At 44.7% G+C, this 65,549-nt stretch overlaps 4 protein-coding genes across 7 annotated transcripts; 2 read left to right on the forward strand and 2 right to left on the reverse strand.

Moving 5' to 3' along the window:
* Positions 1–4,524: 4,524 nt before the first annotated feature.
* On the reverse strand, positions 4,525–8,470 carry LOC124648371 (probable ADP,ATP carrier protein At5g56450). Its single transcript, XM_047188151.1, has 2 exons — positions 8,102–8,470; positions 4,525–5,337 (listed from the first exon to the last, which is right to left on the reverse strand). The coding sequence occupies exons 1-2, from the start codon at positions 8,468–8,470 to the stop codon at positions 4,711–4,713; spliced, it is 996 nt and encodes a 331-aa protein (XP_047044107.1). The 3' UTR covers positions 4,525–4,710.
* A 6,621-nt stretch (positions 8,471–15,091) lies between these two features.
* On the forward strand, positions 15,092–19,004 carry LOC124648372. Its single transcript, XM_047188152.1, has 2 exons — positions 15,092–15,343; positions 18,619–19,004. The coding sequence occupies exons 1-2, from the start codon at positions 15,092–15,094 to the stop codon at positions 18,811–18,813; spliced, it is 447 nt and encodes a 148-aa protein (XP_047044108.1). The 3' UTR covers positions 18,814–19,004.
* A 34,277-nt stretch (positions 19,005–53,281) lies between these two features.
* On the forward strand, positions 53,282–53,705 carry LOC124649733 (histone H3.2). The gene has a single exon (XM_047189317.1). The coding sequence runs from the start codon at positions 53,282–53,284 to the stop codon at positions 53,690–53,692; it is 411 nt and encodes a 136-aa protein (XP_047045273.1). The 3' UTR covers positions 53,693–53,705.
* A 1,999-nt stretch (positions 53,706–55,704) lies between these two features.
* On the reverse strand, positions 55,705–59,586 carry LOC124649734. Of its 4 annotated transcripts, none has more exons than XM_047189320.1 (5): positions 59,198–59,586; positions 58,390–58,430; positions 58,099–58,179; positions 57,138–57,654; positions 55,705–56,099 (listed from the first exon to the last, which is right to left on the reverse strand). In XM_047189320.1, the coding sequence occupies exons 1-4, from the start codon at positions 59,535–59,537 to the stop codon at positions 57,178–57,180; spliced, it is 939 nt and encodes a 312-aa protein (XP_047045276.1). In that variant the 5' UTR covers positions 59,538–59,586; the 3' UTR covers positions 55,705–56,099; positions 57,138–57,177. The 4 variants fall into 4 exon arrangements, with proteins under 4 accessions (XP_047045276.1, XP_047045279.1, XP_047045278.1 ...); XM_047189323.1 differs by lacking the exon at positions 55,705–56,099 and adding an exon at positions 57,820–57,866 and having other exon boundaries at positions 57,623–57,654; XM_047189322.1 differs by lacking the exons at positions 55,705–56,099; positions 57,138–57,654 and adding an exon at positions 57,695–57,866.
* Positions 59,587–65,549: the final 5,963 nt, after the last annotated feature.

Raw genomic sequence — 65,549 nt, forward strand, 5'->3', positions numbered from 1 at the left:
AAGGTTGCATGAATGGTACCCGAAAGCCCGTCGAAGAAGTGAAAGCTACCTCACGGTGTATCTTAGAGATGAGCATTACTTCCGGGGGAAGACGAGATAAACATTGAGTTAGATGAACTGTTTCAGTTATTCAATCAAGACGCCCTCGACAAAGCTGTCATCGGTTGCTACCGCTCGTAAGTGATTTATTTGTGTAATTAAGTTTGTAGCTCATTCATTTGCACTAACAATTATCCTCATTATATTCTTTGTGTACGCTATACATTTAATTATGCAGAATGAAGAAGCTGGAATACAAAAGAGGCAAGCTCCTACCGCTGGGGTTCATAGACCCAAACACAGTTCATGAAGTTACGGTTCAAGACTTCGCCAAGGACACAGAGGACAACATCGTAATGTTTTTAGAGAAGGAAGCAGACAAAGAGGATATATTCTTTCCCTACAACTTCAAGTGAGTGTTATATATAACATACATTATGCTTGTGCACCTTCCACTTTATTCTCGTAATCATTGAGCTATGCTTGTGCAGTTTCCACTATATTCTCCTAATCATTGATCTTCCCCTTGGAGTCGTAAAAGTCATGGACTCGAAACGTAAAGAATATGCGGAATGGGCGGACATGGCTGCCATCCTCCAGAGGTAGTTTCAATCAATTTCGTATTGGCATCTTCATCTGTTCTAATTCGAAGATATCATCAACTAATCAATTACTCATTTACTCATTATTTTTTGCCGGGCAGGGCTTGGAAACGGTTCATCAATACTGTTCCGGGTAAATGGAAACCGGAGCTTACATTTGAAGATTACCCCGTAAGTAGTACTATATATATAGCTATGTCCGTGAAACTTTATATATGATATTTACTTTCAATACGATGCTTGATTATTAGTTTGATCGAACTATTTTTTCGTAAAGTGTATGAGGCAGGAACAAGGGAATAACTTATGTGGATACTACGTCTGCACCTTCATGCGTGACATGGCCTGTCCCAAGGGTGGGGATGCCCGTATACACCACACTCGTGTACGATAAAAAAATTTCACAATTAATCTTAATTAGTATCATCTATTGTATTGAGTTCCATTCATATATTGATCTCCCTTTTTAAATATAGATGACACGCCTGCGGAACACTCTCATAACGGAGGATCAAATAAAAGCAATTCAAGAGGAAATCGCGGGATTCTTTATTACCGAGGCCCTTACCCCAGGTGGAGAGCACTATCGGCGGATCGTGACGGGGGATGAAATCCGTCGAGGAGATGTTGTATTGTAAATATGCATGCATTACGTGTACCGTTGACGATGTCGTGTACTGTTGACGATGTCTATATATATTCATGACGATTTTTTGTGGTTTCTTGAATGATATATATGCATTGCTGAAACTCTTCCGCGGCAGAGAAACGCTCTGTTTCTCTGCCGCGGCAGAGAACGCTGGTACAGCCTAAACCCGTGCCGCGGCGAGAAATAGCAATTCTCTGCCGCGGCAGAGAAACCTAGGCCCGGTTCGTACCACGAACCGGGACCAAAGGCCTTCCACCGCGAGCTCCCTGGCCGCACCACGTGTCGAGGCCTTTAGGCCCGGTTCAACTTTGAACCGGGACTAAAGCGTACCCCCTTTAGTCCCGCCCAGTTGGTCCCGGTTTGGGAACCGGGTCTGAAGGTCCAAATGGACCGGGCCTACTGCCCCTTTTTCTACTAGTGTTCATTGTTTACGGACGTGATGGTTTTATCAATCCGCATCATCTGAGGCTCTTTCGGCACTTTGAAGCCGTCTCTCTTCACCTCCTAGTGACGCAGCCTGATAAAGTGAGTGCACTATCCCCTCATGCAAAATCATGTTTTCAACTTAACATATTAGCAAGCACCCTCGGATATGCAAACTTTATTTTCATCGGCCAATAGAATACAATGCACTTGCCAAATGATGATAAAATGAGTTCCAGTGTTGGCGCTGGAAGGCTGGTCATTTCCATATTCATTGGTGGAACTAGAGATATCTATTATGCTTATTTTTGTAGATCTAGATTATAAAGGTGCAAAATTATCAAACATAGGTTTTTAGAGGATAGAGGTATTCTAATTGATGCAGCACTACATTTCCATTTAAAGGAACTAAAATCACGTAAAAAGTTTCGCGCCCTTTTATAAATTGAAGATACACCAAGCGGTGCTTAATGATTTACATATAAACAAGATGGCTTCTGCTTTCGAAGTATAGACCTAAGAGGGCATTCAGTATTAAACAAGGCTTGCACGTAACTAGTCATTTGTTTTCAAATCAATATGCTGCTGGTTTCACACCATATTGTGATATATGATCTTTTATTTTGGACTAACTAAAAGCTCTATTTGGCAGAACGTTAACTCTTATGAGTACTTGATGGATGGCATAACTTTCCTTCCTCACGTGAAGAACTTGTTGCTATCCTTTGTTCCTAGAGCACATGCTTTTGGAGCTACCATGTTCCATTTGCTAAGGTTGTGTGCTGGTATACGAAGTCTGAAACTCAAGTTAATACATCGGGAGGTAAAATTCGTGCCCTTTTTATTCAGTATGGTTGGTACCACGTCCACAGGTTAATTGATGAGGAATCTGCGCTCTGAATTTCAGGGTGAATGCCCATTGGATTGTACTTGTGATCAGCGGAATGGCTGGAAATCAGAGAATATCTTCTTGAATCTTCTTGAAAAAGCAGAAATCAGAGGCATCAAAGGAGTGGAACATGAAGTTGTGTTTCTTAAGCAACTATTCAGATGGGCGACAGCTCTACAAAAGATGACTATAACTTTTGATCCCTTGGTCGCTGTGAGTGACAACTTGTATGAGGAGATAGTTAGCTTCTCTCGCTCTGAAACCTGCGTGAAGATCTACATATATCGCAATGGGAGAAGGGTGCTATTTGCACCGGTGGTCTAAGATGGCAAATTTAGTCATGACTGTAATTTTCCCTGCTAGTTATTATGTGGTTTAAGATTGTGCGCGAGTGAGTAACCTGCAACTCTTGGAAACTGCAGCTGCAAAATCAAACCCCTACTTCTCCATTCCTTCTGGAACTTGGATAACATTGGGTTGTTGTGGGTTGTTACTTATTTGATGTTGTTTTCCATGGATATGGTGATGTTTGGGTTATGTTTGGCTAAGTATGATGAACAAATGTTTATGTATTGTTTGCAGTTCCACTGATGTTTATGTTGGTCTCTCGTATAGTTTGTTTTCTTCTCTTGATCCATTTGCTGTATCAGCAGTTGATACCAGCAGTTGGCCAGTTGCTGTATCAGCAGTTGCTGACATGCATGTTATGTAATTCATGAGAACTAGTTGAATGTATGTGCTTTTGGCCACGCTCTTACCTTGTCTTCCCGTACTTTGTTTTTTGCCATCTAAACATTCCCGGAAAATCCTGTACGGAATATCTCGAGTCCACTTGGTTAGCCACGGGACTTTGATGTTTTCTCTTGGGCTACGAAGTTGTTTAGGTTCTCTACCGCTTTGAATGGGACCCTTTGCATATTTAGGAAATGAAGCAATAACTCTAGGAACGACGGTGGTTCTCAAAGAGGGTGAAGACAAAATGTCCTTCACATCATCTTCGGTGGAGTAACCCACCTCGGTGTCAATGTGCTACCTTCGTTGTTGAGCTGGTCTATGTTGACCAAAGTCCGATCATGGACCTTGTATATTTGTACTTATATAGGTTGATAGCCTTTATGTGGAGCACACCCACGCGTTGATGTGGCAGTTAAACATCCGCATGAGGTAAGGGTTGTAAGACACATCCCATCTATTGTCTAGCGTCTGATTGCGGACCTACGCACGACGACCGTCGTCTTGTCTACGATAAACGGGATATGAGTCATTTTCCTATAGGATGGTCTCACTGAATAGCTGTGGGTGCTATTTGTGTGGATGCAAGAGGGGTTCTTCAAGTGCTTATCATGTGTTGACCTAGAAGCAGCTTATCATGTATCTTCTACCCCAAAATGTCCTCCATGCAATATAGGGTTGGATATGGCATGACACATTTGTAGTGTGCAACATTATTAGTCCCTTAGTGGAATACAGTACTGGTCTAGCGATAGTAGGAAACAGCCTTCTCTATGACTGTCTTGAGCACTGCACATATCCTACCTACCGAATAGTGGTTTTGAGAGGAAGCGATCTTTCATTTCCTACATGTGCACTTCTGGGTCTTGCAGCCTAGACTCAAAGCATTCTGGGTGCAACATGAGTTTCAATAACCCAGTTGTTGCACACCCATCTATCTACTGGGTGACAACCACACGCCAGAACTGGTTCATTTCCAACCTCTGAATTCGATCATGACTAATGCCACACAGGTCTTTCGCCTGCCCTGCCATGAGGCAAGTTTGCACACATACTCAGTCGATGACAATAGTGTTAACCTTACACTCTTTCCAGTTTCAGAAACACCAGAATGACACAGGCAGAGGCAGACAGACAATCAACCCAACTGGAACTTCAAACGACATGCAACAAATATCGAACATAAATCAAAATAAGCAACAGCCACAATCTTGAGACCATGAAGCGCTCGATTCCGGTTAGTGGTAAACAGCAGGAAACCAGTACTCTCTTACAAAACGCTCGAGCCGCCACTGCTGCACCATGTACCTTTTTAGGTTCTATTCTCCGCATTGAGTCCAAAAATCTGTGGAGAACCACCCTCTCTATTATACCTATCACAACCTACCACCGTTCATGAACTTCTTGACCTCATCATACAGGACAAGTATTGCAGCCGCGCCGGTGCTCCGGAACATGTTAGACAGCGCTCCCCGGTAGAACGACTTGACCCCCTCAACCTTGTACACCTTCCTCCAGCAGTCGAGGGTGCTGCTGTACATCTGCACCTCCATCCCTGACTGCATCATCATCCTCCGTCGCACTGTGTCTAAGGGGTACGAGATGAGCCCTGCCGTGGAAGTGACCGCCTGCGCCGTCACCCAGCGCTGCCACAGGGGTGAGTCAAGTGGTACCAGCATATCCTTTGCAGTGTCGAAGCCTCCAAAGTATAAGCCTCGGTGGACGATCATCCCATGGAGCGATGCTGGTAGTCCTCTGTAGATACCCCGGATGCCATTTTTCTTGTAGATAGTCTGGATAAAGTGACGGATGCCTTTGAACTGGCGGGTGTCTGTTCGGCCAATATCGGCTGCAAGGCGGGTATGAGCAATGTCGAGTGGGTAAATGATGACCAGAGTAGTACATCCGGCAGCGGCACCAGCAACGAAGTTGGTTAGAGCAATTGACGTGAACTTGTTGTCCGCTGAGGTTCCCGCATCTTTTAGGATGCTCCTGTACAGGTCCTGCAAGAATATTGAAGAGGGACTATAGATATCAGATAACAATTAGATAGTCTTTCTGAGCTAATAGCCAATCGCAATTAATTATCACATTGGATGTATTTTCAAAATTATTTATCTCTTTCAGCATAAGATCTAAGATGAGTAGTTCTAACCAGTTACCAAGATAAACACATAGTCATATCATGTCAACTTCAGTTCAACTGCTTTCCACTCAAACCAGAACACAGACAAGCAAAATAAATAAGCTGAACATCTGCACAGCAGTTAACTACCCACCGACAAAGATGCATGAAGCTTAACCCCCTAGATAGAAAATTCATAGCAGTAAAGAGGCACGCTAAGGGCAACAACGTAATTTAACCAGTAATTTACCATCTTCACATGGTCATCGCCAATAGACCTAAAATGCACATACCATGTATGTTCTCAAAATTATAGTTAATATGTCCCTTTTTTTCCATGTTTCGTATGGCAGAGAACACATGCGTTGACAGTATTGTGGTTATTTTCAAGCCATCTCATCACAATCAAAAGAGAGAACCCTAGCACCAAAACTTGAAGCAGTCCGGACTTAATATCATGTCTACATTCAATATTCTCACCATATAGAAACAAATGAATGAACATGACACATTGAGGAAGAGTGAGCAAAATTACTATATTAGAAGGGTGCCTCATGGTAAACCGCTTACTGAAGCATGAACATCCTTGAGACAAAAATATATATTTTAATGTGAATTGTTGATTAATAAAGGAAACTGCAGATAGATGCTTCTTTACCCATTTATCATTATCCTTTTTAAAGGTAATAAAAATGGACAAGAGTCAAGAAATAATATTACTTGCTGGATACTGATGCAACGATCAACCTAAAGATGATTAGCAAGAGAATATGATAAGCATTGAGGGACATCTCTGATATCGGTTGTCCAACTACGATCTATCATCAAGTGTCCTAATCATCCATTACTTTTAAATGATAAGTTGTAATTTGGCCTTAATAGGTAATTAGTTATTGCTGCACCATAAAATCATTCTCTGTTCACATCAAGATTAGACCTATAACCTTTGTGCGTATGTCAACCGGCAAAGCATGCCATTAGAGAAATTTGTTGTTTGCTACCTTTCAAAACCTATTACATCACATGGCAAGTCAATATCTGCTTGAGTAACTGTTTTTGTAAATCCGTTATGCATTGATGACATCAGCTACCTTTGAGAAATCCATCTGTCGTTTTGTGAAAGAAAACAGTTTCATAATTTTAATCATGAACTAGGCTTTCGTAATCTAGGAAATCACATGGCAAGTCAATATCTGCAATCTGCTTGAGTAACTTTTTTGTAAATCTGTTATCAATTGACGACATCATCAGCTTTTGAGAAATCTCTTTGTCGTTCTGTCGAAGAAAGCCATTCCGCAATTTTAATCCTGAACTAGGCTTTCGTAATAATCTATGACATCACATGGCAAGTCAATACCTGCTTGAGTAACTGTTTCTGTAAATCCGTTATGCATGATGACATCAGCTACCTTTGATAAATCACTCTTTGTCGTTTTGTCTGAGAAAGCCGTTGCATAATTTTCTCCATGCATTAGGCTTTCTTAATCCACTACTAACATCGATGATGTCATATGGTAGTCTTATATGGCATGCAAAAAATAAAGCGAACTACTAAGTGATAAAACCATCAGCAAAGCTCCATAGTGATTTATTTACGAACAAACTATAGTTGATGTAACCAGTTGCTCATTATATGTCGGCTTACAAGACATCACTTCATATCTGTGTAGCCTTAATGTGTCATTCCTAGCTACTAGATCCTCAACAGAGAAACTTGGCCAATTAAATCCTAACAAGCCACGCTGGCAACGGAATTCTACAACTAGCCCATAAGTGCAAGAATATATGCACCAATAATACCGTTTTCTGCTACTTTTGCGTAATCATTCTTTTGTCGTTTTGTCAGAAAGTCGTTGATCATAATTTAAATCCTGAACGACGCTTGCATAATCCACTACTACTATCGATGATGTCATATGGTAGCATTACATGGCAAGCCAAAAGTAAGTGAACTAGTAAGTGATGAACCCATCAGCAAAGCCCCATAATGCTTTCTCTCCCAACAAACTTTGTTTGATGTAACCAGATGTTCATTATGTGTCGGCTAACAAGACATCACCTCATTATTGGTATAGTTGTAGTGCGTCATTGCTTCCTCCTAGATCCTCAACAGAAAACCAGACCAAATAAGCCTTAACCAGCCGTGCTGACAATGGAATTGTAAAACTAGCCTAGTCTAATAAAGTGCAGGAATATTGATATCCTATTGGTCTCTACGGCTCTTGGAGACGAGAGGCACCAGCAACCCGAGCACTTTACTGATTATTCTTTGATTCCTTGCCATTTCCGGAGGCAAACATTAATCCCTGGAAAGCGAAATCCCAACAAATGTCGGTAAGGACATGTGATGACCGAATCTAATCTTTAATCCCCAAGAATTCGCCTCAGGAGCATCAAGACGTCTAGCACCGGATGCTCCCCACCAAGCACCTACGGACAGCGCCAGACCTCCAATCTCTCTCGCATCACGCACACTACCATAAATCCTAAGCACATGAATCAATGGAGCATTAACTAACGGGACCATGATCCCCAAATCCGGGACACCGGCAGCAGGGGAAATGGGAGCTGGAATGCGCGCCCAGGTAAACGATCAATAAAACTGGAGTAGAAAGGGGCGGGCTGGGGAGGGGAAGGAGAACCTTGAGCGAGAAGTTGAGGGCGACGGAGGGGTAGTAGCGGATGACGGCGGTGCCGTTGCCCCGCCATAGCGAGAGCGCGCCCTCCTCCCGGACGGTGCGGGCGACGCAGTCGAAGAAGCCCCGGAAGCGGCGCGACCTGCCGAGCAGCGCGGCGTTGCCGTCCTGCGTCTGCAGCAGCAGCTTGACGCGCTCGATGGGGGCCACCACGGTGTGCACGGCGCCCCCCATCAGCGCCCCCGCCGCCAGATCCCGCTTGAACTCCCACGCCCTCCCCGCCCGCAGGGCCGCCGCCGAATACGCCGCGGCAGCATCGTCATCCGCCGCTCCCGGTCGCGCCGGCGGCGGCGCCGCCGCGGCCTCCTCGCTCATTCGTCGTGTGTGTTCGGGTCGACGGGGCCGGATGCTTCGCTTGTTGTATGAGTTTGTCTCGCCTCGGCTCGCTCGGTCGGTCGTGTTCGCGTGGCTCGCTCGGGTTGGGTCGCTGGAACCGGGCCCTGTTTTGTTGGGCTCGGCGGCGGCGATGATGGGCCTCGCCGTTGCGTGTCGGGAGTGCAAAGCGAAACGGCCGTGCTCTGCTCTATCCTCCGAGGAGAAAAGGAGGTTTCACGGGGCCCACTGTCACTCTCACTAGAGCACGACACTCACAGACAGATAAGGGTGGGCACTGTCATCAGCTCAGCTGCCGTAAGGACTAGTACTTCTTCGTCAGTGTCACTTGTGTTCTTCAAAGACCATGTAAATCTCCATTTCCTGGATTTTGAGATTTTTCTACTGAAAATGATGGTTAGGAAGTTCAGATTTCGGAAATATGTATGTATTGTGACACGTAGAGAGCAGCATGCCTTGGACAAGATGGCGGATCATGACTTGTATCGAACAGATGTGCCATGTAAGAGGAGTTGTCGTGGTCATGGCTGCTAGTCGAGAGTGGAAATTGCATCTTGCCAACTTGCATAGATTGTGACGGTTGCAGTCGTGCTTGTTGGATCACACCTCTTTTTTTTTTTTTGAGAAATTCGCGTGCTTACTCAGAAAATGTTTGTTTATTATCGGCTTGACCACATTGCAAGCATAGTGCAACCAACCATTATACCTGTGTGCCTTATTAACCGGCTCGGCATACATGCTAATTCGTGACGCGAAGCTAGCAACGTCTAGTTGCCCAACGCAAAATGTAGAGGTGGTGGCGACCATGGCAAATTTCACGAGGAGAAAGCATCCATCAAATAATTGGAGCTTCCTTCCCCTTGACGACACCCTCCCTACATTTGTTCTTGTTCACCTTCTCCACATCCTACTACCAATCGGCACAACGTGCTAAGATGCTGAAGGACTCGTGAACTTCTAAACATGGGTTGTGCGGAGCTTTTCACCAAGTTGTTCTTTTACGTCCAGCGCGTGCAAGTAAGCTCCGGCCACATACTAAGTGATGTGCTTAGACCCTTGCTTTTGCTTATTCTTGATGCGCACACTTCGCCGAGATGTATTGTTGGTATACATTGAAAGATTGCTGAACAAGCTAATCGAACCAAAATTTCAAACTGATGAAAAGAGACTAGGCAATGTATTTATATTCAACACTTCCCTCAAGTTTAGGCTATTTTAGTCCTTAGCGTGGGTTCGGTGCAGGCCGTAGAATCTTTTTTCTTTTGTTTTTAAAACTGCATGAGCATGGTCTTGAACTTGAGACCTCTTGGCTCTGATAACATGAAAGATTGCTGCATTGGTCAATTGACCCAAAAGTCCAAACTGATGGGAGGAGACTAGGCAGTGTATTTATATTCAACCTACATTATGTCAACTCGCACATGATTATCTCGTAAGTGTATACCACCTTAGAGTAGTTGTTATAGAGGCATTTTCGAACACACTTGCACTAGGTGGCAAGACCCCAAGATGCTCAAGGCGATGCATATAGAGGAATATTTTGCTTTCTTCCTAGAGCATACATGACTGGAAGGATTTGCAAGCCGTCCATACAAGACGTATGCCGAAATAACCCGCGACTTCCTCGCTACATTCAGGTTTGCACATACAAAGGAAAGGACAGGTAAGAGAGGTAAGATCATCCCTGCCGAATTTGATGTTAAATTTGTCATGAAGCAGAATAGATATGTTATGTCCCTTGATGAATTTTGCAAGACCATTAATGTTCCAAAAGTTGAGAGTTGGAAGGAAATCCATAGTGATTCAAATGAGAACTCCGGGCATTTTGGAGAAGCATTAGTGTGGATGTTCCAAATGATATCCATGGGAATAAACTCTCTCGTATTCAACATCTAGGGTTGAGGTACTTTGCTTTGTTCCTATTTAGGGGTTTCCTAACTAGGAAGAATGTAACTGCTTGCATAGGTCCTGTTGTCTATTTGTTGAGAGGTGCTAGGAATGAAACTTATCCTGCATTTAACTTAGGAATAATTCTTGCTAGAACCTTGTCTTATATTGTTTACCACAATGGATCTAAACCACTCTATTCAGGTGCTATTGCCACTATGGTCTATGAGCACATTAGAGAAGAACAAAGATTTGATAACATTGGAACTGAAATTGTAGAATCCAACTTGTTGGATGCTAGAATGTTAATTAAAATGGATATTCTTATTAAAGTGTGGATTAAGGATTTTTATAAGTACATGATTAGGCAAGGTATTTTTGCTTGCACGGTGCTTCCTCATCTTGACTGTTTTGACAGGTTATCAAACAAATGGATCATCAAGCAAGAAGAACATGAGTGGGAGTTTGCTCCCGCAACTCCACAGGACGACACATGGTTTAAGGAGACCCCTGAGCCTCCTCATCAGGAGGAGTTGGAGGAGATACCTATGCTGCCACAAGCGGAGTGGTACGAGCCAACACCATATCACCATGAATCGTATGAGCCTGTGCCGCCTCGGCATGATTGGCACGAGCCAAACACCGGCTTAGCAGGAGTGGCATGCACCACCTGCACCAAACGCCTGGGGGTTCGCACCTGCCGCATCCGACTACCAGCATGGGGAAGTATCTTTGTCCCAATTTGGAAATGAATGTGCTTCTTCATAGTGGGGGCAGCCAGGGCCCTACTACAATGATGGATCGCACGGTTTGGGTACATGCTCCGACTATCCCGGCTACTAGTTTCACCCCAAGCTTGGGAGAGTATGTGTTCTTCACCTCTTCTCCATTGTATGATATCATGCTAGTTTTATATCAGTTTTGTTGCATTGTAGTTTTTTGTTTAATTCACCATTTGAAAACCCCAAAAAGATTTCCGCTTTCTAGTTTCTGCATTTTGTTTTCTTTCGAACAAAAACCTCGAAAACCCAAAAAGATTTTCGCTTTATAGTTTTTGCGTACGTTCTGCTTTCTTTTCGAACAAAAACCTCAAAAACAAAACATATTTATTTTGTTACTTTTGCATGCTTGTTGCACCTTTGTTTTATTTACAACTTCAAAACTTCAAAAACACAAAAATATTTTGGTTTTGCTTCCAAAAGAGAAAAAAGAGTTGTAGATTTCTGCATGCTAGTCTTCACAATTTGATTTTTTACATCCCAGCTCGTAACTCTGATTGGGCTGATTTTTCTACAGCAGGTGTAACTTTTCATTCACTACACAAACAAAAATTGGCAAACATTCGTAGGATGTTTAAGTGGGGAAAATTTTGAATGCACAACTACTGGAATTTATTGGCAGATTTTATTTTTCACCACTAAAAGTGGCTAGTTGAATTTGCTATTGGTCCAAAATGAATGCTTTACTTCTATATGGATCCCAGCCACATGATACATCTTATTGAGATCATATTTTTAAGGTTTCTACTATAGGAATGAGATGATTTGAGTGAACCAAGTTTAAATTTCTTAAATTCTATATGTGAGCTTGTTGCGCATTTCCAGTTGGGAGAAGAAGAACATCAGTGATGAAACTGTATGCGAGGATCGATAAAAGAGGTATAACACCTTTGCTATATTCATGTATGGAATTTAACGATAGTAAATACTTGTGCATGGTTTCATCAATACTTGGAAAAGTGATATTAGATGTCTACTATTTTTGTGTTCTCCTCTCTATTCATGATGCAAGTGAGATATTATTGAGGAATACTGTTTTTACATGATTGAGAGATAGTGGTCTTGAGTAAAGTCTACGCATCCCATTATACTTGTTATTGCAGACTTGGCACATATTCAATGATGAATTATATTTCTATGTGTCTGTAAAATATGAAGGTTGATGTTTGTATGACAGTCCAACCCTTTAAATGGCGGAACTCATCGTTGAAACATATATAATTCGGTTGAGAGTATATTTGGTTGACCAGCCATTTTATTTTAGCCTTAAACCATTGAGCCGACTCCTAGAAAAGGAAAAGAGAAAGAGAAAGAAGCAAAAGAAGAAGAAGAAGAAAGAAAAGATTCAGAGAAAAAAGTGAGAGAGAGTTAGAGAGGATGATCACCGTTTGTTGTTCATGTTGTCTCGGTATGAATGGCCTATAGTAGAGATATATCCCCGTTGGTACTTTGTACAGGCGACATGGAGGTACCTCATTGCTATACTCGTGAGAGAAGAGCAATGTGCCACTAACAAAAGCCATGCCTAATCATGGTGAACTTTCCAGCAAAGAGCATCCTCAATAAGAAGAGTGAAAAAATGAGAGAATGGAAAAAAGAAAGAAAGAAAGAAAGAAAGAAAGAAAGAAAGAAAGAAAGAAAGAGAGAGTAGATAAGGAGAAGAAATAGAACCCAATGAGTTGGTTGCTTTGAAGACAGAAAGGGCTAAAACTAAGAAGTGCCCGCTGACTTACACTTTTATGCTAAAAAGGGATGCACCCTTCCACTCCACTTCACGATCAACCAAAAATACTAGCTTCTTAATCATGTATGAGTCCTCTATGAGAGTCTGAATGTTAAAGGACTAGAAGGGTATGAAATGCTCCCATTATTTGGTTTTGAAATGCAAGTATGATGAAATTACTAGTCAACAACTGAAGAAATCTAAAGGTCTCTACAACCGTCCTCATGATTCAATCAAATGTGATGTTATAACCATCGGCGGAGCTCATTTGGCCCAACCGGGTGCACAAGACCCTGGATCCAGAAAAAAAACTCCTCGTACATAGTCATATTTCCACCGTGTGTGCACCCCTAAGCCCAAAATGTGTGCACCCTACTGGTATGCTTTTGCCACAATTCTGAAGCGGTGAAGCCCAACTTCTCTGTACGCACGACCGTGGAACCAGAAGTCGCCACGCCACGAGCGACCAGCGGTGTCGTTGTCCCATATTCTAATTGTAACCCTCTCGCCCTCTCATCTCTAACTCGACCATCCTAGGATGCAGGCTCACCGTTCCCGGCGAGGCTGAACCGGCCGCCTGACGCACGCTTCGCCGCCTCCACAGCTCGCCGGTGACGCAGACGCACACTGTAAGTTGATCTCCATCCAACTGTCCAAGCCGTCTGTAATTTCGTCAGTGCCCTCAATTTCCAATTCCTGATTTGAAGTTCCAATTTTCGAAGTCCCAACTGACAAGCGGCAGCAAGATACATCAATGAATAAAAGGAATTTTTAGCAATTTAGATCTTCCTCAGTGTGTCACAAATTAAAATTTCTGATTTGGTTAGATCCATTGTATTGTACTGTCTGAACTTTTTATTATGTCAATAAACATTTTTATTAGCAATCTCTGATGCACTACTATTTATTAAATTGCAAGACAATACAAAAGTTCATCAATTATCACGGATAGGTTTGTACTAAAAAGGAAAGCTCCATCGGGACCTTCACCTCCACAATATATGAATTGGGAAGAGGAGATTCAGTTTGATCCCGGCAAAAGAAAGAGCATAGAGCAGTATTGGCCTAATCAAAAGGATGTGGTAAGAAGAAAATACCTGGCTAATGGGCCTTGCCAACCTCGCACTTATGATTTTCCATTCAGAATGATTGCGGACAGAAATAGAAGGTTCAATCCAGCATGGTTTGACGATTATGGGAGTTGGATTGAGTATAGTGAGTCTAAGGATAGAGCATATTGCCTTTGCTGTTTCTTGTTTAGGGGGACACAATAATAAAGGGGTTGGTTATGATGCGTTTGTTTTCCGCCGCCGATCGGGCCCACGATGCGGTAGAGCTCCTCAGTGGCGATAGCTGTGGCGTCCGACCGACGGAGGAGCTCCATTAGGGACCACTCCATGGTCATCGCCGAGCTCTCCGTGCCTCCTGCTATGATTCCTGGATGACTAACTTTTACACCGTCGCGGATGAGTCTGGCTTTCCTGGATGTCCCAACCATAGTGCTACTATTGGCCAACATGGGTGCTACCAACGCTGGCCGGGGAAGCTACACATGGTATTGCGAGTTGCTACTGTATGGTGTCCTGATTTGGGGACTTTGCTCCGCCAGCTACATAGATATATATACTTTTTGCTATGTTTGCTGCTGTGAAGTGCTACGAAGCCACAATGCTACAATAGTATATATTTTTGCTACAATTGTTAAACGGTTTTGCTACTTTTAGTACAAAATTATGCTACGATTCTCCGATGAGGTTGGGTTTGCTACAATAGCACAACCTTTTTGCTACGTGGCCTCCGGTGAGGTCTTCAGTGAGATCTAGGTCGATGCCTCCGACGAGATTGTTTTTGCTACAATATCACAAATTTTTGCTATGGTGTTTCCGGCGAGAAGCTTAGACTTTTTCTTTTATTTCATAGACGAACTGTTTTTGCTACATGCAGTTGCTACCAGGAGTGTTTATTTTGCCGCCGAAGATATTCTTTTGCTACGTACAAATCTGACCGTACATGATGTTGATCCGACGGCTTGGGACCGGGGCTGGGAATCAGAACCCGGGGGACGCCCAGAACTGTCCAAACCGAAAACGCAAAACCCACCCACCCCATTTCACCCACCACCGCCGCGCAACTCCACCCACGCCACGCCCCCTCTCTCTCCCCCTTCCCCTCCCCGTCCCCGGTCTCCGGCGAGAGAGCGCGCGCGCACGAGCGATGGCGCAGGCCCCGCCCACCTTGCGGCTGCGCGGCGGCGATGGGGAGGTGTTCGAGGTGGACGCGCGGAGGCTGGCGGCGCTCTTCCCGGCCTTCGTCCTCAGGGTCCCCGCCATCGACAACTTCGGCGTCTTCAAGCTCATCAGCGCGTACCGCAAGTTCGAGGCCAGCGGCAGGCACACGGACCCAGACGTGGAGAACGCCTTCGTGAAGACCATCGGCGACCTCGACAACCTCGCCCGCGTCGTCTCGGTAAGCCACAACCTACCCCGTGTAGTGCATGCCTCGGCCCAGAGTAGCCGCATCGTGGGATTCGTGGTGGTCGATTGATCTCCCGTATGGGTTGGGTTGCTGCGTCTCCGGAGGGGAAAGAACAATTGCAGTCAATTTTACCGGTGCTGAGATTGCTGCCACGCGCATGCATATCCTGTTTGACACCGTAGGATTTGCGTGTTCAGATGTTCTGTTCTGGTCTTTTACTTGGTCAGATGATGCGATGAACTGGTGTATGTATCTAGTAATAGTGGAGGCACGCACTCACTACAGGATGTCTGGATGCATGGGATGGGCATTACCGGGGTATGTGGTGAGGTTTAGAATGTGCAGGTGCTTGATTTGCTAACCATGACGATACGTTCTAACTATTGGGTGGGCATTCTTGGTTTCGCGCTTACTGTCTGAGCATAGTTGGTTTATGCTAAAGTGGAGTCCCATTACTGATCATCGGCCATTCAGGTTTACGGTCTAATGTAGGCCTCGTGAACTGAGGCTTGAGATGGCAGTATATTAGTAGTTAACATGTGGTTATGCTTGGCTGTATTGGTGGTTTACAATTCGAGAAAACTCTTGTTGGGGCTGAGAGTGGGGAATCAAGTTTTTTCCTCATGGAGATGCTTTGTCCACTTGCAGATTAAGTGATGGGCCGGTCAACCTAATCTGTAATGTAACATCAGATAGTGACATGATTTTTACCGGTGCTGAGATTGCTGCTGAATACCCAATTTGTTTTGTGCCTATGATCGATGATACTCTACTGACATAGAACAGTGCCGAATACACATGGGTTTGCAATTTTCAGTGTTTATCCATATATTATGGGGCTGCACAGGTGTGCTCATATGCATGTAGATAGTGTACTCACATAAACCACTGGAGCTATAAATTACAGGGATTCCTGTTTCTTATGGAAATTTCAGTGATGTACTTTAAGATAATAATTTCAGTGATGTCCTTTAAGATAGTTTTTGGGGGATTCAATGTTAATGCTTTTTTAGAATATACTCGGAAGTATATAGACATTGGCTTATTTGCGTGCCAGTGATGAATATGTGCTGTCAAGTTATTGCACTATTAAGTTGGACTTGTGTCATCAAAAGCTGATCAGCTGACCCATGTCGGTTAGCCACATATGGTTCAGCTAAATTTGAAGCGCTAAAAATGTGCATGCCCACTCCTTATTTCTGATCTGAAAGCATTAAAAACTAAGGTTATTGTGTTTGAATGCTTAACAGCTATTTTTTGCATTTGATTATATTTTAACCAGTGTAGTTACAGGTCCTATTATCACAGTGGATTATAATTTGGTATGACCAGCTTGGTAGAGGTTGAATGATAAATAATCTATGGTGCCGTTGATGCTTATATGTGGAAAGTGAGCTATGGATTTTCGGCCTGTGGCTGCTAAGCTGATTCTTTGGAAGTGCTTATAGCAGTAGCTTAATTAGTTAGCATGTGTTTATGCCTGCCTGTATTGACGGTTTACAAGTCGTATTTGGGCGCTTGTGAATGCCCAAGTTGTTTGTGCCTGTTATATGAAACATACCATATACATGAATTTGTATTTCAGTGATCAAAATGTGCAGGCTCAATCCTTATTTCCAATCTGAAAGCAGAATATAGATAACTTTGTATAACCAGCTTGGTAGAGGTCGATAAGCTGTGGTGGCTTTATGCTGCTCAACTGATACTCTACAAATAGGAAACTTCTTGGCCATATCTAGTTACTTAGTCTTCTGTGAGTTGTACTATAGCGTGATTGGCCTTTGGGTACAACTTTTTGGACACTGTATTTCCTATCCTTGTTGGCGGATTCAGCTTAAATTACAATTTGTGATCTAGCTGTAACATTTAGAGTTCTTTCGATTGTGCTATAGTCGTAATTACTTGCGTTCCTTACTGTATATGACATGTTTTGCACTCTGGATCTCTTGTACTGCCCTCTCTATTATGATTGTAGGCTGAAAGAAGGTGATATGATGTTTAGACCACAGAATACTAGAATGCAAATGTAATCGAAGAACATGGTTAGTTAATATTCAGATGTGCTAAACCACTGGCGTCTTAAGAAAAGAATATATGAGATGATCTAAATTAAACTCAAAGCTAAGCTGAATTGTTTAGCCAGTGATCTTATTCTTTTTTTCTTTTGTTGCGGAAATAGCCAATGCTCTTCTTCATGACTGCCACTTATGTAACAGCGTGCACCTGATCCCCCCCCCCCCCCCCCCCTTTCAATTATAGATATGGACATCATTTTCGAACATGTGCGTCCATGGTTCCATTCGTGGCTATCTTTCTTGAGATTGTGGCAATTATGGCTCTCTGATGTACATTTACCTGTTTTGGAAATATGTCTTTCAGTCCTGATTTATCTCCATCACATGCAACTCTTGTTTTTTGATTGATATCTCAACCAAAAATCGTTTAATCAACAATCTTCTATCATTCCTTACTTGTTCCATATAATTTATCTACTATGACTGTGATTTAACAACATTTTTGCTGTTCAATTTGTTGGAGGATTTAGCTTAAGTTACAATTTGTGATCTAGTTGCAAGTTTTAGAGTACTTTGGAACGTTCTATAGTGGTAATTACCTGCAATACTTGTTGCCTATGACATGTTTTTCACTCTTGGTCTTTTGCACTTTCCATCTCTGTTATGATTGTAGGTTGCAGGAAGGTGATAGGAAGATTAGACCTCAGACTCTCACTGATTTAGAAGATTGGAAATGTAATATAAGAACGTGATTACTTAATATCCAGATGTGCTACGACAAGTGAATATTTGAAACAAGAAATGAATTCGAATTTTCTTCAGAAAAAATATATGACATGATCTCAATTCAACTAAAAGCTAAGCTGAACAGTTGATCTTGCTAATGTCTTCTTCATGGCTGCCGCTTCTGTGATGCCATGTTTACTGTCGTTTTTGAATCTCCCCCCTTTGATTTCTGTTTTTTTTTTTTTTTTGAGGTATAGATATGGACATAATTTTGGATACATGTGCGTCCATGGTTCCATGCATGGCTATCTTTCTTGAGAATGTGACAATTGTTGCTGCCTGATGTACATTTAACTTTTTCGCAAATATGTCATTCAGATCTTATTTATCTCCATCACTTTTTTTTTCCGGTTCATATCTCAACTAAATATTTTTTAATCAACAATCTTCTATCGCTCCTTGTTCCAATAATTTATCTTCTATAACCATGCGCCTAACAACATTTTTGCTGTTCATTTATTGAAGGCTGCAATGCAGCTGGAATTAAGATCATGCCCTGCTGAACCTGTGCCTGCGAGCGACAATTGTGAGTATCGGGCGGGCAAGGGCTGCGGGAAATCTCCAGAATTTGCAGGGACAGGAGGAGAACTAGTGATCTTCTGGGTTCATGCAATGAATTTTTTTTTAATAGCATCCTACATCTGCACTTTTAGGCCTTAGTAGAGATCTGAAACTTGTTTGTCTTTGCTAGCCTCAGTTTCCAGATCAAGTTCATAGCTCTTAGAGGAAAAATATCTAGTATCTGCGACGCCAAACAGAGATTCCGTCGCTGCTTCTGTATATCTCATGTTGCTTGCCCCATGGAACTAAGTCCTAATCTGTATATCTCAGGTTGCTGTCATGCGTTTTGAAAACTGTTGAAGTTGACCGTAAATCCTTTTGTTTCGAGGAGCACCTAGCAAATTATAAGATTTCAGCTGGGCACGAGAAGTTACGTTTTACATGAAACGTGGTTGAATCTGCTGGTTCTTGTTTGAATCATCACTTTTTTTTTTACACGGTGTTCCTTTTGGTTGGGGGATCAAGTTGGCAGAGTATTGTCGTTTGGTTTGTTCCACTGTGGATTCTGCATTTGGCCAGAGTACATTTCGGTGCTGTGCAATATGTAAGTGTGATGATCATGCTAATTAAGATGGTCATGCTTATGTGCGTATCAAATATCACCGAATACGAGCTACACATTCGACCGATGCCTGCATTTTGGCCATTTATTCTCTTCCGAAATTTGAGGGTTTTTTTTTTTTTGAGGTTTTCGAAAGGGAGTCTTACTGTATCTTATGTCACTGAATACGACTTAAGAGATTTTGAATTTGATCGATTTGAATAAGGAAAAACAGACCAGTGACGCGAATCCGTTTTGAACAAGATGCTGTCACCCTCTGATCCGACGGCCAGCATGAACTGCTCATTCTGACAGCTGGCTACAAAAGCCCCCAAAGCGCCAGCTCACCATTCCATCTTGCCGTGAACCAAACGGCTCTCGTTTCGTTCCCATTCCCCAAACCGCACTCGCCGCCCGCTCCGACCAGGCGACGATGGCGCCGACGCCGGAGGAGATCCTCTCCGACGTCGCGCGGAACATCCTCAGGCCGCAACCCCCGGCCACGCTCTCACTCGACCGCCCGGTCATCCGCTTCCCCCGCCCCGCCGTCAGCCACGCCGACTGGCGGGGCCTCCCCGCGTTCGCCCTCCGCGCGCTCTTCAGCCACCTCCCCGTGCCCGACCTCCTCCGCCTCGGCTACCTCTTCACCCCGCGCTGGCGCGAGGTATGGCGCATGTGCCCACTCTACCTCCACGACAAGCAGTTCGCGAGCCTCCCCATCCCCCGCTCCGAGGTCGCCGACGCCATCACCAACGTGCTCGAGGACTTCCTCCACGGCTTCCAAGGCGAAGGCGTGGAAGAAGATGACATCGGCGGCGTCCGCGTTTATCGCAGTGGCGTCTATTCCTTCCGCGTCGAGTCCACGGAGTGGCGGCCTGAGCACGCCGCGCGCTGGTGCGTGGCGCTCCACAGGGGCGGGGCGTCCGAGGTCGTCCTCTTCAACCGCGGCCAGCCTCCCGTGCTCATACGCGTCCCGCCTCTCCTCCTGCAGTGCGCCACCGTCAGCGAACTCCACCTCGCCTTCTTCACCGTCGAGGCCGGGGAGCTCGACGCGCTCACCGGAACCGTCGACCTCGGGCTCTACGGCTGCGCGTGCCGCCCCGGCGTCGTCGAGGGCGTCGTCGCCGCGTGCAGCCACCTGCATATGCTCTGGGTCCAGGATTGCGCGGTGGACTCCGTCGTCGTCGTCAGATCGCCGCCTCAGCTCCATCGCCTCTCGATGCTCCGCACCGTCTCGCGTAGCCTCACGGTGGACGACGCCCCGAACCTCCGCGAGCTCCTTCCTGGCTGCACGGCCGCGCTCAGCATCAGCGGCGCGCCCCAACTGACAAGCATCTTGCGCCTCAACCTCCCCGCCACCCTCGAGATCGATGGCACCGACATCGCGGTATGAACTACGACCTGTACTACTGGCACTCATGGAAATTGATCGGTGCTCCATCCATGTTAACGTTGGGCTGCATATATGCAGGTTGGTAGGCAGGAGATGGAGCCGCAGATGCGGTCTGTCAGCAGACTATGGCTAGCCCTGGACTACACGGCGCTCCGCGGCATGGAGGTGCACATGGCGGCGCGCGTGGTGAAGCAGATGCTCAGGCGTTTCCCTTGCCTCAACTTTCTGACCATCGAGGTACCACCGTGAACTTCAGTCATTTCGATCCTACGCCTCTGGTCTGATCGGGCGTCGATCGCTGTGCTTGCAATGCAGCGCAAGGACGCCGTGCCACGGGAAGAAGGGATGGCCTCCCGGGACGACCACCACACGCACTACCCGACCCTCGGCCTCGACGGCGGCCTCGACCAGTGCTTGCACCACCTGACGCTCTTCGACTTCCGGGGCGGCAAGGCCGAGCTCGCGCTCCTCAAGGCGATCATGCACAGCACCCATGCATTGTGGACCGTCGACCTGGTGTACAATGCCCGTCGCCAGGGCCCCCAGCTCTGGCACGCCAACCAGGAGGCGCTCGCCGGGCTGGAACGGTTCGCGCTCATGAGCGACAACCACACCCTCCGCCTCCGGAACCCGCTGGTCGGCGTCAGACCCATGCGCACCAGAGAATTCATAGGATGCGGATGGTGCGGATCTGATCTCTTCTGATTCCGTCTCCGGAGCTAAGGTTTGGTTCATTGATTCATTGGCTTCTTTCCTCGGTACCCTCTGAATCACGCTTCTGTGATTTGGGAGTACAGTACAGTCATGTGCTTGGCACTACGGGAAACTCTCATTTGCAACTAGTTGCACCCGCACCCCATTTTTTGTTGTGACACTTTCACTACTATGAGTATACTGGAGAACAGTGATCCGGTTAATGAGGATGTCTGGTATCTGATTTGTGCTTGGTTGTTCGTCTTCTAGATGCCTTCACTGGTTTAAGGCATTGTCTTTTTGTTGCATATTTGAAGCTACTATGTTCTGCTTGCATGCTTGTTGCTTCTTAATCGGCCTCTCGCCGGTTTGTCATCCATCTGTCCTCCCTAGAATTTTAGAAAAGAAAAATTAAAACATGTCTGGTGGGACTCCTAGATGGTGTTTCAAGATTTGTGCGGTTCATAGTAACATGTTATGTTCCAAAGATCTCGAGGTGAACTGTTGGTCTGTTTACATGTAGGAGTAGTGGTCTTGATTGAAGTGAATGTCATAATTAAGCTATGTTTGTGATTGTGAATACAGTGGTATGCTCTGTATGTAGCATACTGAAGAAGCTTGTTCCGTTTAACTGGGAGGTGTAGTATCTTATTTGCGGTTGGTTTTTGATCAGCTAATTGTCTGCACTGGTTATGACATTGAGGTTTCATTTTTTCTTTGAAACTGGTTTTGGTTAAGCAGTTGTCGATAAGCAGCACCTGGAAGTTATTTTTATTCTCCGGAGGGAAGGTTTGATTGATTGATTGGGTTCTATCCTTCCGAGTTCCTTGGTTTTCTCTGAATCACACTCACTCCTGTTATTTGGGAACACAGAGAGTGATGAGCCTGGTACCATGAGTACTAGTTCTGAAAAACAGTGATCAGGTTAACCAGGAGGTTTAGTTTGTGACTTGTGCTTGTTCATATTTTATCTGCCTTCACTGGTTAAGACACTCTTTCTTTGTTGCATCATTGAATCTTGTTGCGGTTAAGATGCTGCGATAGTCAATAAGCGGCAGCTTGAAGTAATGATGTGACCATGCCAACAATGGTCAGTAGAGTTTGTTCTAAGTTTTCTTTGCATGTTAGTTGCTTCTTAATCTGCCTGTTATGGGGAACCTTCAAAGCAGAAAATGGACCCTGGCCGGTATGTCCATCTGTCCTCGATAATTCTATGAAACTTCTGAACATTTCAGGTGGGAGCCTTGCTCTCCCCGGTGAACACTCAAAAAAAAAAAGACCCTGAGATGAACTGTTGGCCTATTTACATTTAGGAGTACTGGTCTTTACTGAGGCTAATACAGTGATGTGCTTGGTATGTGGCATACTGAAGAACAGAAATCCATTTAATTTGGAGGTTTAGTGTCTCATTTTCCAGTTTGCTCTATGTTTTCTTTGCAAGCTACTCCCTAATTGCTTCTCAATCTGCCTAGTATGCAACATCCTGAAGGGAGAAATGGGAGTTTCTCGGTAGAATTTTACGAAACTTTTAAACATGTCTTTTGACTGAAGATTATTGGGGTCATACTAACATGTCCCGTTCAAAGATCTTGAGGTGACTTGTTGGTCTGTTTACATGTAGGAGTAGTGGTACTGATTGAGGTAAATACATGGATGTGCTTGGTACTATGTACGTAGCATACTGAAGAATGGTGACCCAAGGTTGGGAGGTTTATTGCCTTGTTTGTGCTTGCTTGCTTGCTGATCAGTTAACTGTCTTCAGTGGTAATGTCATAATTGTCTGTTCATTGCATCTTTTGAACTGGTTATGGCTAAGTAGTTGTTGATAAACAACACCTGAAAGCGAGGATGATAGTGTCAGACCATATGAAGAATGGATAGCGGAGTTTGTTCTGTGTTTCTAATCTACATCCTCAGAGCAGAAATGAAGCTCTGGCCGGTTCATCCATGGTACAAAATTCATCCATCTGTCCTTGCTACAATGTATTGGAAATGTCATTGAGTTGAATATAGGGTGGTCGATCGATCTGGAGACAATGTTGAAGATTACTGAAGTCATGGTAACTATTCCTTGTAAAAAAAAAACCGCGAACCGAACTGCTGGGCAGGGTACATCTAGGAGTAATGATCTGATTGGGTTGAATGTTATGATCGAGTATATATTGATACCCTGCAACTGTAACTTAAGTTAGCTAATAAGTTAGTCATGACCGGCTTGTCTCATGAGGAAGCTACACAGTGGCGGGTGACTTTTTTTTACAAATATAAACAATGTATGACTTCAAATGAAGGAAAACAAATGAAGATTACAGCTGATAACGCTGTTGTGCCAGCATTTGTAGAACTGAGTACCAGCACGGAGGCCTATTTAGGGCAGGCTGGTGGAGATGCTCTGAGGCACACGCTCAAAGCCGAGCTCCCTTTGCACCGATTTTGGTGCATGCTTGTTACGAGTTCCTCTAGCTTCCGAGCTAAGCTTGCCAGGAGTAGGCTGAAAGCAGCATGTGGTGCGTCCGTGCGTGCTGATGGAGTACCTCGCTATCTTTGGCCAGCGTGTAGGCTTCCTCCCAATTGCCAGCTCGGCCCATGGAAGAAAAGGCAGGGTGCATTAAAACCACGATCTAAGCTCATAAAAAAAAACTGGCAAGGCTAACTTAGTAAGACGAAACTAACTTGACTTGGGCAGAACACATATGTATGCTTGATCATAGCAGGATATGCATAATGTGTGCTTAACCACATCCAGTTTCAAATATGCAATGCAGAGACAAGAGTAAAATCACAAGGATATAACCAGTCAAGACAATTAACTTATCACAAGTAAGCACAAATAAGACACTAAACATCCAATCAAGACAAGTACTCCTACACATAGTTAAACAGAGCAACAGACCATCTCAGGATCTACATAAGATGTTACTGTGACCCCAGTAATATTACACATCATCTCTTTGGGGTACACCATGTATTCAGCCAAAAGACATGTTTAAATTTTGTAAAATCTACATATGACGGATGAAGGAACCGACCAGAGTTCCATTTCAGCTGAGCCAACTACACTTTTCTTCCTTGGTTTGTGGCTTCCAGTACCATCTTTTGTTGGAGTGGACTGGGCCTGTATGAAATATTGTTCAGACTTCAGTACGTTCATTCTGATATATTCTCTCCGTTCCAAAATAAGCGTCGCATATTTGTCTAGATTCACAGTATCTAGACACATTTTAGTGCGTAGATACATGTGAATCTAGACAAACTTGTGACACTTACTTTGGAGCGGAGGGCTAGATAGCAACACTTGAATACAAGGGCATCAGGTAACACTTTTCCTCTTAGACTAGTGGATCAAACTTTACCAATGTAGGGAGATCACCATAGAGGTTTACAATGAGTTGTTCGAGAGAGGCCTAGCCTCAGGGCCAGGGGGATACTACATAATGTTTTGTGATTTCTATTTTTCTTGCTGAAGTGGTGGAATGCATGTTAATACTGCTCATGAATGCTCGACAATGCTAAAACAATGTGGTATGGTCTGTTCTGTTTTCATGCTTGTGGGTTTCAGTTCAGATAGTGCAAATTTAAAATGATCTACTCATGTTTGTGTGCATATTATATGTTTCTCTCAAATTACTTCATATGACATTAAGGTTATGTGCTATGTTGTTTCATAACATCCAACAATTTGAATTTTAGTGTGTGTACTACATTTTGCTAATATATTAGTAGATATGTGCACGTTTAATATACTTTACTTACCTGCCACATTTTGGCTAGATTGGCCTGAAGCAGGCATCCCTTCTATAGCAGTGATGGGGTAAGTTCCTACACAAATAAAAACATCTTTATTAAGACGAATGCTATCACTTTACTGACATGATTTGAAAAGAACAAAGTGAAACGCCAGCCCCATCTAATAAAATAAAAGTACGACACCAGTCACAAAAAACAGTAAGAACTAGGGGTGGCTGCCGGCTGAGCACAATAAGTGGAGACACCAGCCCAGCAGAACTCAGATGAGCAAGCCGACATAGTGAGCCTATTTCTTAATATGATTTCTGTAATTACATTTTCCTCTATGTGAGGCCTAGTTTAAGATTTCACATTGGCTGCCGGCTGAGCACAATAAGTGGAGACACCAGCCCAGCAGAACTCAGATGAGCAAGCCGACATAGTGAGCCTATTTCTTAATATGATTTCTGTAATTACATTTTCCTCTATGTGAGGCCTAGTTTAAGATTTCACATTCCCCCCCCCCCCCCTCTCAATTTCTAAGGTACGACCTGCATGAATATAATCGACAAGTCTATTGCATAACAGATATAACCTTCAAGTTTGATTTAAAACATACTAAATCTACAGAAGCAGCAAATGTGATAACTTCAGATTCGCAATCAGAATTGACTAAGCTATGTTAAAAGAGGAGATGTTTACTTCTTTTAACGACCTCTCCACCATCTGATACATCTACAATCAAACTTATATTTCTTCGCAGACGTTCCTCTGCGTGAAATACTTGAATCTGTAAAGTCAACAGTATTATTTGTTAGTGCTATGATCGCCACTAATCAAGCAAATCATAGCTAAAAGTTCAAACTTAAAAGTAACTCACTGAAACATCTATTTTATCATTCAGTTGACCTCCTTGATCTAAATGGTCCCTGCATCTGTCCAGCAACATGTTTTCCAACTAAAAAAATAAATACAAAAGTCAAGAGCATGAAGTGCAATATAAATATATAATCTCATTCCATTTTATTTGAAACTTATTTATATATGCACCTACCTCAACTGTAGTAGATACGCGTTCTCCATTAAAACATTCAATAATATCACCAATGCAGATTCCAAGTTTCTCAGCATGTGATTCTTTTGACACCTAATGTCCAATTACCATGATTATTACTCCATAATATGCATATCAGGAACAGTTCTAGCAATACTAAATAACAGGAAACAACTATATACCTCTTTAACAATAAGGCCGTCCTCGATTTTATACAAGCGCCACATGTTCTCAATTTGTATTGGGTCTAGAAACTTGATAGAACTAAATTTCATTCCTAAATGGAGCCGAGGGATGCAGCACCTTTACCAAACATAATCATTAACACATCAACAACACATATAAAGATGGTATACGGAAAAATCCTTAATCAAGGTGGAAATGTACAAGCCATGCATGGAAACAATCATTAATCAAGTCAATTGTGTTTATCAACTCAAATAACAAGTAGAAAAAACAGAAGCACCATGGGGAAAGTCGTACCGAAACTTGCGCCACAAATCCACACATTTATCCAAGATACAAGAAGGTACAAAAGAATTTTCAAGGTTCTTGTTAACCAGTCCAGAGACCTTCCCATCCAAATCAATGACAGACCCTCCATCATCATCACACTACAATAGTGGACAAATATATAACAACAATTACAACTCACACCAACAAAATAGCAGCCATTTAATTGTAAACCATAAGAGTTGGAATTAAGTACCTCGTCATTTTTTTCATGGGAAATGTAATTATCCTTCTTTTGATGGGAAAGGCAATCATTTTTTTGATGGAGAAAGTACATGTAGTGATGCCTCTCATAAATTACTGGATTCCGATCTTCCACCCTACCATGGGTTATCCTTAAATTCATATGGTCATCTCTTCCAAGCCTGAAAACGTCTTGGCCACAATGCACGCTGACACTGAAAAGGGGCAACTCAACATGTTCATCCACGCTAACCTTAAAAAAGGCAAGATCATAATGCTCCTGGTGGTAGAGGTAATGGCCATCTGCAGTGGTGCCATCCAGCAAGTGAACAATAACCTGAAACAGCAGCTACAAATATTATGACACTAAACTACCATTTGAGTTTAGCAAACAAGACGTGATAAATACTTAGTAGCTAACACAAAGGTCCTGCTCGCAAGACTGACATAATGTGTGTGTCGTCTCCTTGTTTCACTTCTCTCTCTGGTAATAATTGTACAGGGCATATACATGTATTTATATATATGCAACTAAGACCTCACATCTGAGTAGGATTATGAGATAAAAGCTATTCTACTTGGACAAGAACTGCGCACATAACCTGACTTGGGCCAATACAATCCGGATTTGAATTTACTACTGTCTCCAACAGCAATGATGGGCTTCTCATTTGGTACCAGGGGACCGAATGGCCAGAAGAAAAATTGATTTTGACCTGAATCACTTGACCAAGAAATCAACAGGATCAAGGTCCTGCATCACTCCTTCGAAGGGGAAAAGTGAAATCAGAACCAAGGTCTAGATCTCTCTCAAACCGAAAATCAAACATGGCTTGTGCTTTCTCAGACCAAGATGCAACAAGCAGCAACAAGTAGTTACTTCAGCAGAATGGACATACATCTTTTCTTACAACTCCCGTTCACATGCATGTAAGATGCAACAAGCATCTAAAATCGAGTAAATAACTATACTGGACAAAATAGTTTCAGTTGTCATAAGCATAACAACAAGCAGTTGGAGGGCATCAACTCACAGCAAATACGCAAAAATATTGGGGCTTTGACTTGTATACATTGACTACAACTAATGAGGCGTACGTCGGTGTAATGCACTGGGCAACATGTGATTCAGCACTATAACGCTTATCATTAAGCACCTTCATAGGATACAAATAGGCATCCCATTCGGATTTGTTAAGTACCTCGGTGTCATGAAAGATGAAAGAAGAAATCAGTCACATGTTGGGGGCAAGGTGAAATTTCTTATGGTTCAAAGACTATAGTACAGCTTATTATTTTATCTATCTCCTCTTAGCCATCCTCCCAAGTACCATGTACAAAATTATCAAGCACATTCACAAATTATAATGCAAACATAATTTGGGTTAGAAGAAATAAGCTTCAGCATATCAAGCTGTTAATTCTGTGCTACTTAAACATGAATAAATTTCAACAATCCAAAACAAGAATTTACACTGAATAGGTAACCTGATTCAGTGCCACGGTTGATTAATTAATCAGTTTAAAGTAGTGCTATTAGTTCTTTCATACTATAAGACAGAACAAACAATACAAGTGAATAAATGAAGGATGTTAAGAAAGGAACTCACGTTAGATTTAGTATTGTATTCGTCTGTGCCTTCCCAGTGGTTTTGGGTGGGATGCTTTGATCGAATCAGATGCGCGGTCGTCAAAACGATGCCTGTCTTGCTCTCCTCCTCCCAGTCAACCCATAAACCGCAGCAGCTGGCCAGCGGCTTCCCGTCTGCAAATATCAATCAGAAAATCACAACTGCTGGCCAGCCGCTAGCTAGCCCCCCCCATCTGCAAATATTAATCAGCACAAGCAAGCAAGATGCTACAACATAGGCACGCACCGACAGAAGATGAGAGCCTGACGATAGATTTGGCAGCACGAAGCACCGCTTTTTTTGCAGGTTCACGGATCGGAAGAAGATGCCGTTGATGAACCAGGCATGAAGGCGCCACCTCGGGCTCACGCGGCACACTAAATAGGCGGTACCGACGGCCTGCAGAGAATGTACATCAAGCAAACTAACTAAGAATGCACAATGTTGGGTTGCGAATTAACCTGAGAAGAGTAGAGGGATTAATTGGGGTAGGGGTTTACGTAATTTTGCATTGTATTTGACTTCGGCCTCCTTGAAGGAGGCTAGTGTCGCTGGATAGGCAGTCGGATCTTTTAGCTCGTCAGGGATGTAGGGCATGCTGATCGGAGATTTCGGTTTGAACTCATCCTCCTCCTCAACTGCATGTGTTTGTGTCACGGACTCGTCCTGATCATCATCTGAAGAAAATTGTACACAAGGAACAAGTAAACGTACACCCAGTACGTATGCAACGATCTATCGGGAAAATAGATTGGGGGCGAAAATTACCTCCAGCTCCTCTCATCTGTGGACGGGCAAGCTGGGCGACCTCCATCTCCTCCCCCGGCGCAATTCTCTTCTTCTTTGCCTCCCTCTCCGTCTCGGTTCCACGTGACGCCTCCGAATCAGCTGGCGAGGAGTCTCTCTTCTTTGCCGCCTTCCCACGATGGCTGTCGTCCATCTTCTGAGCTCGGGAGTGAGGCCCCGCGTCTGCACCGTAGTGGGCGGACTAGGGTTTTGGGGCTGAGGGAGGGGACCGGCGCGGTGCCGGAGGAGGAGCTCCGAGTACCGGAGGAGGGCGACGACGAGTACTGGGTGCTCCTCCCTAGCGCCCGCGCGCCTCCTATCTCTCATGTCGCTCGAAGATTGGGTAGAACAGGCTTTCTTTCGGCGGCCCATGTAGTACAGCGTTCTACGCGTGGGCTACTTTGGACCGTCGCTCATTTATTCGACCAGTTGGCTCGTACGATATTGGAGAGAGCCAGGTATATAAACCGCTCCGTTTCTTTCTAAAGTTCCGATGTGGGACTAAAAAACGAACAGAACTGGCTGCACTCAACGCGGACGTGAGCGGTTGCAAGTGTGGATGTCGCTGTCTCTCTACAGACTACAGCTAGTCTCGGTCAGTATCTACAACTGTATATCAGCGCTAGTACTCTTGCAACAGCTAGTATTGATCGATGTAGTTTGCTGTATGACACTTTGCTGCTAAATCCATGCACGTGCGCATCAGTGATGTCATCCTCACATCAGCATGCGCGCCTTGACGCAAAATTCATGCACATGCATGCATCAACGTAGTTAGCATCACGTAAGTTGGCTGCACCAATACATGCACAGGTTTGGGGGAAAACGTGAAGGTATAAATTCGAAACTATAATCAGACAAAAACTAGATCACCGACAATATAAACTATTAATTTATGGAACGTATTTTTTGAATCAAGAGAACAAAAATTTCAGAATAAAGGAATAAAAGGAAAAAATCACTATGATTTTGTAGAGTTTGAGCGACAAAACTTTTTAAACGAAAGAATAAATACATATACACTAGGAAACAACTAACTATTTATCGGGGAACTACTAATTATTCACCAGGGAACACGAGCCTATATGTTGGGGAACAACAACCTAGATGGAGAGGAACAAGAGCCTAGACAAAGGAAAACAACAACCTAAACAGAAGGAAACAACGACCTAGGCGTTGGGAAACAAAAACCTAAATGAATGGGGAAAATAGCAAGATGGAAGGGAACAAGAACCTAGACAGAGGAGGATAACCGGCCTAGATGGAGTGGAACAACAACCTAGACATAGGAGAACAACATGCTAGACGGAGGGGAACAAGAGCCTGGACGGAGGGGAACAACAGAAGAACAACATGCTAGACGGAGGGGAACAAGAGCCTGGACGGAGGGGAACAACAGAAGAACAACATGCTAGACGGAGGGGAACAAGATCCTGGACGGAGGGGAACAACAGAAGAACAACATGCTAGACGGAGGGGAACAAGAGCCTGGACGGAGGGGAACAACAGAAGAACAACATGCTAGACGGAGGGGAACAAGAGCCTGGACGGAGGGGAACAACAGAAGAACAACATGCTAGACGGAGGGGAACAAGAGCCTGGACGGAGGGGAACAACAGAAGAACAACATGCTAGACGGAGGGGAACAAGAGCCTGGACGGAGGGGAACAACAGAAGAACAACATGCTAGACGGAGGGGAACAAGAGCCTGGATGGAGGGGAACAACAGAAGAACAACATGCTAGACGGAGGGGAACAAGAGCCTGGACGGAGGGGAACAACAGAAGAACAACATGCTAGACGGAGGGGAACAAGAGCCTGGACGGAGGGGAACAACAGAAGAACAACATGCTAGACGGAGGGGAACAAGAGCCTGGACGGAGGGGAACAACCAGGGACGGAGCCAGAAATTGGGCATAGGGGGGGCAAGAACTAGCACGAAAATTGTCGGGTGCTTCTAGAAGAAAATAAGATCACGAAATTTTGTCGTATGCAGCTCTATATTTGTACTTCCATTCGATGTAAATGCACAAATTAATCAGGAGATAAGCTACACCTAAGGACGAACTTGCTTGAAAATAAGAAGACAGGGTATTCTGGAAAAACATGACACCAGAGTGAACTAACCGCTTCTTCCCTACCCTGCCGTTAATGCTGGCCGCGCGAGGCCGACCGGCCGTGCAGCTGTGCGTCGGTCTGTCATTGGAAGCTGCAGAGAAGCAGAGCAAAACTGCCCTAGACCGCGGCGGCAGACGACGAACGCAGGTATGAAAAGGAATCGATATGGTAGATGCGATCGTGTGTAGCGAGAAAACTGAATATGTCATCAGTTGTCGCTTCATTTTCCGAATTCCGATGGTGGGCTAGTTCAATCCGTCCTTGGTTGTGGGTTTTGACCCGCTACAGATGGGCTTGGAGAGTTAGAGATTTGGCCCTTTTTACAGGAAAAGATAGTCGGGCTGCATGACAATGTGATCAGGGGGGGCGAAATTACTCATCGAGACCATATTACACCGAGGTTTCATCGCTAGTATTAAGATCGGAGCGATCGATAGGGGGGGCGTCGCCCCCGCTCGTCCCCCCTTGAATCCGTCCCTGGGAACAACAGAAGAACAACATGCTAGATGGAGGGGAACAACAACCAAGACGTAGGGGAACAATAGGCTAGACGGAGGGGAACAAGAACCTGGACGAAGGGGAACAATAGGCTAGTCGGAGGGGAACAATAACCTAGACGTAGGAGAACAACGGGCTAGATGGAGGGGAACAACAACCTAGACGTAGGAGAACAACATACTAGATGAAGGGGAGCAAGAGCTTGGACGGAGGGGAACAACAAGCTAGGCGAAGGGGAACAACATCCTAGACGTAGGAGAACAACATGCTAGACGGAGGGGAACAAGAGCCTGGATGGAGGGGAACAACACGCTAGGAGGAGGGGAACAACAGCCTAGAAGTAGGAGAACAACAGGCTAGACGGAAGGGAACAAGAGCGTGGACGGAGGGGAACAATAAACTTGACGGATGAGAACAACAGGCTAGGCGGAGGGGAACAACAACCTAGACGTAGGAGAACAAAATTGCTAGAGGGGGGACAACAACCTAGACAGAGAGGAACAACAACCTAGGTTGAAGGGGACAAGAGTCCAAACAAAGAACAACAACAGGCTAGAAATGGGGGAACAAGAGCCTGAATAGAGGGGAACAACAAGCTAGGCGAAGGGGAACAACATCCTAGACGTAGGAGAACAACATGCTAGACGGAGGGGAACAAGAGCCTGGATGGAGGGGAACAACACGCTAGGAGGAGGGGAACAACAGCCTAGAAGTAGGAGAACAACAGGCTAGACGGAAGGGAACAAGAGCGTGGACGAAGGGGAACAACAAACTTAACGGATGAGAACAACAGGCTAGGCGGAGGGGAACAACAACCTAGACGTAGGAGAACAAAATTGCTAGAGGGGGGACAACAACCTAGACAGAGGGGAACAACAACCTAGGTTGAAGGGGACAAGAGTCCAAACAAAGAACAACAACAGGCTAGAAATGGGGGAACAAGAGCCTGAATAGAGGGGAACAACAACCTAGATGGAGAAGAACAACATGCTAGGTGGAGGGGAACAACAACCTAAACGTAGGAGAACAACATGCTAGAGGGGGGAACGTCATCCTAGATGAGGGGACAATAGCCTAAATGTAGGAGAACAAGAACAAAAGTTCTGCAGAAGGAAAACATAACATGAGACATGCGAAACATGATTTTTTGGACCAAACGAAACATAAAATAGAAGAAAAATATATTTTAATATTGAACGGTAAGAAAATAAAAAAATGATGTAAAAATTACTCCCGTAATACACATCCCACTATGAAAAGGAAGCACTTTTGTAGACTAAATGAGGAAAAAACAAAGCAAAGAAACTTACTTTAAAAGAAAAAATAATAAGGAAATAGAAGGAAAAAAATGAAAAAATACCAATGAGAAATACAGAGAAAAATAGAATGGATGAATCATGCAAACAAATGAGCTAGTAGCTAAGACACACGTCCTCCAAGCTAGAACTATTCTTCTAGGTGAGCACGCGCGCATGCTAGTTTACTTGGTCAAGAGCCAGACCACGTCTCGCGCGGGGACGCGACACAAACGTGACAGAAGAGACGACAGACGACCCGAACGGGCAGCTAGCGATCGCGTATTTGGGCTGAGCCCATCGATGGAATCGTTCAGCGAAACGGAAACTTCCTGGCGCGCGCGCGCCAGCGAGTCGTTTCCCGAGTACTGCGTTGCGATCGATCCCGAACCGCTGTATCTGCTCGCCGGGCCGGGGATACGGACTGGACCTGGGCCGAACCACTCTCGAAGCCCATCCATTTCTTTTTTTCTTTTTTTTTTCCTTTTTTCTGTTTCTTTTTTGTTACTAATATTTTCTTTTTCATAATCTAACATTTTTTAGAAAAATAAAATTTCCAGATTTTTTCGAAATATGAACAGTTTTAAAACTTAAATAATTTTTAGATCTGAAAAGTTTTAAAATTTGAACGGATTTTCAAAATCTGAATAATTTAAAAAAACATAATTTAAATAGTTTTTAAAGCTGAATATTTTTATTGAACAAATCAAATTTCAAATTTGAACATTTTTTCGATTTGAACAATTTTAAAATTTGAATTTTTTTAGAAATGAACAATTTTCAGATTTGTACAATTTTCAAATTTGGGCAATTTTTTGGATTTGAACAATTTTCAATTTAAACATTTTTAAATTCAAAAATTTGAAATTATATTTTTATAATTTGTTTTAATTTTAACATTTTTAAATCATATAAGAAAAAACAGAAAAGAAAAAAACAGAAATGAAAAATACAGAACAGAAAAAAAAACTCAACAAAGAAAACGGCCAGCTGGCCCAACACCCGAACTGGGCTGGCCCGTACCGCGCGCGGGGGTGTGCGGCGCGCGGTACGCGCCGACCTGGTCGGTGTATAGGAAATCCGTGTTCGTCGGCAGGAGCGGACCCACGTTGACTCTAGTGGGGCCCTAAACCCCCAGTCAATTTTTGCTTTTATAGCTTTGAAGCCTACTATTTTACTATATGGGCCCCACTTAGTCAAGTAATAATGCCCCGCTCACGAAGCCCTCCACTAGATTTTTGGGCTGGGTCCGCTACTGTTCGTCGGAGACGGCATATGTCGGTCGGATTTGTTGAATTGTTCGGTTTGACGAGCATCTGATTCGTGATGGCATTCCTTACTCAATTGTACAATGACGCGGTGCCTATATGCGTTGGTTAATGATGATATCACCCAGCATATGTGCATGTCCGATGTTGTGGGTATATTTTATGGGTATTACCAACGACATGGTCTAGATCCGGCAAACCCGGGAGGCCCGCAGATGGTGGTGTGGCTTATCCCACCGGGCGGTCCAGTTGTTGTTGATAGAAGCAACCCGTCTCCAGAATTTGGGGGCCCCGGTGCGAGTTACAAAATGAGGCTCTTTTTTTTGTTCAAACTCAATAGAAATCATATGTTTACTTAAATACTACTATATAACTTCAGAAAATGTATCAAGTATTTATTTTAAAAGTGTAAATTTAACACTAAAGTAACAAAGGAACCTCGTGTTGTACCGAAAAGCATCATCGGTCTGGTATATTTCTTGAAATAAAATCTACAATCGTACCTTCATAATTAATTTTCTCTAGCACCTGATTGATACTTCATTCTTCTCATAATTCACCATAGTCCACAAATTAATAATTAATTTAAACAAGGTTAGCATGACTAATCCACGAGCTGCAGCGGTCTTTTTTTTTGAAAGTTCAAATATATATATAACCACCAGCAGGCCGTCTCATTTAAAACCTTCCAGCCCCCTTAGGTACCCTGGAAGGAAAAGAGTGCGTCTGAAATCTGCCGGGTCCAAAAGTTACATAATAGTTACATCGTTCAGAATAGAGGGAAGGAGGAAGCTGGGGGGTTCATCGACCCAAATACAAGTAGATCTAGTGGACAAGCCATGCCTAGCTAACTCATGGGCTACACTATTAGCTTCCCTAAAACAATGCTTCAATTTCACACGTCCGATGAGTGTGCAAAGGTCCACACAATCAGCAAACACCGTTGCAGCCTCGTCGAACCATCTCATATCTCCAGAGCATGCCTCCACAATATCAATTGAGTCCGATTCCGCAATAATATCCGAGCAACCCATCCGATTAGCAAGAATTAGACCATCTTCCATTGCTCTTGCTTCAGCTAGTTTAGCCGAGGCCATATGTGGAAAGTAAATGGCCACGTCGGCTATAAACTTACCATTGGAGTCTCTAAGAACTGCTCCCACAGAACCTAGTAAGGAATCTGCGGAAAAAGACCCACCAACATTGACTTTAACTTGGTGTAAATCAGGTTTGCACCACTTGGTCTCGTCTTGTTCTACTATTCGCTCCCTTAGATGAATTTGAGGCAATGGCCAGCACACACATCTTGCATTGCACCATAGGCGGGATGGTTTCATCATGTGTTCTTTTTCGCCGAAGCCACCATAAGTACCAGCATGCAATAACCGATGTTTCCTTGAGACCAAACTGAAAGTCATGGAGTGGCACACTTGGCATTCTAATCACATGCTCAAGAACATCATAGCCGGATAAGTCAACAACGAGAGCTTCGTCAACAATCTCCTCAAGCCCAAATAGTGACCATAATTCCCTCGCATGAATACATTGAAACAGTAGGTGCCTAATATCCTCAGGAGCCTGGTGGCAAATTGGACATTCACCACTAGTTCCAACATGTCTGTTTACCGATATAGATTTCAGAGGTAGAAGTCCATGGAGAGCCCTCCAAGTGAAGATTTTGATTTTACTCGGAAGTTTAAGCTTCCATAATTCTTTCCATACCAGGTTATTGATTGATGTCCTTGGCAGGGCAAGTTGGCTTGCATAAGGGCCAAAAGAATGTGTCCATTGAAGATGGTATGCGGAACGAACAGAAAAACGGCCATTCTTGTCATAGTGCCATGCAACAAAGTCATCAAACCCATGAATATTCAGAGGAACTTGCAGAATTCAGTTAACATCAGCAGAAAGGAAAAGCCTACGAAGGAGGCCTTCATCCCATGTCCCAGTTAGCGGGTCAATCAGCTTCGCCGCCTTCCTCTGCGTAATCTTCCCCCTAGGAGTAATGATCCTTCTATCAGAGTCTGAGGGAATCCAAGGGTCTAAGAAGATATCAACATTTTCACCAGTGCCAATCCTCCAAATACATCCCCTTTTGAATGTAGCAAGGCCTGCAACAATGCTCTGTCAAGTGAAGGAGGAACCCCCTTTTGGTCCCACCTTAAGAATATTTCCATGAGTATTTAGCCCGAAGAACTTTAGCACACAGAGAATCAGGGTCACAAATCAAACGCCAAATTTGTTTTGATAGCATGGCAAGATTAAAAGAATGGAAGTCACGGAAGCCCATACCACCCTCACTCTTCGGATAGCACATCTTCCACCAAGCAAGCCAATGCATCTTCTTATCATTCTCGTCGTCACCCCACCAAAATTGGGCAATTGCATCAGTCATCTTCTTACAAATCCCCTTAGGAATTAGAAACACTGACATAGCATAAACTGGAATAGCCTGCGCCACAGCCTTTAGCAGAATTTCTTCCCCCCTATAGATTGACACTTTTCCTTCCAGCCATTTATTCTCTAAATAATCCTCTCAATGAAGTGCTCAAAACAATCAGTTTTATCTGCTCCCACAAGAGCAGGGAGACCCAAATATTTATCCGAGAGAGCTTTCGTATCAATATGAAGCGCCTCACAAATTTTAGCTCGTAGTAAAGCATTAGTATCAGGAGAAAAAAGATACTTGACTTAGCCAAACTCACCAACTGACCTGAATTGGCACAATAGGTATCTAGAACTTGTTGTAGGGAAGTTGCATTGTTCATGTCCGCCTTCATGAGAATAAGGGAATCATCAACAAATAAAAAAGTGTGAAACTGACGGTGCATTTCTGCACACCCTAACCCCATCGATGCCACCAACTTTTTCTTCATACAACAAAAGACCAGATAATCCTTCAGCACAAATAAGGAACAGATACAGAGAGAGAGGATCTCCCTGACGGAGCCCTTTGGTAGGAACAAACATCTCAGTCTCCTCAGAATTGAATCTGACATGATATCTCACAGACCTGACACAGGCCATCATGAGAGCTACCCACCTCTCAGCAAAACCGAGCTTTCTCATCATATTTTCCAGAAATATCCACTCCACACGATCATAGGACTTATGCATATCAAATTTTACCGCACAAGCTCCCATCGCCCCGGCACGTTTATTCTTAATCATATGAATACTCTCGTAGGACACCAGAACATTATCTGTAATAAGCTGCCCAGGCACAAATGCGCTTTGCATTAGAGAAATGACTTCAGGGAGAATTGCCTTCAATCTAACAGCCAACATTTTTTATATGATCTTATAAATCACATTACATAAGCTGATTGGTCTATATTGAGTAACCAACTCAGGATCGTCCACCTTTGGAATAAGGACGATTATAGTATCATTCCAACCATCCGGAATAATACTTGTATTCAGAGCTTGTAAAATTTTCTGAGATATCTCATCACCAAACAGATCCCAGAACTTCTTATAAAAAATTGCATGGAGGCCATCTAGTCCTGGAGCTTTCAAATCACCAATACCGAAAATAGCCTTCTTAACATCTTCATAAGAGAAAGGAGCCAACAGCTTATCATTCATATCTTGATCAACCTTAGGAACAATTTTATTAAGCACCGCAGGATCGGTCATATGAACCTCCGAAGAAAACAGATTAGAAAAATACTCCAAAATCAAAGGTTTTAAAGTCTCCGTACCTTCCACCCAAATATTTTGGTCATTCTTCAGTTTAAGGATACGGTTCTTTTTCTTGCGAGCCGAAGCAAACTGGTGAAAAAAAGACGTGTTTCTATCTCCTTGCCTAAGCCAATTGGCCCTAGATCGTTGCAGCCAATGGACCTCCTGTTGCTCCAAGAGAAGCTCAATGAGGGCAGCCTTTTCCTTTGCAATAGCTTCGTTTTCATCATTCATTGGTCCACTGAGCGCATTATCCAAATCACGTTGAGCTTGCCTAATCCGCTTCTTTGGCTTCTTGAGAACAGCGTCGTCCCAGCATGCAGTTCGCCATGCAGAACCCCTAGCTTGCCCAACACGCCAACACTTGGCGCTCGCACGGCAGCATCATTCCATGCACGTTGCACCACCTCTCTGAACTTCTGTTCATGAAACCACTTTGCTTCAAATCTTTTCGGACCCCTATTGTCGTAGTTCGGGGCCGGCTGAGCCTCCATGTCAAGCAGTATAGGACGGTGATCGGAGCGCATGAACTCAAGGTTTTTTAGAGTTTCCCCCGGATGCATCTGCGCCCAGGCCTCATTAGCCATAACACGATCTAATATTTCCCTGATTCTACCTTGCCTCCACGTGAAAGTATCACCTAAACAACCCAAATCCTCTAAGCCACAATCATTCAGGGCATCACGGAAAGCGTGCATACTTCTTTGAGATCTCGGGTTTCCTCCTTCTTTTTTATGCGAGTATAGAATTTCATTAAAATCACCAATGATCACCCAGGGAAGGTTATACTGAGTATGCATCGCCCTAATCCGATCCCAAGTCAAATGCTTATCCTCCCAATGGGGTTCACCATACAACCCTATCAGTCTCCAAATTTATTATCTCCCTCAATAATACGAACGTCAATATACTTGGGATGTGAAAATATTTGTAGGATTGTAATTCTCTTCTCCACAGTAACAAAACTCCACTCGTAGTAGCACTAGGATTGACAATATGAAAATCCATCTCCAGCCTTCTTCTCAAACAATCTTCCGGATAAGAATCTAAGTGAGTCTCCGATAAGAACATCACATCAGGAACATGGTGCCTTTGGACGTCCAAAAGCGATCAAACTGTCGGATCGTTCCCTACACCCTGACAGTTCACATGCATGATCCTCATTGCGACCGGACAGGCCCGTCGAACGAGCCCGCCGATCCGGGTGAAGGGGAGTCAACTCCATGCTTCTTTGGTCTTTTGTTCCTGTCTTTAGCTTCCTCTCGAGTCACAGGATCAGCTGGAGTCTTCCCATATGTAACCATTGGCACTTCCCAATTATGATTCTCCTGATTTTCTCCTACGGTGGATTCTAACTTTTCATCTTCCATTAAAATCAAAGATCATTTTGCAAGTGAGTTCTTCAGGTTATCCTTATCAAGATCCATGTCCTTAATCTTCCCTGGACTTGTAGTAGTATCCTTGAGATCCGGATCCTCGGACGTCATTCCCGGTAGATTTGGATTATGCCTTCGGGGTATCACCGGGCCCCCACGACCCCGCAAATCTCTACCCCTGCCTCCAAAGGGGAGGTCTCCACTTCGGCCAGACCTGCCACCACCCCAGCTAGTTCCTCTTGCAAAGTTAGTACCGCGTCTATGCCAAGTTTCCCAGTCAACCTTCAAGAATTCTCCCCACTTTAGATTTGCCTCGTCATGTTCACCCGAGCCACATTCTATATGGGAGTGTCCAAAGAAACCACAAGCCCCACAAAATTTAGGTATCTTTTCATATTGCAATTTGAATTCTCTTTCTCCGCCTCTTGAGATAGAAACAAAGCGAGCTAACACATTCCGGACATCTAGTTTTACCCGAGCCCGGACGAAGTTACCCATACCCATTGAATCAAGCTCCACTTTCAAGACCTCTGCACCTTTCTTATCCAAGAGATGTTTAACAATTGAATCCTTCCTATATCCAATTGGTAGTTTATGGATTTGAACCCATGTCTCAAAGAAATTCAGATCAATCAAATCGGTAGACATCAGTCCATCATATTCTTCTATACAAACTGCATTATGTCTGAAAAGCCACGGCCCCCTTTCCCTCACCTTGATCCAATCTCCAAGACAAAAGCATTGGATTGTGAACAAATTCCCCTCAGGGTGATTAAATTTGATACGTTGCGCTGGAGACCACGCATTGCGCATATGTTGTTCAAAGGTGATCAGACTGAACTGATTTGAAGCACTCGTCCTGAGGAACGATAGGCAATGACAGTGGCACCCACCATGGGGCCAGCAGCATCTGGAGGCCGGAACCGGGAGGGTTCCGCCGTGGGAAGATTCAACGACTCCATAGCGGTTGGGCATGTCCAGTACGTCGGTAACTTTCCTATCGTTCCTCGGGACGAGTGCTGGATTCCGGCTAGGACGAACCCCGTCAAGCTCTCCATCGTCCCGATCGGCGGGTTACACATCTTCATCGGCAAGACGGTCGATTCCGATGGGAACACACTGGTGATACGTCTCCGACGTATCGATAATTTCTTATGTTCTATGCCATATTATTGATGATACCTACATGTTTTATGCACACTTTATGTCATATTCGTGCATTTTCTGGAACTAACCTATTAACAAGATGCCGAAGTGCCGGTTCCGTTTTCTGCTGTTTTTGGTTTCGAAATCCTAGTAACGAAATATTCTCGGAATTGGACGAAACGAAGACCCAGGGGCCTATTTTTCCACGGAGCTTCCGGAAGACCGAAGAACACACGAAGTGGGGCCACGAGGTGGCCGGACTATAGGGCGGCGCGGCCCAAGCCCCGGCCGCGCCGACCTATAGTGTGGGCCCCTCGTTAGCCCCCGACTCGCCCTTCCGCCTACTTAAAGCCTCCGTCGCGAAACCCCTGATGCGAAAAAGCACGATACGGAAAACCTTACTGAGACGCCGTCGCCGCCGATCCCATCTCGGGGGATTCTGGAGATCTCCTCCGGCACCCTGCCGGAGAGGGGATTCATCTCCCGGAGGACTCTACACCGCCATGGTCGCCTCCGGAGTGATGAGTGAGTAGTTCACCCCCGGACTATGGGTCCATAGCAGTAGCTAGATGGTTGTCTTCTCCTCATTGTGCTTCATTGTTGGATCTTGTGAGCTGCCTAACATGATCAAGATCATCTATCCGTAATTCTATATGTTGTGTTTGTCGGGATCCGATGGATAGAGAATACCATGTCATGTTAATTATCAAGTTATTATACATGTGTTGTTTATGATCTTGCATGCTCTCCGTTTCTAGTAGAGGCTCTGGCCAAGTTTTTACTTTTAACTCCAAGAGGGAGTACTTATGCTCGATAGTGGGTTCATGCCCGCATTGACACCGGGACGAGTGACGAGAAAGTTCTAAGGTTGTGTTGTGCTTGTTGCCACTAGGGATAAAACATTGGCGCTATGTCCGAGGATGTAGTTGTTGATTACATTACGCACCATACTTAATGCAATTGTCTCGTTGTTAGCAACTTAATACCGGAGGGGGTTCGGATGATAACTCCGAAGGTGGACTTTTTAGGCATAGATGCAGTTGGATGGCGGTCTATGTACTTTGTCGTAATGCCCAATTAAATCTCACTATACTTATCATGTCATGTATGTGCATTGTTATGCCCTCTCTATTTGTCAATTGCCCGACTGTAATTTGTTCACCCAACATGCTTTTATCTTATGGGAGAGACACCTCTAGTGAACTGTGGACCCCGGTCCATTCTTTAATACTGAAATACAAATCTGGTGCAATACTCGTTTTACTATTTTCTCTGCAAACAATCATCTTCCACACAATACGGTTAATCCTTTGTTACAGCAAGCCGGTGAGATTGACAACCTCACTGTTTCGTTGGGGCAAAGTACTTTGGTTGTGTTGTGCAGGTTCCACGTTGGCGCCGGAATCTCCGGTGTTGCGCCGCACTACATCCCGCCGCCATCAACCTTCAACGTGCTTCTTGGCTCCTCCTGGTTCGATAAACCTTGGTTTCTTTCCGAGGGAAAACTTGCTGCTGTGCGCATCATACCTTCCTCTTGGGGTTGCCCAACGAACGTGTGAAATACACGCCATCAAGCTCTTTTTCCGGCGCCGTTGCCGGGAGATCAAGACACGCCGCAAGGGGAGTCTCCACTTCTCAATCTCTTTACTTTGTTTTTGTCTTGCTTTATTTTACTTACTACTTTGTTTGCTGCACTTATATCAAAACACAAAAAAATTAGTTGCTAGTTTTACTTTATTTACTGTCTTGTTTGCTATATCGAAAACACAAAAAAATTAGTTTACTTGCATTTACTTTATCTAGTTTACTTTATTTGCTACCGCTAAAATGAGTAATCCCGAAGTTGAAGTTCGTTCATTTAAGCAACAAGGGGGAGAATGTTTAAAAGATGCTTGGTATAGAATTAGTGATGCCCATAATAGGTGCACTAAGAAACACTCCACTACTATTCTACTCAGGAATTTTTATGTTGGTATCTCTAGCTGGAATAGATATGTTCTTGATTGTCTCGCGGGAGGTAACTTCCTAGGTGCTCCCGCTTTAGAAGCTAGCTGCATTATTGAGAGTTTATTTGGAACACCACCTGTTAATGAAACTAAAATTGAAACCTCCCTTGAGGATGTTATGAAAAAATTGGAAACAATAGAGAAAAATTTTCCGAGTGTTGAAACTAAGTTGGAGATATTACTTGATAAAACTGATGAACTTGATAAATCCTTAGGAGGAATTGATGAAAGAATTAGTGTCCTAGGAACTTGTGTTGACCATGATAATCAAATTAATAGGATTGGCGAACTTGAAAAAGCTATGGGAACCTTGGGTTCGACCTTTTCATCTTTACAGTTTAGAGAGAAAGCTTATGTGGGAAAGGAGCAAAAGTTTATGTATGTCTCTAAAGTGCCTAAACCAAAGAAATATTATTATAGGCCTAAAATTGACAAAGCCCCTAGTACCACTACAAATGGGGGAGCTTATGATATCAATGCTCCATCTCGCGATAACACTTGAGAAACACTTTCGCGCCTAGCTGAAAGGCGTTAAAGAAAAGCGCTTATGGGAGACAACCCATGTTTTTACTACAGTACTTTATTTTATATTTGTGTCTTGGAAGTTGTTTACTACTGTAGCAACCTCTCCTTATCTTAGTTTTATGTTTTGTTGTGCCAAGTAAAGTCTTTGATAGAAAAGTAAGTACTAGATTTGGATTACTGCGCGGTTCCGGATTTCTTTGCTGTCACGAATCTGGGTCTATCTCCCCGTAGGTAGCTCAGAAAATTACGCCAATTTACGAGCATGATCCACAGATATGTACGCAACTTTCATTCAATTTGAGCATTTTCGTTTGAGCAAGTCTGGTGGCCTAATAAAATCAATCTTTACGGATCTGTTCTGTTTTGACAGATTCTGTCTTTTATTTCGCATTGCCTCTTTTGCTATGTTGGATGAATTTCTTTGATCCACTAATGTCCAGTAGCTTTATGCAATGTACGAAGTGTTAAGAATGATTGTGTCACCTCTGAACATGTGAATTTTTATTATGCACTAACCCTCTAATGAGTTGTTTCGAGTTTGGTGTGGAGGAAGTTTTCAAGGATCAAGAGAGGAGTATGATGCAATATGATCAAGGAGAGTGAAAGCTCTAAGCTTGGGGATGCCCCGGTGGTTCACCCCTGCATATATTAAGAAGACTCAAGCGTCTAAGCTTGGGGATGCCCAAGGCATCCCCTTCTTCATCGACAACATTATCGAGTTCCTCCCCCGAAACTATATTTTTATTCGGCCACATCTTATGTACTTTGCTTGGAGCGTCGGTTTGTTTTTGTTTTTTGTTTTGTTTGAATAAAATGGATCCTAGCATTCACTTTATGGGAGAGAGACACGCTCCGCTGTTGCATATGGACAAATATGTCCTTAGGCTCTACTCATAGTATTCATGGCGAAGTTCTTCTTCGTTAAATTGTTATATGGTTGGAATTGGAAAATGATACATGTAGTAAATTGCTATAATGTCTTGGATAATTTGATACTTGGCAATTGTTGTGCTCATGTTTAAGCTCTTGCATCATATACTTTGCACCCATTAATGAAGAAATACTTAGAGCTTGCTAATTTGGTTTGCATATTTGGTTTCTCTAGAGTCTAGATAACATCTAGTATTGAGTTTTGAACAACAAGGAAGACGGTATGGAGTCTTATAATGTTTACCATATGTCTTTTATGTGAGTTTTGCTGTACCGTTCATCCTTGTGTTTGTTTCAAATAACCTTGCTAGCCTAAACCTTGTATCGAGAGGGAATACTTCTCATGCATCCAAAATACTTGAGCCAACCACTATGCCATTTGTGTCCACCATACCTACCTACTACATGGTATTTATCCGCCATTCCAAAGTAAATTGCTTGAGTGCTACCTTTAAAACTCCATCATTCACCTTTGCAATATATAGCTCATGGGACAAATAGCTTAAAAACTATTGTGGTATTGAATATGTACTTATGCACTTTATCTCTTATTAAGTTGCTTGTTGAGCGATAACCATGTTTCGGGGACGCCATCAACTATTCTTTGTTGGATATCATGTGAGTTGCTATGCATGTCCGTCTTGTCTGAAGCAAGAGAGATCTACCACCTTCATGGTTGGAACATGCATATTGTTAGAGAAGAACTTTGGGCCGCTAACTAAAGCCATGATTCATGGTGGAAGTTTCAGTTTAGACATATATCCTCAATCTCATATGAGAATAATAATTGTTGCCACATGCTTATGCATTAAAGAGGAGTCCATTATCTGTTGTCCATGTTGTCCCGGTATGGATGTCTAAGTTGAGAATAATCAAAAGCGAGAAATCCAAAATGCGAGCTTTCTCCTTAGACCTTTGTACGAGCGGCATGGAGGTACCCCATTGTGACACTTGGTCAAAACATGTGCATTGCAAAGATCCGGTAGTCCAAGTTAATTAGGACAAGGTGCGGGCACTATTAGTATACTATGCATGAGACTTGCAACTTGTAAGATATAACTTTCATAACTCATATGCTTTATTACTACCGTTGACAAAATTGTTTCATGTTTTCAAAATAAAAGCTCTAGCACAAATATAGCAATCGATGCTTTCCTCTTTGAAGGACCATTCTCTTTACTTTTATGTTGAGTCAGTTCACCTATTTCTCTCCACCTCAAGAAGCAAACACTTGTGTGAACCGTGCATTGATTCTTACATACTTGCATATTGTACTTGTTATATTACTCTATGTTGACTATTATCCATGAGATATACATGTTACAAGTTGAAAGCAACCGCTGAAACTTAATCTTCCTTTGTGTTGCTTCAATACCTTTACTTTGATTTATTGCTTTATGAGTTAACTCTTATGCAAGACTCATTAATACTTGTCTTGAAGTACTATTCATGAAAAGTCTTTGCTATATGATTCACCTGTTTACTCATGTCATCACCATTGTTTTGATCGCTGCATTCACTACATATGTTTACAAATAGTATGATCAAGGTTATGATGGCATATCACTTCCGAAATTATCTTTGTTATCGTTTTACCTGCTCGGGACGAGCAGAACTAAGCTTGGGGATGCTTGATACGTCTCCGACGTATCGATAATTTCTTATGTTCTATGCCATATTATTGATGATACCTACATGTTTTATGCACACTTTATGTCATATTCGTGCATTTTCCGGAACTAACCTATTAACAAGATGCCGAAGTGCCGGTTCTCGTTTTCTGCTGTTTTTGGTTTCGAAATCCTAGTAACGAAATATTCTCGGAATTGGACGAAACGAAGACCCGGGGCCTATTTTTCCACGGAGCTTCCGGAAGACCGAAGAACACACGAAGTGGGGCCACGAGGTGGCCGGACTATAGGGCGGCGCGGCCCAAGCCCCGGCCGCGCCGACCTATAGTGTGGGCCCCTCGTTAGCCCCCGACTCGCCCTTCCGCCTACTTAAAGCCTCCGTCGCGAAACCCCGATGCGAAAAAGCACGATACGGAAAACCTTACCGAGACGCCGTCGCCGCCGATCCCATCTCGGGGGATTCCGGAGATCTCCTCCGGCACCCCGCCGGAGAGGGGATTCATCTCCCGGAGGACTCTACACCGCCATGGTCGCCTCCGGAGTGATGAGTGAGTAGTTCACCCCTGGACTATGGGTCCATAGCAGTAGCTAGATGGTTGTCTTCTCCTCATTGTGCTTCATTGTTGGATCTTGTGAGCTGCCTAACATGATCAAGATCATCTATCCGTAATTCTATATGTTGTGTTTGTCGGGATCCGATGGATAGAGAATACCATGTCATGTTAATTATCAAGTTATTATACATGTGTTGTTTATGATCTTGCATGCTCTCCGTTTCTAGTAGAGGCTCTGGCCAAGTTTTTACTTTTAACTCCAAGAGGGAGTACTTATGCTCGATAGTGGGTTCATGCCCGCATTGACACCGGGACGAGTGACGAAAGTTCTAAGGTTGTGTTGTGCTTGTTGCCACTAGGGATAAAACATTGGCGCTATGTCCGAGGATGTAGTTGTTGATTACATTACGCACCATACTTAATGCAATTGTCCGTTGTTAGCAACTTAATACTCGGAGGGGTTCGGATGATAACCTCGAAGGTGGACTTTTTAGGCATAGATGCGGTTGGATGGCGGTCTATGTACTTTGTCGTAATGCCCAATTAAATCTCACTATACTTATCATGTCATGTATGTGCATTGTTATGCCCTCTCTATTTGTCAATTGCCCGACTGTAATTTGTTCACCCAACATGCTTTTATCTTATGGGAGAGACACCTCTAGTGAACTGTGGACCCCGGTCCATTCTTTAATACTGAAATACAAATCTGCTGCAATACTCGTTTTACTATTTTCTCTGCAAACAATCATCTTCCACACAAAACGGTTAATCCTTTGTTACAGCAAGCCGGTGAGATTGACAACCTCACTGTTTTGTTGGGGCAAAGTACTTTGGTTGTGTTGTGCAGGTTCCACGTTGGCGCCGGAATCTCTGGTGTTGCGCCGCACTACATCCCGCCGCCATCAACCTTCAACGTGCTTCTTGGCTCCTCCTGGTTCGATAAACCTTGGTTTCTTTCTGAGGGAAAACTTGCTGCTGTGCGCATCATACCTTCCTCTTGGGGTTGCCCAACGAACGTGTGAAATACACGCCATCAACTGGTAAGTAGCACAAACACAACCGCCGTCGAGCTGGACGCAATCGCGAAGATTCGATCTGAGATGCAGGAACTTCCTAAGGAAGATTCCGCCTTGAATCTGCAAAATTCAAAGCCCACCCAATTCGCCCCTGAGCAGGATATTACGGTGGAAGACCAATGCAAATCCGTCTGGGTTTCCCAGGTGTTAGAGAAGAAAAGGTGTCACTTTGTGCACTTCCTCGCACATACCGCAGGAACCGCCCCCCCCCTCGGGATGGGGCTGGACCTTTGCAGGTTGAGGACGCCTAAGACAACGTTCCGGACCAACAAGAAGGTACCAGAGACAATGAAGACTCGATACTCAAGAACCTTAGCCCATTATCCGGTGATGCATCCTCCATGGATTCAGAAGAGTACAATCGTCTGATGAGAGAGATGGAGGACAAAAAGAAAGCTGAAGCCGAATCCGCTCCACCCAAGCAGGTCCTCACAACCGTGACTGGATTGGAGGAGGGCACCAATTCAGAGAAGACTCCGCCCAATGCCACAATTCCAGGCCCGTCCGATCCGGGTGCACCGCAGAGAGTTCGTACTCGCAAAATGCCGGAGCCCCAGCAAGGACGGGGCCTTGATACGTCTCAAACGTATCTATAATTTCTTATGTTCCATGCTAGTTTTATGACAATACTCACATGTTTTACATACACTTTATATCATTTTGATGCATTTTCCGGCACTAACCTATTAACAAGATGCTGAAGCGCCAGTTCCTGTTTTCTGCTGTTTTTGGTTTCAGAAATCTTACACAGGAAATATTCTCGAAATCGGACGAAACAAAAGCCCACGGTCTTATTTTCCACGGAGCTTTCCAGAACACCGAAGGAGATACGGAGAGGGGCCAAGGTGGCCCCACACCACGAGGTGGCGCGCCCTGGAGGGGGCGCACCGGCCTATGGGGTGGGCCCCTCGGCCGCCTCCCGACTCTGCCCCTTCGCCTATTTATTCTCTCCGTCGCGAAAACCCTAGTACCGAGAGCCACGATACGAGAAAACATACTGTGACGCCGTCGCCGCCAATCCCATCTCGGGGGATTCAGGAGATCGCCTCCGGCACCCTGCCGGAGAGGGGAATCATCACCGGAGGTCTCTACATCATCATGCCCGCCTCCGGATTGATGCGTGAGTAGTTCATCCTTGGACTATGAGTCCATAGCAGTAGCTAGATGGTTGTCTTCTCCTCTTGTGCTATCATGTTTAGATCTTGTGAGCTGCCTATCATGATCAAGATCGTCTATTTGTAATGCTACATGTTGTGTTTGTTGGGATCCGATGAATATGGAATACTATGTCAAGTTGATTATTGATATATCATATATGTGTTGTTTATGATCTTGCATGCTCTCCGTTGCTAGTAGAGGCTCTGGCCAAGTTGATACTTGTAACTCCAAGAGGGAGTATTTATGCTTGATAGTGGGTTCATGCCTCCATTGAATCTGGGACAGTGATAGAAAGTTCTAAGGTTATGGATGTGCTGTTTTTTTTTGAGGAAATATTATGGATGTGCTGTTTCCACTAGGGATAAAACATTGATGCTTTGTCTAAGGATATTTGTGTTGATTACATTACGCACCATACTTAATGCAATTGTCTGTTGTTTGCAACTTAATACTGGAAGGGGTGCGGATGCTAACCCGAAGGTGGACTTTTTAGGCATAGATGCATGCTTGGATAGCGGTCTATGTTCTTTGTCGTAATGCCCTAAGTAAATCTCATATTAGTCATCATGATATGTATGTGCATTGTTATTCCCTCTCTATTTGTCAATTGCCCAACTGTAATTTGTTCACCCAACATGCTATTTATCTTATTGGAGAGACACCACTAGTGAACTGTGGACCCCGGTCCATTCTTTTACATCTAAAATACAATCAACTGCAAACTCGTTCTCTCGTTGTTCTTCACAAGCAAACATCATTCTCCACACCATACATTTAATCCTTTGTTTACGAGCAAGCCGGTGAGATTGACAACCTCACTCGTTAAGTTGGGGCAAAGTATTTTGATTGTGTTGTGCAGGTTCCACGTTGGCGCCGGAATCCCTGGTGTTGCGCCGCACTACACTCCTTCACCAACAACCTTCACGTGGCCTTCATCTCCTACTGGTTCGATAACCTTGGTTTCTTACTGAGGGAAAACTTGTTGCTGTACGCATCACACCTTCATCTTGGGGTTCCCAACGGATGTGTGCTTCACGCGTTATCAGGCCTCGACTTTGGTGAAGGGATGTCAAAAGAGGAGAGTGCCAGGATAGCAGTCAAGGATGGAGAGCACATCACGCACAAGGAGATCCTCACCAATCCAATAACGGAGGAAGATGCCGCAGATCCGGAAGCTTTCTAAGCTAGAAGGAAAGAACTGCTGGCTGAAGCTCAGAACGTAGTCAAAGTCGCAACATCAGTCCTTCAGGAAAAGATGGAAACCGACAAGTTGATGGAAGCAGCCTCGGAAAACTGGCGCAGAACGGAGGAGGAACTCAAGAGCGTCATAAAGCTCTGGGACCGATGGAAGAAGACAGTCGAAAAAACTCACGAGGAGGCAAAGAAATTCCGCAAGGAAGCTATTCGCCCTTGAAATATCAATTTCGATAGCCCCGCCCATTACCGGCCGCTTGCGACTCCAAATGATAACATGAAGATGGCCGCAGAGCTCCTGGAAAAAAGCGATGAGGAGATCGATATCGGTCACCTCCGCACACTCGTTGCTACAACAATGCAGCAAGAAAGTAAGGCGGATACATCGCGCAGGTTGGAATCCAACCTGGAAGCATGCGTATCCACAGCGCAAAAGAACACCCCGAACAGGGAGCGCCACGACGACCAATCGCGCACCGGATCTATGGAGCGCAGAAGGAAGACCAAAGAACATCCAAATCCAATCCCCGTACCTTCGGATACCCCTCCAGCAGGGAAGAACAAGGGAAATGATGCAATGTACGCTGGTAAGGACAAGTACCGAAACCCATCACCGTCCCGGAACCAGCATGCGCCTCTGCCTCCTCGCCGATAAAGTCTTGCCGGAAACGCCAGACCCCATGGGCCTGGCGGAATCAATATCCACGACAACATCGAGCCTCGGAGAAGCCGGAACCAAGAACGCGCGCCTGAGCCCCGCAGGAGCCAGAACGAGGAACGCGCACCTGAGCCAAGGCAATCCCGGAATGATGGAGGCAGCCGCCGTGACGGCGAAGGCAACCACCGCAGTCGGTGTTAGCACCGCCATGAAGGATGCAGAGATTCTGACAGTGGAAGCAAGAAGCCTCCCCGCCCCCGCACGAATCTCCGTCACCACCACCAAGTGGAGGAGGTGGAGGGGGAGGCCGGAGGTTGCACTCCCGCTCAGAATCCCTGATCATGGGTGGAACTCACGTGACGCGCGGGAACGTATCAACGAATACATGATTGGATACATTGGCCCAAAGTGCTTCGGCAAGAGGATCCGGGAGGAGCAAACACCAAAAGGCTTGAACCTCAAGCTACCCGAAAACTTGAAGCATTATGATGGCAGAGAGAGGCCCGATACCTGGATCGATGACTACTTCAATGCATTCAACTTTGCCAGAGGGACCCAAACATGGCCTGCCGCATGCTCCAGTTGTACCATGTTGGTCCAACCCAGACTTGGCTCAGCGATCTCTCGGAAAACTCCATCTTTTGCTGGTTCGTCCTGAAGATAGCCTTTGAGGGATACTTCAGGGGCACCTACAAGAGACATTCCACGGCCAGTGATATACAAACTTGTGTCCAGAAGAAGATCGAAACCTCTCGAGAATATCTTACTCGGTGGTTAGAGACAAGAAATGAGTGCGAGAATGTAGATAATCGCACAACTATGCTAGCCTCCATGGGTGGTCTGTAGAAGGGAGGTTTGCTCCGGCTAGTGGTGGAAAAGGCGACGCCTAGGAGACACTTACTCATGCTTAAGCACTAGGCGACGCACAAACGCCTCGCCTAGGACATAAGCGGAAGCCTAGGAAGGGCAACCATGAAATTGTCTTCCCCGTGAAGAAATCATGCCACATTTCACTGTCGAGACATATGGTCCATATTCTAATGGTAGTTGATAGTAATTTACTCATTAGCATACTCTAGATTAATGTGTATTCACATATGATAACCTATTTACACACTTTATGGTACAAACTATATGCCCGCCTAGGCTGCACCTAGTACGCTTAAGCACCACCTAGGCTCTAGGCGAATGCCAATCGCCTCGCTTACGCCTAGCGCTTTTTCTAACATTGGCTCCGACACAAATTAAAGTGCTACAGTGACCAAAAGTTGACCCTGGATAAGATGATTTCCATTGCCAGCACTCACACTGTCGCCGACGATGACGCAGGCGGAGAACTTGCGGCCACAGCCCTACCCTGCATCACCAGAAGAAGAATCGTGATGGCAATAATAAGCAGAAGAATCCCTCCGAATACTAGAAAAGTGGCGGATCCGACATAGTTGCCATGACGTTTCAACGCGGGGAGGCGGAAGAGGCTGCGGCCGCGATGGCGGAACCGGCAGGAGCCAGCAACGCGCTGATGAAGTCACCGCCGCCGTTCCCCGAATTATGCCTAGACGTAGAGGCGCTCATTGCTCGTCCATCAGTGTCCGTGCAAGCTGAGCTGTAGAGGCACAAACGAAGAGCAGGAGCAACATTAGATGCAGCAGGCCCATCCCAACACGCAAAAAGTCAGCTGAACAGATCCAATTTTTTTATGTTACTGTTATTCCGTCGAAAATCTACTAGCATTGAATCATTTGGTAGCGGGCTAAAATTGATGGTTTATTTTATATTTTCATGTTTTGTACCATTTGTATTGTAATCACGTGAGTTTCTTTTCATGCTCTGAAATATATGTACTCCTATTAAACTTAAAAATAAAATGTTACAACCCATTAGCCTTTTATATTACTTATTTGGCAAACTTTTATCATGCAAGGGTTAGCGCAATTGTTTTCTAAAGTGTGCCAACCCTTCAATTTTTTTTTCATGCGCCCGCTACCGTAGCACACTAGGGCGCGCCGAAAGAATGTAGTACCACATGAAAATTATCCAAGACTAGAAGGACCCTACAATGACCAGAGCGGATTTTCACAATCTGGTAATGCCTGTTCTCAAGATTTATGTTTTAGACTATACCATTCTCATTTTTGTTTTTTAAAACTCAACTAATCATCATTTTTTTGCGAACATGCTTGATTATTTCTCAAAAGTTTACAAATATCAATATGTTCTTTATTAAGATGTAGAAATCATGTGTACCAAAAGCTATCTGAGATTCTGAGTCGAGGCGAACGGTAAGCATTTGTAAAAGGATCGTGCTTTTGCACTTGCTAGCAGTGGATGGCTCCTAATTGCGCCGTACATGTGTTTGCTCAAAATCTACTTTAATTCATGAATTGGCGTTGGCGGCAACAGTGGCGGAGCCACACTTAGGCTGGGTAGTCAAATGACTACACAGCTTTTCAACAACATAAGCTGAAAGTGTGCAAAAAATTATTAAAAATTTATATAGATATATGTATTTAACTACACAATAATAAGTTGACAACACAAGGTTATTGTCCTGGCTCCACCACTGGGCGGCAACAAGCAAAAAAATTTATTTGGGATGTTGGCGGCAAAGAACTAACATGGCCATATGCTTTCCTCCTAGGCCGATCCGGCTGACTCGTCTCCAACCAATCAGAGTGCACGAACCACCTCCGCACGGATCACCCTACAAAAGCCAATCCCAACCGTCTACATCTCACCCCACGGATCCAACGCCCCTCGCTCGTCTTCCCTCCCGAAAAACACAACTCTCGCGCCACCGTCCTCGAAAATCTCCCGCCCGCGCGCCGCCTATTAAAACTCGCCCTCTCCCCTCCGTCCTCCTCACTCCAAATCCAATCCCCAACCGAGCTCTCCACATCCATCTCCACCCCACCACCAACCAAGCCATGGCCCGCACCAAGCAGACCGCCCGCAAGTCCACCGGCGGCAAGGCCCCGCGGAAGCAGCTAGCCACCAAGGCGGCCCGCAAGTCCGCCCCGGCCACCGGCGGCGTGAAGAAGCCGCACCGCTTCCGCCCGGGCACCGTCGCGCTGCGCGAGATCCGCAAGTACCAGAAGAGCACGGAGCTGCTCATCCGCAAGCTCCCGTTCCAGCGCCTCGTCCGCGAGATCGCGCAGGACTTCAAGACCGACCTCCGCTTCCAGTCCTCCGCCGTCTCCGCGCTGCAGGAGGCCGCCGAGGCGTACCTCGTGGGGCTCTTCGAGGACACCAACCTCTGCGCCATCCACGCCAAGCGCGTCACCATCATGCCCAAGGACATCCAGCTCGCGCGCCGCATCCGGGGTGAGAGGGCCTAGCCTAGGCGAGTGAAGGAGAGATGTGCTGCTACTGCTTTTCACCGGCTTGTGGGATGTGTCGGTCTGTGTTGGGTTCTTAGTTTAGCTGGTGTTGAGTAATGGAGATGGGGTAGTGTTGTGTAGGAATTCGAATGTTTCTTGCTTGCCATGGTGGACGTGTAATGGCGTGGTCTGATGTTACCATCTTGTTGTCATCAGCAATCGAATCTGTCTATCTGATCTTAAAACTTGTGCTCCTCAATTCTTGTTTTTTCCCCTTTTATTTAATCTTGTGCCCGACTGTGATTTCACCCAACGGTGCATGGGATTATCTAGCTTGTGAATCTTTCTGTCAATTTGTTGGCTATTGTGCTCTAATTATCTACCAGTTTCAGCTTAATTGATGGCTGGTGGTGTCAGACATCACTAATCTGTTTGCAGTCCTCTCAACTTGTTGTGACCAACAGTTGATTACAATGCCATTATGTTTTACTTTAGTCAATACGCAGATTCCTGTGAACTTGTTGTGAAATTGGTTTGATCCTTAGTTTAAACGGTCACTTGTAAGTTTATTATTTCGTAATCACTAATCTTCTTGTTGTCTGCCTCTGAACCTGAACGAACTCGCGGACATGCTCGGCTTGTACATCCTTGGATGCTTTTCTTGGCTTCCTGATCACAACTCCTGGAAGTGTCCCAAGTCTGAATCCTGTTCCTTTGCTGTATAAATACTCTTGAAACTACAGTACAACTTCCATGGATGTCTTCATCGGCAGTGTTTGTTTTTTGATGAAGTGTTAATCACAGTATGCAGTAGTAGTATTTAGTCAGAATTCAGAAAACTTTAGCTGCTCCCACGGTAATACTATAAGACAAGTGCCAATTTGTCTGGACCTGTTATCCATTCAGTTAACACATCACACTCTCAACGGATAGCACAAATCCTGGAAGTTTACAGTTGCGAGCGCAAACCTAATAATTATCTGAGATTGAACATATGCTTGGCAATGCATGTATTTTCTTGTATGTGAGCCTGTCTGAATGCTATCTTAGCAAATTGCAGATCAGATTATCCCAACTTGTGAATTTTTCTGCCATTTTTAGGTAGTGTGTTCTGAACTATTTTTTAGCTTCAATGATGCTGTGGCTGCTTAAAATTCGTAATCATAGTCCTCATGGACGCCTCTTAGCCTTAACTAACAGAACGAATATTTGTAATGTGCAGATTTTTGAAATGATCGCACCATCGTAGAAGTTTGATTTTTCATAATCTCTAATCTGCTTGGATGCCTCTGAACCTGAACGACAGGGTGTGATTTCACACAAGTGCTCGGGATTATCTAGCTTGTGAACCTTTCAGTCGACCAGTTTCATCTTAACTGATGGCTGGCGCTGTCAAACATCACTAATCTGGCTGTAGTCCTCTGAACCCGAACTAACAGGATGTTATGATGCTTGTCATCAGTTTATGTACTGCCCAACAGTTGATTACAGTACCGTTATGTTTTACTGTCAATCCGCAGTTTCTTTTGAACTTCTGCTAGTTTTAGCTAGTGTGTTCTACATCGGTGTGATCCTTGGTTTAAACGATAGAACCAGTATGTATTATCTCGTTATCACTAATCTTGTTGTCTGCCTCTGAACCAGAACGAACTCGTTGACACGCTCATGTTCAGTTCTGAGGATGCATTAGTTGCATGTCAGTATCAAATATCAATACATGTTTTATGTTCAGTGTGCAGATCCTTGGATGCTTTTCTTGGCTTCCTGATCACTACTCCTGGAAGTGTCTGAAGTCTGAACCCTGTTCCTTTCCTGTATAAATAATCTTCAAACTACATAGTTACAGTACAACTTAAATGGATGCCTTCATCCGCATTGTTTATTATTTTTTGATGAAGTGTTAATCACAACATTCAGCAGTAGTGAAATTTCCTGAACTACTGTCAGTGCTTGAATGCAAACTTGTGAATTCCAGGAATTCACAAGTTTGCATATAGACCGTGTAGTTACAGACGTACACAGCTTCTATCAAAGCAAGACAAAAAGTATATACATCATGGAATCTTTAACTTGAAGGCTATAACTGTCTACACCTACCAAAATCGAATCATCCCGAGCACAAAAAATGAGATGAAACTAACTACTCCAGAAAACAACTGCGCATCCATCTATTCTTCCAGGACTGCTGCACCGAAAACATTTGTCCATCAGCAGATGAGAGAAACATGCTTATGATACAATACAGGCGATCATCTCACTGCACACATGGCAGAGTTTCAGTACACTCTATTCCAAGTTTCCAACTATTAAGGCAAGCTGAACCTATGAACATAAGCTTTGGTGCCTGCTACCAGGACAATTCGCGCGCACTGAGAATCTGCAGCCATGTACTGAGAAGCACCCAAGAGGTTCCAACGGCATGCAGCTGCAGATGCGAAGAAAGCCATTTAGTGACATTAAAGATAACACAGAACGTTCAAAGAATGGCTTTGCACTGCACAAATGTGATGGATTGACAGCTCAAGGATACAACTAATGGACTATTTAAATTAAATCAGATGAAGCTCCAGTTGTTAAAATCTCCCCACGCCTCATTTGCACATATGAACACAGAAGACATAACGCAGTTCACAGAACATAAGCAGTAAACCAGTGGTAACAGAACACCATTCAAATAAGGATTAAGTTTAGCCACTATTAGTACATAGGAAAGTCAAAAATCAGCATAAGCTAGCACATCAACAACTAAGCAAGGGGAAAAAGGTAGAACCCAACAAATGACTGCAATACAATATGTTGCATTGGACGGCAATAATAGAGCAAACAGACATCCATATAAAGATATATAGTTTAGATTACTCATGCCAACCTACATAACTTTTCATCCCAAAATTGGTTGCCAATGGTTTCTGCAGCAAGTAAAAAAGCATTACTTTATGTGAACCTTGAGAATCTACCTAGGTTCATAATTTTCCAAAGACCTAATTTAGTACTCCAACATTAACACTTTTCTCGATGCTGAGCTTACTTATGCAGAAGTGCTAGAGAAACAGACAGGAAAACTGATTACAAGCAGGGGAGCTAATTGCTAAAATAACCTACTCCCTCCGTCCGATAAGTGTCTCAACTTTTCTAGATGCGGATGTATCTATACCAAAAATGTGTCTAGATACATCCGTATCTAGACAAAAACGAGACACTTATTTTAGGACAGAGGTAGTACTTTACTTTAACTGTGCTAAGGACACTATGTGGCAGTTCTTGGCTCAAAGGGTGCTATGTAGTAAGGAAAAGAATCAACTAGATTTTTTTTTAAATATGTACATGATATGTTACATTAAGTAAATATTACGACAAAACGATGTGTTACACCACAATGTCAGCATGCCATACTACCTAGCAGTAAAACCAAATAAGAGTTACAGTTGAAAACAAAGAGGAGACGAGGTTCATCATTACTTACATTGCGATTGTCACTAAAAAAGATTGCAGCCTGGCACCGTCTAAGTCGGCATCCACGGTAAGGATAACATCTTGTTGAAACGCTGAATTTCACTCTTGGCATGCCTTATCATCTTCTGAATAAACTGTGCCTGCGAAACCTTCGCTTCAAGTACAGATAGATTCACTATTACTTGCTCAGCCTTTGCAACCTTGACAAGGTCACTTATTTGCTCAGCATTGGCAAGAGAAAGTTGCTGGGACACTTGTAGATGCACATTACAGCCATTGCTCCACGCTCTGATAGCATTCTTGCCTTCCTTGTAATTGCTGATCTCAACAATAGGAGGAGGAGGGGAAGAAGGTATCGGTGGTGTGCATAGCCGATCCCAAGACGGCGGTGGAAGCGGTAGCCCGTTGGTAAGGGCAAACTTCTGGCGGTAAGAGTCTAACGAGTACTTTTCTTGCATTTCAGCAAGAAAGTCAAGCGTTGCCATATCATTTTTCGCCTTTTGAGTAGCATCTGGACTCACAGACTCCTGAGATGGAGTATAAAGTTATAACATAACTAACATGCAGGAATACAACTAGAAACATAAGGTCTTACATCAAGGAGTACCATAACCCCCTCTAATTTAACTCTTGCCAGGAAGTAGGATTATTCAGAGTAACTATAACTTGGAATAGTTAAGCATGCATCTCACGTTTGAAAAAATCCACATCATCTATCTTTCCTGCTGCATCTGTCCATCTATGTTCACAAATACCATTAACAACTCTTGTTCATGTTTTCTTTTATGCAAGCCTACCTTATAACTGCAAGACTGAAAAAAGCAAAATACTGTAAAAAAAACAATAATAGCATCTTGTTATAAGAATTCACTCAAACTCAAATTTGTTACTGCGACCAGCCTACCAACATCATTGGAAGCATTATTCATTGACGATAAGCACGAAAGATGTGTTGAAAAAATCATACTTACATGAGCATCCTTGGATTTAGTAATATGTTTCACCAGATTTGGACTGCCAATCTCCATAAGACCTTCAGTGCCTTTGTGTTTCTGATAATAGTAAAAAACGCAAGCAAATATTCGTGTAAGTAGTTTTTGATATACTAGTAAAAAGAACGCATACACTGGACTGGTGGACTGCTGGACTGGTAAATGCTTCAGAATATAACAAAAGTAAAGAAAGCTCTAACAGATTAGTCATAATATGTTACATTAGATTGACTTTACTGATATTCAAGTTAAAAAGAAGAGGATGAGCACCTTCTTAAAGCTCTTTAGATGTCCAGTTGAAGTACCAGCCGCTGCATTTAGTTTCACAGTTAAACTATCAGAAGATTGGAAAGGAATGGCCAACTCAATAGGCTCAATTTAAAATACAGAAAGGACAATAAAATCTGTGAAGCAACATCATCCTGTCCATGCTACCGTAACTTCCAAATTTTCACCTTAATGACAAATTCTACAAAGTGCTGACAGTTACATCTACCATAGATTACACAGAACTAACTTCCAAGATAAAGATAAGACCCAATATGACAGCACGAACTGATGAGGTTAATTTGTAGATTACATTTCCCAAACAAGTGTCAGGATGGACCAGTTCACAGCAAGTCAACAAGTATCATAAACTAAGGTGGCAATTCTAAATAGAGCAGATAAAGATTGTACAGACAGGGCATGCAGATAACCAAACCAATTACAATATGAAAGACAAAAAACAATTGCCATTAGGAACACACGAACAATACTAATCCATCAGCACTAATCAAAGACGCAAAGTGGCCAAATGAACACATGCTGCTCCAGTATTTGTCCCGCGGAAGTGGCCAAAAGCACATAATGATCCGAGCCCTCGACAAAGGGCGCCTTTTGATGCTGTTTGATCCTAGTTCTTCGAAAAATGCAACAATAAAAGCAGCTTCCGCACTCAGCCAACCACCTCACAGCACTCGAACAGCCCCCCTATGGCGCTAATCGCTAAGACCACCGCACCGGCGACACCGCCGGCGAACAAATCAGCAACGTACGCGCGATAGAAGGAGATGGGGACTGGGAATTGCCTACGTACCGAGCTCCATCCCGGAGGAGAAGATGCCCTCCCCGTCCCCGGTGGGCTTGCCCTTGAACAGACCGAATGTATCGGCGCCGAGGCGGCTGCTGCAGCTCCGCTTCTTGGCGGTCTCGGATTCCACTCCAACCGAAAACCGCCTCTTCTTGGTGGTCTCGGTTTCGCCTCCAACTGAATCAGCCAAGCGCTTCGTGCTGGTCTCTCCTCCATCTCGAACTGAATCCACAGGCTGCTTCTTGCCGGATTCAAGACTCTTGACGACGGCACCTTCTTGTGTATCAGCCGTCTCCCCGACGGCGAGGCCGAAGTCGAAGGTTCCTGGAGTCGCAGGCGGAGCCATCGCCTCCTCGGGAGCTCCAAGATTGTGGAACTGATGCTCCGCCGCAGCAGGCGGAGCCATCGCCTCCTCGGGGGCTCCAAGATCGTCGAACTGGTGCTCCGCCGCAGCAGGCGGAGCCATCTCCTCCTCGGGGCCTCCAAGATCGGCGAACTGATGCTCCGCCGCAGCCGCAGCCGCCCGAAGGTCTCTGACCGCAAGGCGGAAGAGGCGTGCAGGCATCTCGATGCGGCGACGCCCAGGACCAGCCATCTGAGGCGGATCCGCGGATCAGGGAGGCGAGGGCACGGTCTGCGGGAGGGCGGCGGACTGGCGGAGGAGGCAGGCCGCAGGCGGGGTTCTTGCCCTTCTTGGAGCGGGGGAAGGGAGGAAGGCGGGCGAGTTTGGTTGGGGAAAATTTATTACTCCGCTGGCCCCGCATTAGTAGGAGTGCTGCTTTTGTTGTTAAACCGAAGACCATTTTTTTTACTTTAATTAATATAATTTAGTCAATCAAATACTAGAAACTACATCATCCGATATACATGTCAATGAGCTTTCCAATGATATATTTTAAATAAAAATATACTATATATTTGGTTGACTAAATCATTAGTTAAAATTTGATAGAAAACCGATGTAGCTTTGTATTCATGAACAAATAAAGTGTTGCTTTGGTGTTGGGCATTGTAGCCTCAAGAGATTCTTTAAATTATTAGGAATTATAAGGTTTATCTTATTTATTGTTATTTTTCTCTAATGTATTTTCTCTCCCTCTTCTCTCATGCATGCGAAATTATTAGTTCATGCAATATTTTTTTTTTTGTGAAACACAGTTCAAACATAAACGCTCACATACACGCACATGCACTCACCCCTATGAACGCGCACACACATCCTACCCCTATGAGCACCTCCGGAAGACTGAGCCGGTGGATTAGATCTTGAAATTGACGAAGTCACCACAAGCGCCTCGTTGTCGAACACGTCGCCTCCCACTGAATGAATATTCCGCTTTTATGTGACACACAAACGTCAAACCTGGAGTTTGAACTCTGGTGGGCTAGGGGTACAACCACCCGCTTAACCACCCAACCTCAAGTTGGTTCTCAGTTCATGCAATAATTAATGAGGCAATTTATAGACTTTTTTTTATCTTATCAAATTGGCCCTCCCAAACAGAGGGAATATATGATTTGCCCTCTTTTACTTTGATTTTAGATTTTTTACCACACTCTTTACTTTGGTAACTTCATTACTTGTCCTTCTAAAGTATTTTCTTTCCTTTGAGGGTTTAGGAAAAAAAAAGTTGAAGATAGAGATGCCCCTGTCATTTAGATCAAAGAGAAAAGAACCCTAGCTAGCTATAGCCGCCGCTGCTTGCAACACCTTGGCCGTCCTGGCTGCAGTTTTTTTTTTGCGAGGAAGAAGACAATTCATTGATACTAAGATCTTACAGAAAAACCCAGAAAACGAAGGAAATTACAACGACACCCTTCTGGGCTCCGGCCTCGCCTACAACCAAGACGAGAGAGAAACGCGCCGCCGCCACTGATCGTCCACACGCCAAGGATCGACGAACTCAGCTCCCTAGCAGACGGGAAGTTCCAACTCACCGCCCCCGAAGGGGTAACGCCATGGATCTTCAGATCCGCCGCACAACACCCCATCGCCTTCTTCAAGAACTGCAACTTCCAGATCCGCCACCGCACAGATCTAGGACGGGAGAAGACACACAGCGCGGATCCACCGATCCGCGAGTGTGGATGAAGCAGGCGCGCCACCGCAGAACTCCACCGAGCACCGCCGTGAGAGGAGCCACGCCCCTGCACCAAAACCCACTCCGGCGACCCGAGCTCCTCCACGGCACCACCGGCGGGAAACCCACCTAACCCTACCATATATACACCCGTGAGACGTGGATCCCCCGCCCTCCCGCCGCCGGAGCGGCCGCCGGAGGGCGAGAGATCCGACGAATCAACGGGGAAGAGGTGGATCGGACGGGAGGATCGAAAAATCGCCTCTCCTGCTACAGTGGGGGAGAGAGGAGACGTCCTGGCTGCAGTTACATGGAGTTACATGTCCCCTCCTCCCCCTGACCCCTCCTGTAGCATTACCTCACCCATCTTCGTCTACGCCCCCTAGCTACCGCCCATAGTGCCATGCTCATGCGTGTGTCGCCGCCTGGAGCCTCATATGCACACTCCATCCGGATGAGGTCCCGGTCCAGAGCCGGCCCAGTATAAGAGCATCTTCACTCGTTGGCGCTCCCCACGCCCAAATCCGGCGATATTTTCGTCCGGATTGGAGGAAGATTTGGCCTGGGGAGCGCCGAAGTTCCAGCCGTCCCCCCGGCAGGAAACCCCCAACCTCGACCATTTGACATATTTTAAACAAATTTAACATAAAATTTAACAAGTTCGGCGAGCAAGAGTACGAAAATTGCTGAAACAAATTCGGCGATAATCGGTACAATGTTTAACAAGTGCTTGAAACAAATGAAGCACACAATTTCACAATTTTTCAAACAAATTATGACAGACTAGTTGGCGTCGGCGTTGCCTCGGAGCATCCATATGTGCTCCACCAGATCATCTTGCAGCAGCTGATGCATTGCAGAGTCTCGAATCTCCTGGCGCATAGCAATGAAGGCGGCCCATGATGGAGGCACTCGGTGATTAGGGCTGTGCAAGAGGACTCTCTCTCTCATATGGTGCTTGTTGCTCAGCCAGAGGAACCGGATGTTTTCGCTCATTTTCAATAATCATATTGTGTAGGCACACACAACAGTTCATCACCTCCCACATCTGATCTTTGGACCAAGTTATAGCGGGGAACCGGACGACAACAAATCTCTGCTGGAGGACACCAAATGCACGCTCGACGTCTTTTCGGCAAGCTTCTTGTTTCTTGACAAACTCGCAAAGTTTGGGGGTGCTAGGTTTCGAGATAGTCTTCACAAATGTTGCCCACTTTGGATAGATACCGTCTGCAAGGTAGTATCCTTTGTTGTAGTGCCGACCATTGATCACATAGTTCACCGGGGGAGCATGACCCTCAACAAGCTTGGAAAAGATTGGGGAGCAGTTTAGGACGTTGATGTCATTGTTGGATCCAGGCATACCAAAGAAAGAGTGTCAAATCCAGAGATCATGGGTAGCCACTGCTTCAAGTATCACAGTGCAGTCTTTTTTGTGACCCTTGTACATTCCCTGTCACGCAAACGGACAGTTCTTCCATTGCCAATGCATGCAGTCAATGCTTCCAAGCATCCCTGGAAAACCCCTAGCTTCATTTGTTGCAAGGATCCTCTGAGTGTCTTCGACAGTGGGTGATCTCAAGTAATAGTCCCCGAACACTGCTATGACGGCCCTGCAGAACCGGTAGAAACAATCAAGAGCGGTGGACTCCGCCATCCGAAGATAGTCATCTGCACCATCACCGGGAGCTCCATACGCCAGCATCCTCATAGCCACTGTGCACTTCTGCACCGTGCAATGGATTGTCGGCGAAGTAGTCGGCGTACAACATGCAGTAGCCCTCCATTCGCTATCTCGGCTTGCACTTCCGGCGACCTGGTGCCGACCCACCACGTCGACCAGTTGCCAGTCCGGCGTACATGCTTGACAAGCAACCGAGGATCATCATGTGCTCCTCGTCTTGGGCGGCGGCTGCCATCTCTTCTCGCATAAGCTCGACGAACATCTGCTCCTCCTCTTCGTCCGAGTCCATGGCCGGCGAGGCAAATGGACGAACACCTGACGGGCGTGGTCGAGGCAACCCGAGCCACGAGCGACGAGGAGTAGGCTAAAGTCGGAAAACGGGCCGGCGGAGGAGCTGCCAGATAGGCCTTCGTCGAAAGACGGCGGAATATAGGCAGGTGGAGAAGGAGGGACGGCGGAATCTGGGCAACAAGCCGGCGGGGTGGTGCCGGCGGCGAGAGAGATACGAGGGGTGGGGGAGATTTTGAGCGAGGTGGCGGTGGGGTTCGTGTGTTGACTCGCCGACAGATCGGGCCCTTCCACGCTTTTCACTCGTCCGGAGTCCCCGATAGATCCCGGGGGGCCGGGGTTGGTGTGGGCTCGCCGGATGGATGAAGGGTCAAATCCGGACGAAAACGAGAAACCGGGGACGCGACTGAACCGAATTTCGCCGTTCGGATGGGAAAACGTCGCTCGGGGGCCTCATCGGGAAGACGAGTGAAGATGCTCTAAATTGGAGATAGGGCAACGAGGATTGGGGCACGGGGCCACGCTAGCGGCAGTGCATCTCCTTTGGGCCAGTCGTGTTGCTCCTTGCCCGAGTTCCAAAGGGGGTTCTCACACGTGTTGCCTTGCCGGGAGCAACGTAGTTTCTTGGGTGTGAGCAGCAGCTGGAGCAGAAGTTGTGCGCTTCAGGAACAAAAGCATGTCGAAGATGTTCTTGGACAAACTGGACTACTCGAGGGAGACGAACAAGGCGGGTCCATTTGATTCAGGTCAAACAAATCGGAGGGACAATTTGGTCATTGCACGTGGATAGGGGCAGATCATAAACTGCCAAAGTAATGTGTGGCAAAAAGAAAAGCTAGATTTAAAAGAGGGCAAATTTTAGAGTATCAAAGTAAAGAATGGCTAATAATAAATTTTCCCGTTATGTCCTCTTTAGATTGAGTGGCTAAACTTTTTCTCCCATTCCCCCACTCCTAGGTCGCACACGCGGGCGACAACTTTGGGAGAAACCCTGGCCTCAACGCCCTCCCGCTCCGGCCTCCGCTGCCATCAGTGTTGGCGGCGCCCGACCGACGGCGGGCGGGTAAGGGAGAGCCTCGCCGGGTCTTGCCCGCATGGAGATAGATGAGAAGGAGCATGGCCAAGAGGTCTGTGACGAGGTCGGTGTGCAGTTTAGAAAACTTTTCAAGAACATCAATTAATTCATGCAAGCTACATTTTTAAAGATCTAATAATGGCTCTTTTGCTTCACTAAGCGTTTTTACTTCTTCAATTTGTTTATTATTTGCTACCATGAGTGTTTCTTTATCTTCCATAGCATTAAGGGTCTCCCAAGATTTGCTTATTACCTCTTGCACACATTTGATAGTTTCTTCGTGATTCTTTTGTTGTAGGAGATTGTTAAAAGACAAAACTTCTTGTGATAGGAGATCCACTTTCTCATTCAAAGCATCTTGTCTTTCAAACTTTGCTATGAATTCTTTGTTTAATTCTTTTTGTGTGGATATAAAGGATCTAATGGTATTCTCTAATTTATTGGAGTTATTATTACCAGTAGTATATTTATTTGGCCTCTAAAGAGGCCGCCATAGGTGTTATTGTAGTTACTCCCATATCCATTATTACCAAAGTTTCTTATATAGTTGACATCTACATTTTCATTGGTATTTCCAATTAATTCTTGTAGAGAAACATTATCATTATTTTGCTTTGTTATGTAATCTAATATGACATCAATTTATTAGATAAGGGATCTACTTCTTCAATAGAGTGTATTTTCTTAGTGGGATTAGGTGATCTTTCAGTGTGCCATTGACTATGGTTGTGGGAACGGGATCCTCTGACTTTGCCTCCCCCTAACTTTCCTGACTTTCGGTCACTGACAGGCGGGCCCAAATGGGACCCACGAGGTGTGGGACCCACTTGTCAGGAAAGTTAAGGGGAGGCAAAGTCAGAGGATCTGGTTCCGGTGTAGCATGCTTTCTAAAATGGCTTTAGCTTCATGCACATTTTTACTCATGAATGCACCCCCCGCTGCAGAGTCTATCATGATTCTTGAAATTATATTTAAGAGTGTAGGTGTAGGATAACGTTGCATAGAAAACAAAAATTTTCCTACCGCGAACACGCAATCCAAGCCAAGATGCAATCTAGAAGACGGTAGCAACGAGGGGGTATCGAGTCTCACCCTTGAAGAGATTCCAAAGCCTACAAGATGAGGCTCTTGTTGCTGCGGTAGACGTTCACTTGCCGCTTGCAAAAGCGCGTAGAAGATCTTGATCACGATCGGTTCCGGCGCCACGAACGGGCGGCACCTCCGTACTCG

Source organism: Lolium rigidum, chromosome 4 (genome assembly GCF_022539505.1).
Source record: "Lolium rigidum isolate FL_2022 chromosome 4, APGP_CSIRO_Lrig_0.1, whole genome shotgun sequence".
In the NCBI taxonomy this organism is placed as follows: Eukaryota; Viridiplantae; Streptophyta; class Magnoliopsida; order Poales; family Poaceae; genus Lolium; species Lolium rigidum.

Excerpts from the sequence above, each read along its gene's own strand:
- LOC124648371 (XM_047188151.1), bottom strand. The coding sequence starts at position 8,470 with ATGAGCGAGGAGGCCGCGGCGGCGCCGCCGCCGGCGCGACCGGGAGCG. Across the intron at positions 5,338-8,101 it reads CCCTCAACTTCTCGCTCAAG|GACCTGTACAGGAGCATCCT; the intron begins GTTCTCCTTCCC and ends ATATTCTTGCAG.
- LOC124648372 (XM_047188152.1), top strand. The coding sequence starts at position 15,092 with ATGGCGCAGGCCCCGCCCACCTTGCGGCTGCGCGGCGGCGATGGGGAG. Across the intron at positions 15,344-18,618 it reads ACCTCGCCCGCGTCGTCTCG|GCTGCAATGCAGCTGGAATT; the intron begins GTAAGCCACAAC and ends CATTTATTGAAG.
- LOC124649733 (XM_047189317.1), top strand. The coding sequence starts at position 53,282 with ATGGCCCGCACCAAGCAGACCGCCCGCAAGTCCACCGGCGGCAAGGCC.
- LOC124649734 (XM_047189320.1), bottom strand. The coding sequence starts at position 59,537 with ATGGCTCCGCCTGCGACTCCAGGAACCTTCGACTTCGGCCTCGCCGTC. Across the intron at positions 58,431-59,197 it reads CTCCTCCGGGATGGAGCTCG|CGGCTGGTACTTCAACTGGA; the intron begins GTACGTAGGCAA and ends AACTAAATGCAG. Across the intron at positions 58,180-58,389 it reads ATCTAAAGAGCTTTAAGAAG|AAACACAAAGGCACTGAAGG; the intron begins GTGCTCATCCTC and ends TACTATTATCAG.